A 72,089-nucleotide genomic window follows, 5' to 3' on the forward strand; every position below is an offset into this window, starting at 1 on the left:
CCCGCCTCTCCACCGCACTTCCATCAACCCGGCATGCCTAACACCCCCACAGGATGTACACACATCCCCTCTGATGAGATCACGTCCTTTGGAGAGTGTCTGGGTATTCTTGGGGCCGAGAGTGGGCGCCTGTGAGATGACAGTGAGAGGGCAGAGTGGTGATGCCCTGTTCCCACGGAGGCCAGTGCAGCTACGAGATCACCTCTGGGGGGTTAATGCAGGTGCTGAGGCAGGAGCAGGTGCAGACAGACACACCTGGTGGGTGTGGGCGGCCCTCGCTGAGGTGCCTTCGGTCAGTGTTCAAGATCAAGAACCCAGAGACAGAGAGGAATTCCGTCCTCTCAGTGAAACAGTGGGATAGTTGGGGCGACTGTAGAGAAGGAATGTGCACTTTGGGTGCCAGCACCCATGAGCGAAGGCTGCCCTGAGCCTCGCTTGCTTGGGGCCTAGCGCACTCCTGCCGGGCAGCGGGTGACAGGACGTGCTTTTCTGAATTAATGAGAGAAAAAGTTGATTCTCCTGCTGCCCACGAAGGTGGAAAGTGAAGTGGGGAGACATGTGGGGAGTGAGCGAGGTTCCCTGTCTGGGGGTTCCAAATCTGCTGTTGGTTTCTTTCACTGCTGACTAGAGATATACAGGGTGTCCCCCCAAAATGTATACACACTTTGAATACCTACTAATTCCAATGGTTTTAAGCATGAGAAAGAAACAACAATGGAGCTGTTATCTGTTAAAAGTGTGGGCACAAACAGGTAGTTGGACATTCCCTGAGGGGTCTCAGATTGGAGAGGGTGAAGGCCAGACTGAGGGGCCCCTTCCCCCCCACCCCCCCACCCCAGTGCACGAATTTCGTGCACCGGGCTACTAGTAAGTTATATAATATCTATACTCGTCTCAGCCAAATTTTCGAAAGTAAACATTTTTCAAAACCTTAGAACACTATATTATAAAACCAGAGAATTAGAAATTTAAAAATGACTTCAAATATAGTTATACACTAACATTAAAGTCTTTTGTTTTTCCACAAAAGCAAACCACAAAAATTAGTTGAAGTGACAAGACTTATAGAGACGCTGCAACTAGAACCCAACTTTATTGTTACAACCAACTTTTTATTTACAGAATATAAATCTCTTCAAAAAGATACATTCCTTCATTTAATCAATGGTAAAAGGCCTTATTAAACAGAAATAAAGCCTAAACATCACTTATAAACAAAAATACAGCTTCATTAAACGTTTACGAACATAGAGCAAAAACATTTTTACATAAGCAGTTACATGAATGAGGCTGTTTTTTATTTTCTTCACTGGCAACCCCATTTTTGTCCACAGAACAAGTTTTACTTAAATTAACAGTAGTAAAAATGTAAAAATTAAATTTTAAACATGAAAATATGCAACAAAAAAACAGGAAGTATCTTCATTACCAAACAAATTAACAAGTTCTCAGATACTTTCTGAGGCCTATCAAAACACCTCCTTCAAAAGTTGCATTCATTTGAGAGGTATCAATACATTTTCAGTGCTGAGACTATTTGTAGCACTTACAGTATATACAAAGCAGCATACTACTATGGTTCACATTTGATACACAAATTTAAGCTTTCTGCCAATTTCCCAATTTAACATACAACTACGGTAATGACAATTATTCACTGGGGTTTTGTTTTTTTTTTCCCTCCTGCATCTGAAATTATCATTTAAGAACATGGAATGATGCCATGTCTTCTTTTTTTAATGATATTTAAAATTCAAATATTTCACATCATGGAAACTTCTTCATCCAGCTGTACAATGGCTCCTATATATAGTACAGTTTGAAAGTTTTCCCTTTGCAAATTCCACCAATTTATAGTTACTTTAGTACAAACAAAAAGAAATTTCTTCAGATTATTGTACAATAAAAATGTCAGTGTGTCACTACCAAAACTGAAGTAGCAGCACACCACAACCATGGCAAGCAAATATTCACATTTTCTCCACAGCTTTTTGGGTCTTTTCCAGGTCACGTGAACTAGTTTACATGGATACTATCAGGTCTCAACCTAGCTTTTAAAGTTCCTGTTAGAGTTTTAATATTTAACTAATGTAACAATCTAAATTAGCCAGCTTTTTCTTATTCATCACTAACTAGTTTAAATACACTATGTTACCTTTTCAATTTTTATAAGTATCTTGTGTTTGTTAAAATGATTAATGGGTATAGCATTAATGGATAAGATGTTAACAAAAACACTGAGTATTTTACACATTTTTTTTTGTAACTAGAAAAGCTATAGGATTCATAATTAACACATTTTATTTTAACCTGTTTGATACCATCAGTAGCATAGTAAGTGCATAGCATAGGAAAGAAGAGAAAGCAGATTTCAGCACAGAAATCTACTAAAAACTTTAATTTTGGATGCCCAACACAAACGGGTCTTCTCTATAAGCACTACCATTAGTTTTTCATTGAAATAGTGAAATTTTCTATTTCAAATTGTGACCCTAAAATAGAATTCCCATAAAAATTGTGTTCAGAAAAATCTAATTCATTATGTAATGTATCTTATTAATTTCAGTTTTCAAGATTTCAGCTAATGCAATCCCAAGCATTTTCTTTTATAGTAACACATTTTAAAGACTAAGCTTCAAAGACAGGGGGAAGTTCATTTAAAATAATTGATATACTTTTCTGTCCAAAGATATCAAACCCAAAACGTAACACTATAAGGTGTTATATACGAAGAAATAAAAAGGCAGTTCAATACAACTAATTTCTTTTTAAAAAAGAAACAAAAAAACAGACTGCCTTGTGTAACTAAGTTTCCAGTCAAAGGACAATCTAAAATCTAATGAACTAGAGAAAATTAACTTTCAAATAAAGATAAAGCTGCTTTAATCACATACTTATAATTCCATTCTCATCTGTGCATAACAGTTACTAGCATTTGCCTTTTGTGTAAGTTGTGCAAGTTGTTGCCAATAACAAAACTCTCCTACCACATAGCACTATTAACTTTGTCTATCAACTGAAGTCTGTATCACTTTGGAATGCAGTATAAAATGCTTATTAAAGGTAATTTAAAGCAGAAAATCAAACTGAGAGTATTGTCATTTATATTACAAAGGAATTAAAAATGATACAGAAGGCTTTGTGTAATGTAAAAAAGAAATACCTATGTAATTAGTAAAGTGGAGGTTTTTAACTTGTAACAAAGTGTGTGAGGACTTTAACTCTGAAAGTTTTAGTAACATATTTATGAAGTTCAAATATTTTTAGTCCAGCAAAAAAAAAAAGTAAATAGCAATCATTAAAATATTACATCTTTTTGTTGTTTACAATCCCATAATAAACAACTTTATATCTAGAGAAGCCACATGAGATATGCTTTGGTTGAACTAAGAGCTATTATTTACCTATCTCTTGTATACATGGGATTTAGATTCACATTAAGATATCAAAAATTTCATATTTTTTGTTTTTATTGTAGAAAAAAGTTAACCTTGAAAATAGGATGAGATAATACTTCAGTTTGCAATCATTAAATTTTATTTTTAATTTGCTTTAGCTTGAAATCATGGAATGGAATTCTGTGCATATTAATTGATCACTTGCAGGAATCTAACCTCACAAAAACTAATGAACAACTAAAGAATGAAGAAAAGTCATATTAGGCACTGAGAGGCTAAATAAATAAGTACTGACATTAACAAAAACTGACAAACCCTATCTCCAGTTCCTCTTGTTATCCTGCTCTGCAGCCAGAACTGCTGGCTGTTTCCAGTATAAAAACCAAAGAACTGGATCAGTTCCTTACAGAAAATTTTCTTTAAAAGGGAAGAGAATGAAAAACAATACACAATCTCATATGCAAGATACAATTCACACTAATTTACAATTTTTTTATTTACAGTTTTATATACATTCCAGGCAGACCTAGTTGATGAGTTTTGTGCTCGTTTTGATCTCAAATGATCATGTGAACAGTATGATTTACTACCATATCTCTTTGATTTCCAGAAAATGGTGGTAGCATGGGGTTGGGTGTTGGGAGGTGGGGGAATCAAATATTACTGGTCAGGTAAACTCTAACAAGTATGTAAGGAACAAAGAGGAAAAAAATTGTGGAATTCTGCTTGTTAAAGCATCCAGGCCACTATGGTCTATTGACTAATAATGAGTATACATGAATGCCACTTTTCTAACAACCATTTTCGTATTTACAAAATGAGCTTACAAGTTGAGTTATTAGGTAAGGCATTCAAGTTCCTTAGCTTAACATAAAAAGGCAACAAACATCTCAAGAAGCCACAGGACACATTTTAGAGAGATGTCTTTCCATTAGAGTCTCTTAAATGGTCAACAAAAAGGAAAGCAATTTTGAACCCTATTAATAGCCTGCAGCATGATCCAAAAAAGATCTGTACAGAGCTGGGAGCATCACAACATCCAAAATCTAACCAATGAGTGAGGGAAACACTTTAACTATCTGATTATGTTCCCAAGATCCACCGGATACTCCTAGGACTAGAGTGAGAGCCTTTATTACCCTTTACATTCACCTCTATATGAGTCTTTCTGAAATGTTTATTATAGTGTCACAGCTAGTATGCACAGTTTATCAGCAATGACTCAGTGAATCTCTATTCAAAACAGTTTGAAGAATATGGAATAAGGTAGAAAAATGATCTTCTCTCCTCCATTGCAAATATATACTGTTGCACTTTAAGAAGTCAAAAAGCAAAAAAATCAAGAGTATTACATATTCTTCATCGTTGAAAATAATATTCCAACCACAGATGAAAATCCCACCAAAAACAATTTTTCAAGTACACTCTAACATTATATAAAAAGGTATTCATTGTTTAATTGGTTCCATTCAGTCAATTAAGTAAAATTCTACTGATTCTACAACAATGTGGTTTATAAAAACAGAAGTGAACATTTTTAACATTGGGGAGGTAGAAAACAAATCTTGGTCTAACACTGTTACAGATATAAACAGATTTTTATATTCTATTTATGTAACTAGAATTTACCATTTAAAATGGCCTTTAAGTGTTTCTACTTAATTATCTTTAAACATCTTGAGATAACCCAAGTATTTTAAAGCACTTATCTGAGAATGTAAGTCATTTGGAATAATATATCAGACTCTCCAGAAGATTTCTCAGAGGATAATTTGTAGTTGCATATTCTGAATATGCAGATCCATTAAGCCAACTTTGTACATGGGCACTTATGTGACCAAAGTGAAAAGCTTGTCAGACTAATTTTCTAAATAAAGACAACCATGACTTCTCAACTCCACACGGCAGTCTTCAAAACATGAAGCTTACTTATCCCAAAGATCTAACTCCCTTCCATATAATTATTACCATCCTCACTCCAAAACAAAATAAAAAAATATACAAACAAAATCAAGAGAAATAAAAACAGAATCCTTCCTACAAGGAGTATTTCTGCTTAATTCACATTTTGATACATCAGATTTTAAGTGTACAAGATCAATGCCTTAAATGTTCCTTATTTAATTCTTTTTAACATCTCAACTTCTCTGAACCTACATGTATCAAGCAATCATTTGCTATCATTCCAAAGATATGGAGCCAAACTAAAACATGAAACCAAAATGTAAAAAAATGAATCTACGGGGTAAAACAGAATTAATCTAAATGACATTTTCTTGTTCCCACGTATGATAAATATTCTATCTTTGTTTCCAATATTAGCGATTGTTCTACTAGCTATTATTTAATAACAAAGACATAGAACATCTCAATATGTAAAACAAAACATTTGGTTAGAAAAAACTTGATACACTAAAATCTTAAAAGCAAACTAGTAACTTAAATGACCACATTTAGTATATGAGAATATTATTAAATGCAGATTTTGGTGACACAAAATCATCCTATCTGTTCTAGGATTATACAGTAAATATTTATACTGCCAGACTCTATAGGGAGAGGAGAATTAAATTCTAAGGTAAATTCCCCCCAAAGAAACAGTTTCCAATATTCAGTTCAAAAAGATGTACCCCTACCATAGATAGTGAATGTGTCTCACACTCCTAAACAGGTATTTTTCAAAGAACATCCTATCTATACCAGTGTCTGGCATTTCAAGAGTAAATGATCCATTTTACTTACAGTGCATCAAGATAAAAAAGTTTCAATGAACACCTAGAACTTTTAACTAAAATTAATCTTATTAAAGTAAAAAAAAAAAAGTTTTCCTCTGGAACATTTTCATTGCTTACACTTAACAGATGAAATAGATGAAAGCAGTCACAGAATCATGTTACATTTATAATAAATAATTCACATATAGCAGATTAAATTATCAAAAAGACTAAACTGACATCTTTATACCTACTTGTAGATTTAACAAATTTCTAATCTACTGCATACTGGACAGCAGTAGGTATATTTTTTTACATCATTCAGTCTATTTAAAAAACAAATTGGTTGATAGAGGCATAATTTGTAAAGCAAGATAACCAAATTAAATAACAGAATCTTAATAATTGGCTTTTCGGAATTTCTCAAGAAAAGATTCACAGGCATTGTTCAGCTACTTGAGAATAATTACATCTTTACTCAGGCATTTTTAATGCAGTCACTTCAGGCTTCATTTTAAAGTACTGGTTAAAACGAACAATTGCATACCTAGTGAGAAAAAAAGAATAACAAAATTAGTCAAAGCTGAAAACTTAATCCTCCCTTTATTTCCACTTACTCCTCAACTAAATTTTTTTTAAGTTTTACGATTTTTTTCAAAGAACATATTTTTAGTTTATTGCACCACCTACTGGACAGCTTTCTAATATTAAGTGCATTTAACAGATTAAACCAGATTTCCTCTCAAACCATGTATTAAATGTATGTATCCTTTATAACATTTGATTGAAAATAGTAACTACAATGTCCCCTATGAGTTTTCAATGTTAATTCAAAAGAAAGTAGAGACAAATATAATGCATACAGTAAAATTAAACTTACCCAAGGAAATCAAACTCAATAGTGGAGTATTTGGCTTGAATCAAAGCCCACAATCCCCAAAAGAAATGAGAAGCCTAAAAAGAAAGGCAGAAAAAACAAGAATTATAATAATTCATTTCTCTTTTTGATTTTTTTTTGTTTTTTTAGAGAGAGCGGAAAGGAGAGAGGGGAGAGGGAAGAGAGATAGAAACATTGATGAAAGAGAAACATCAACATTAACCGACTGCCTCCTGCATACCCCCTACCAGGGATCAAGCCCGCAACCTGGGCATGTGCCCTGACCTGGAATCAAACCATTGACCTCTTGGTGCAGGAGTTGATCAACCATGGAGTTACACAGGTCAGGCAACAATTCATTACTTTGTAAAGCAAATATCATATTGTTGATTTTTCCCTTTTTCATCAATTCCATAAAAAATACTTTATTGATGCTTTTTTTATATAAAATATCTAAAATAAGGTAGTAATTAAGTGTACAGTTATCTAGGTAGCTATAAATCACTTTTGTCTACACCAAAAGAGTCTATAATAAACTACTGTCATTTAAAAACTGTAACCCAACTTCTATAATCTGTTTTATGTAGGCAGAGTTCAGCTTTAGCACTAATAGGTGTTGGTTAAGTGGTGTTTTTATTCAAGCTTATTTTTTTTTTTTTGGCAAAGAGTTTTTAATGATATTAATTGATAACAACCTCTCATATAAAATACATTATCAAAGGACTTGGTTACTTGACATAAAAATATAAACAAAATAAAAAATCCAAATCTCAAACCAAAAAAAAAAAATTTAATGTGAAGAATGTTCTAGGGGATAACAAACATCTGGAAACAATTTGTATTGATCCAACAATTCTGCATACCAACCACAACATAAAATACGTTACTTATGTTAGAGAAAAATGGGTCTTAGGCGAAAACAAATAGCTGTGTAATTAGGAGCTGTAAAATCATTGTATACATGCTTTATGATCACTGCCAGTTAAACATGGTATTTGAAGATTCTGATAACACCAATAAAACTTCCAAAAAATACTCTAACTAGAAGTATTATTTTAAAAACTTTTACCCTAAGAAGATCGCTTTTAAAAAGTCCGTTGTTATAAATTATTTACCCAAATACATGTACGTTTATTTCTGGACTCTTAATTCTGTTCCATAGGTGCTTGTGTCTATTTTTCTGCCAATACCACATTGTTTTGATTATTATTGCTTTGTAGTAAAATTTGAAGTTAGGGAATGTGATACCTAGGGCTTCATTCTTTCTTCTCAGGATTGTTTTGGCTATTCAGGGTCTTTTATAGTTCCATACAAATCTGATGATTTTTTATTCTATTTCTTTAAAAAATTTCATTGGCATTTTGATAGGGCTTGCATTGAATCTGTGTATTGCTTTAGGACATATTGTTGATTCTTCGAACCCATAAACAAAATATCTTTCCATTTCATTGTGTGTTTTTTCAACCTTTTTAAATAATGTTTTGTAGTTTAAAGGAGCCACAAGCATAAAATGGAGGGAAAAGGCTTCTTCAACAAATTGTGCTAAGAAAACTGGAAAGCCACACACAAAAGAATGAAACTAGACTACAGTTTGCCCCATATACAAACATTAACTCAAAGTGGATCAAAAACCTAAATATAAGACCCAAAACAATAGACTACATAGAAGAAAAGATAGGTACTAAACTTATGATCTTAGTCTTAGAGGAAATTTTATAAATTTGACCCAAAAGGCAAGAGAAGTAAAGGCAAAAATAAATGAATGGGACTATATAAAACTAAAAAGCGCCCTAACTGGTTTGGCTCAGTGGATAGAGCGTCGGCCTGCGGACTGAAAGGTCCCAGGTTCGATTCCAGTCAAGGGCATGTACCTTGGTTGCGGGCACATCCCCTGTAGGAGGTGTGCAGGAGGCAGCTGATCGATGTTTCTCTCCCATCGATGTTTCTAATTCTCTATCCCTCTCCCTTTCTCTCTGTAAAAAATCAATAAAATATAAAGAAAAAAAACTAAAAAGCTTCTGTACAGCAAGAGAAATAGCCAACAAAACAAAAAGGTAACCAACCAAATGGAAGAAGATATTTGGAAACAACAGCTCCAACAAGGTGCTAATATCCAAAATATATAAAGAATTCATACAGCTCAACACCACACAAACAAACAATCCATTTAAAAAATGGGCAGAGGACCGGAACAGACACTTCGCTGAAGAAGACATACAAGTGGCCAAAAGATTTATGAAAACATGCTTAACTTCATTAGCTGTTAGGGAAATGAAAATCAAAACTACAATGAGGTGACACCTCACACTGTTAGAATGGCTATTATCAACAAGACAGGTAATACCAAGGGTTGGAGAGGTGTGGAGAAAAAGGAACCCTCATTCACTGATGGTGGGAATGTTAACTGGTAAAACCACCATGAAAAAGAGTAAGAAGGTTCCTCAAAAAATTAAGAATATAGTTACCATATGACCCAGCAACCCTTCTTGTGAATACCTGAAAAATCTTGAAAACATATATTGGCAAAGATATATGCACCCCTATGTTCACTGCAGCATTATACACGGTGGCCAAGACATGGAAACAACCAAAGTGTCCTTCGAAAGATGACTGGATAAAGAAAAGTGATACAGGTAGCAATACTTATATTGGACAAAATAGACCTCAAAGTGAAGGCCATAACAAGAGATAAGGAAGGCTACTTCATAGTACTAAAGGGATCGATACAACAAGAGGATATAACCCTGATAAACATATATGCACCCAATGTTGGAGCACCCAAATACATAAAAAAAAACTCCTGGAAGATATGAGGGGAGAGATCGACAACAATACAATCATAGTAGGGGACTTTAATACACCACTGACATCACTGGATAAATCCTCTAGACAAAAAATCAGCAAAGCAGCAGCAATCCTAAATGACTCACTAGATCAGATGGACTTAATTGACATCTTCAGAACATTTCACCCCAAAGCCGCAGAATATACGTTCTTCTCAAGTGCACATGGGACATTTTCAAAAATAGACCACATATTGGGTCACAAGCAAAGTCTCCCCAAATTCAAGAAGACTGAAATCATACCAAGCATCTTCTCAGACCACAATGGCATAATATTAGAAATAAGCTACAATAAAAACAATCTAAAACACTCAAACACTTGGAAGCTGAATAGCATGTTATTAAATATTGATTGGGTTACCAATGAGATCAAAGAAGAAATTAAAAACATCCTGGAAAAAGATAAACAATCCAATCAAAAAATGGGCAAAGGATCTAAATAGACACTTTTCAAAAGAGGACATTCAGAAAGCCAAGAGACATATGAAAACATGCTCAAAGTCACTAATCATCCAAGAGATGCAAATCAAAATGACAATGAGGTATCATCTCACACCTGTCAGAATAGCTATCATCAACAAATCAACAAAAGACAAGTGCTGGAGAGGATGTGGAGAAAAGGGAACACTCGTGCACTGCTGGTGGGAATGCAGACTGGTGCAGCCACTATGGAAGACAGTATGGAGTTTCCTCAAAAAGCTGGAAATGGAACTTCCATTTGACCCAGTGATCCCACTTCTAGGAATATATCCCAAGAAACCAGAAAAACCAATCAGAAAGGATATATGCATCCCTATGTTCATAACAGCACAATTCACCATAGCGAAGATCTGGAAACAGCCTAAGTGCCCATCAGCAGATGAATGGATTAGAAAACTGTGGTACATCTACACAATGGAATACTATGCTGCTGTAAAAAAGAAGGAATTCTTACCATTTGCAACAGCATGGATGGAACTGGAGAGCATTATGCTAAGTGAAGTAAGCCAGTCAATGAAAGAAAAATACCACATGATCTCACTCATTTATGGATAATAAAGACCATTATAAACTGATGAGCAAAAATAGATACAGAGGCAGAGCAGCATCAAACAGACTGTCAAACTACAGCAGGAAGGCCGGGGAGGGTTGGGGGGCGGGGGGTGGGGGGGGGAGGGTGGTAAGAGATCAACCAAAGGACTTGTATGCATGCATATAAGCATAACCAATGGACATAAGACACTGGGGGGTAGGGGTGGCCGGGGGAATGTGGGGGGAGGGGGTGAGGGGAGGAGACATATGTAATACTCTTTGTAATACTTTAAGCAATAAAACAAAATTAAAAAAAAAAAGAAAGAAAAGTGATACAGCCCTGTACAGTGTGGCTCAATTGATTGGGCGTTGTCCCATACACCAAAAGGATGCAGGTTCAATTTCCAGTTAGGGGACATGCTGGGTTGCGGGCTCAATCCCTGCCAGGAGGCAGCCAATCAATGCTTAGATACACATGGATATTTCTCTCTCTACCTTCCTCTCTCTCTCTAAAAATCAATTTAAAATAACAGTGGTACATATACCCTATGGAATACTACTCAGCCATAAAAACAATGAAATATTGCCATTTGCACCAACATGGATGAACCTTGAGAAAATCATGCTAAGCAAAGTAAATCAGAGAAAAGATTTAGAATAATATGATCTCACTCATATGGAGGGTATAAAAACAACAAACGAACAAACAAGAAACTCATGGACAATAGTATGGTGGTTACTAAAGGGAAGGGGGTTGGAGGTGAGGGTAAAGGGAGTGAAATATATGGTGATGGAAGATTATTTGACTTTGGGTGGTACAAAATACAGATCCTGTATCATAAAAATGTACACTCAAAACCTATATTGTGTTATTAACCAGTGTCATTCCAATAAATGTAATTTTTAAAAAGTGTGTTGCCGATAAAAATCTTTATTTAAAATATATTGTTGCAATTCATTATACCGTATCATTAATCTATATATATAAAAGCCTAAGTGAATGGACAACCGGACGGTAGCTATGATGCACACTGACCACCAGGTGGCAGACGCTCAACCTAGGAGCTGCCCCCTTGTGGTCAGTGTGCTCCCACAGTGGGAGTGCTGCTTAGCTGACATGGGTGCCAGACACTGGGCTCCCAGCTGGTGAGAGCAGCTGCAGCAGCTCGAGCCTCTCCCACAGACACTCCCCCTGTGCACCCAGTGGCAGGTGCAGTGGGCCGGATGAGCATGAGGCACAGCACCCAGCCCGGGCTCGGGCCGCCTGCCACTTCACACACTATTTCATGCTGTGCGGGATCAATGCAGACAGCGGGCTGGAGCCCGATGAGCTGGTGGGTAAAGCCAGGCTGCAGTGACGTGGAAGTCCACTGATTCCCGCAGGCCAGGCCAAGGGACCCCACCAGTGCACGAATCAAATAGTTCCCATCAAATACAGATATTTTTTAAAAAGAATAAATAATATAGTAAAGAGTAAACAGCTAAAGTCACATGCATGGGAAACATATTGGTTTAAAACAGAAGGGCTGGGCTCTGGAGTCAAACTGTAAAAATTATTAGCTTTGTGGCTTAGAGCAGTTTAACTCCTTTGTGCCTTTGTTTTCTCATGTGTAAAAGGCAAATGTGATATTATGCTTTGTAATAAATATATTTTCGTTCCTCATCCACTATTCCTGGCTCATAGCTCCCCCAAATCCTTAGCATTTCCTAAGCATAAGCAAAATGGGAGCATCTTTTGTTATAATATTTGGTCTCTCGTCACAGGTTCCTGAATAATTCTTGAGTCACAGAAGTTTAAGAAATTCTTATCTATAATAATAAAAGCGTAATGTGCTAATTAGACTGGATGTCCTTCTGGACGTCCTTCCGGCCACGGCGGGCAGGGGCTGAGCCCATTGCATGAATTTCGTGCATCAGGTCTCTAGTAATCCATAAGAAGCCCTTTTCAACCACACTTGAGTTTACAATATGAGGTTACTTCTGGAAAGCCCCTAAGAAAGAGAGCTGGTTGCCAGGGGAACCTGCCAAGTGATTAGAGAGAAAACTTTCTGCCCCACCACCTCCTAATCTTTGAGGAGAGGAAAGGGGCTGGAGATTGAGTTCAATCAGCAATGGTCAATGACTTAATCCATACTGCCTATGTAATGGAGCCTTTATAAAATCTCCAAAGGAGGGGGTTTGGAGAGCTTTCAAGTTGGTGAACACATAGACATGCTGGGAGGTTGGTGCACCTTGGACCTTATCCAATGTACCTCTTAATCTAGCTATTCTTATATAGCCTTTATATTATCCTTCATAATACACTGGCAAGCATCTGTGAATGTTGCTGAGTTCTGTGAGCCACTCTAAAAAATAAATCAAACCCAAGGAGGGAGTTCTGGAATTTACTGACAGTAGGTAAGAAGCACAGGAAACAACCTAGACTCACAATTGGCATTCAAGAGGGGCAGGAGGGACAACAACAGACAGACAGTCTTGTGGGATTGAACCCTTAACCTGTGGGATCTGACACTATCTCCAGAACTGAGTTAAATTTGTAGGACACTCAGTCACTTCTGCTGAGAATTGGAAAATTACATGACAGTGTAAAAATAACACATATTAGAGTAGTAATAATAGTATCTATACCTCTGATATAACAAACATTCAATAAAATATTAATTACTATGTTAAATTATAATGATAAAGATTTTTTAAATGGCCTTCTTTTTACCTAAGTATCTTACACATATAATGAGAAGTAAATTATGAGATGAAACTAGAGGCCCGGTGCATAAAAATTTGTGCACTTGGGGGGGGTCCCTCGGCCCGGCCTGTGCCCTCTCGCAGTCCGGGATCTCTTGGGGGATGTCCACCTGCCAGCTTAGGCCCGCTCCCCTGGGGATGTGGCCTAAGTTGGCAGTCAGACATCCCTCTGGCAGCCCAGGAGCCCTTGGGGGATGTCCAACTGATGGCTTAGGCCCACAGTCAGATATTCTTAGCGCTGCCAAGGAGGTGGGAGAGGCTCCCGCCACCACTGCTGTGCTCGCAATCATCAGTCCAGCTTGTGGCTGAGTGGAGCTCCCCCTGTGGGAGTGCACTGACCACCAGAAGGGCAGCTACTACATTGAGCGTCTGCCCCCGGTGGTCAGTGCACATCATAGTGACCAGTCGTTCCGCCGTTCGGGTCAATTTGAATATTACCCTTTTATTATATATGATGCCTTTTTTTGGGGGGGTGGGGGTAGTCTAAACAAACCCAGGGTTCTCAAAGCTGTCCATCAAATCCATGAGAGGTTCTTGAGACCCATAACTACTTTCATAATATGTTACACCTGCCTTTTTGACTATGTTAACATTTGCACTGATGGTTCAAAAACAATGGTATATGAAGCTCCTGGTACCTTAGCATAAGTCACGGCAGTGATACTAAATTGTATTAGTATCCTATATTCTTCATCACCACACACTCAAGAGTAAAAAGTCAGTCTCACTAAAGAATGTCCTTAATGAAATCTTTAAAATTATTAATTTTATTAAATCTCTACCCAAGTGCCTGCTACTCTAACATTCTATGAAATTACATAGAAAGCACATATAAAGCATGTCTACTACATACCCAAAAAATGGTGATTATCTCAAGGAAAGCATTTAAATGACTTGAGTTGTGAGCTCAACTTGAACATGTATAATGGAAAACCGTATTTTACTTAAAAGAACGACAAACTAAAGTTATAAAACCAATAAACTTTTATCATGTTAACATTAAGATGTAATGATAAATGCATTGTGGAAAACCTTGTTTCCCAATTTGTCCTTGAGTATGCTTTTCATAACATAAAGAAAAAAGAAGCCATCTATAATAATAAAAGCATAATATGCTAATTAGACCAGACAGCAAACAACCTTCCGGACGAAGCTCCAGCAGAGGGGGCCGAGGCAGAGGCAGTTAGGGCCGATTAGGCAGGCAGGCAGGCGAGCAGTTAGTGCCAATCAGGCAGGCAGGCAGGCGAGCAGCTAGGAGCCAGTGGTCCCGGATTGCAAGAGGGATGTCCGACTGCCCCGAGGGGTCCCAGGTTGCAAGAGGATCCAGTCTGGGGTGAGGGATTTCCCCCACCCATCCTATGCACAAATTTCATGCACTGGGCCTCTAATATAATATACAAACACTGATTCACAATTAATCCTAACTCTAACTGGAATCCATTCATTAAACAAATAATTACTGGGCACTTATCAAATAGCCAGGCACTATTGTTCTAGGGGTTGGAAATATAGTTGTGAATAAAACAAAATCTTTGTCCTAAAAAATACTATAGTGGAAAAAATTGCAAAGAATCGCATTTTGTCATTATTTTGAACAAAAATTCACAAAATTCAAAACAGAAAACTGTTTTATAAGATGAAAATTTAAACAGTTGTTAAATCGTATGAAGAATCTTTTGTTAAAATTTAAACTTACCAAAGCAAACTGATTGACCTGAATGAAGAGTTTTTCTACCTCCTTTTCAGTAACTTCAGTCCCAAAGCCTTTATATTCTTTGTAGGCTTCAAGGTAAGAACGCAGCCACTGGTCCTGTAGTTCTCTACCTGGGTAGAGACTATAATCTACATCACTCACACCTAAAGTGAAAAAAAAAGCGCAATGAAAATTTTAAAAACACATTCTCTTATGTATACTTTTAATTATTCATACTATCTACATAATTTTCATAGAAAAAAATTAAACATCTGGCTGAAATACTAGATTTAATTAGCATGTATTAAAATAAACCAAACAATCATAATGTATATTTAAGTTTGAATGCACAATACAGTTGACCACCATCATCAATTCACATTGCTTCAATTTTTCCTCAGTGTGAAGCTTGAACTACCTGCATCAGAAGCACCGAATCTTTGTACTAAGCAGCCCAGAAGATTCTTGTGGACATTAATATCTACAGCATTTCCTACAACTGTGGCTCAAAATCTTTCTTGACTATTGCTCACAGGGTAAGAAAGACATTTTATATTGAAACCTCATACACATAACTGATATTAAGTTTTACAAACCATATTTACCCTAGCTATATGTTCCAATGCCAACATTTTCTACTACTTATTTTCTGGTCCTTACTTTAAAATAATTACGCCACAAATTTGATCTTATCATCTGCAGTTTTCATAAACTAGCCCAGAAGATAAAGTTCATACTATTTTGCCTAGCATTCAAGGTTCTTCGTAATTTGGTCCAAATTTACTTCTCTGATGTTATAACCTATTCTCCTGCATGAATTTCATATCCTACAAAAATAAGTACACTCATCTTGGAAGTTTTCTCCCTTCTTCCTATAGTACCCTCCTTTCTCTTCTATCTGTACATGCAAATGCTACCTAACTCTCAAGTGTTACTTTTTTTCTATGCTACCTTTCAACTTGTAGTTTAATTTCTTTTCTACACAAAATCATACTAAGATCAGTGAAGTTTCCTCTTTCATATCCATAGCAGTGGCTATCCTTAATACTAACACAATGATTATTCATTATATAAACAGCTGCTTTCCCTTCCTATAGAGATGTGGAAATATGTACAGTATATATGTAGAGATATGACATGCATATGATAAGCATGGTGTAGGGAAATTATTAAATACATGTAAATTGAAACTTTTCCTCAACTTTTTTTCCAGCCGGTAACCTAAAGTATATTAAAATATATGAATGCATGAATGTATACAAACACAAATTCAGCAATGAAAAATTCCTACTAGGTGTAAAACATCTAAGGGAATTTCCTATTCCTTAGTTCTAGAGCATTTCATGTTTCTAAGTATAGTCATAAAATGTATTTTAAATTAATTCCATTTACATTAGAAAACCTAAACCTTTTATACTTGACAGTACTAATGGAATAACTTTCAGGGGCAAAAATGATCAGCTTTTCAATTATTCATAGTCAAAGACAAAAAAAAACACACACAAAAAAAACCCTCAGGCTTTTTAATTAACCAACATTTCAAAAGCCCAATTACACAATGGAAATAGCAAAGGCTTTTAAATTATTTTTAAAATTGGTTTCAAATCATAGTCTCTGTATTTTACTGTGCCCTTGATGAGTTATTTCCCTCATCTGTATACTGGGAATATTACCTAACTTAAAAAATTGTTGTAGAGAAAAAAAAATAAGGTAAAATAAGACTTGTAAAGCACCTTGCACTGTGTCAGGTCCTAATAAAAGCCTCAATAATCATTTCTTACTAGAAGCCCGATGCACAAAATTCGTGCAAGAGTAGGCCTTCCTTTCCCCTGCTGCCCGTACCGCTTCCCTCTGGCAGCTGGAACCCGGGCTTTCCTAGCAGACCCGGTTTAGTCCGGAAGGTCATCCAGAAGGATGTGTGGAAGGATGTCCGATCTAATTAGCATATTGTGCTTTTATTATTATAGATTTCCCTTAAGACATTACTGAAGAAGTCTTCTCTATCCTCCAATAATAAAAACAAATAAAGAACGAAGATCAGAAAAATGTTAATAGAATTTTGCTCCTCTTCCCAGTTTATCTATTTTAAAGAAAAAAAAAATTCTAAAAGTGTCAGATCAAAGTTACATTGTGCTATTCCACTAGTTAAGCCCTGGATTTTACCTGCAAATTCATTGAAATGATTTCCAATATCATATGCCAGGTAGTTGTATCCAGAATATTCATAATCAATGAACTGTACATCACCTATGTGAGACACAAAAACAAAGACATAAGAAATCACATATAAGATCAGAAAAACCCTAAGCTATTTGTAATTAAATAGCTTTTAATATTTTGTCTCATTGTACGTGCTTGGTTACATGCACTTCTGAGACAAGACAGGGTAAGGCTGTGAATTTATGGCAATGAGCTTTACAAAATTCAATTACGTATCTTTGTCAACAGCTTCTTTATGAACATTAATGTTCACTATAATTAAGAAAAGTCAAAATACTGTACACAGTCATTCTCCAAATTCAAACAAAAGCAAAATGTCTTTCACCACATGGGGGCATCAGTTACTTAAAAATTCAAGTTTAATTAGAAATGAAAACTATCTTTGGAAATTATTATCTAAGCAATATTTTTAAAAAATCTGATACTCCAACAAGTGAACTAACAAGCTAACCTACATATAGGAATCAAATATAAACTTTGAAAGACTTGAATTCTGTGAATCCTGCAGTTATGCTATTAACACTTGCTGATCAACTAACAATATCCCTAATTAAAGAATTTAGCTGCTATCAAGTTTTAAGATTGTCTTAGAATGCCATATAACTAAAGTTTCTAATACATACCTGAGCAGCATTAAAGTGGTTGTTTTATCTTTTCTAAAAAAACAAAGGTACACTGACTACTATAGGAGATCTGGGACTCAACAGATTCATGTTGTTGATTTTAAGAGACAAGAGAAAATGTTGAGAGCAAGAGAGACCGAGAGTGAGAGAGAGAATATGAATCTAAATGGGTCACACTATTTATACCAGATATCATAAACTCAAAGGCTTACAAGGGCCAACAGTTAAAATGAATACATAAACAGAGACACTGTAAGAAGAGTTTGTAAGCTGCAATTGTGAAAATAAAAAGCATATGCCTGGTTACCCCGTCTTTTAAAGATAGATCATACTAAGGTAACAAACTCCTGGTCTTATACACACTGGCTTTCCTCCCTCCCAAAAAAAGATCTTTTGAACTATAATGTCTTGATACATATATGTATGTTTAATATGGGATATATGTTGATCATAGTCAAACTCAGAAAAACAGAATTTATGACCAAAAAAAGTCACAGCAAATGAAGTATTTTACATAAAAGTAAATTTTTAATGTAACTGTATTTAATATATCCTTATAAATTTGTATAAATAATAGTCAAGTCTAAAGTAAAGTGAGAATCTAAGTATCAAAGCTCAGTTATCAAAATCTGTATGCATACTGACAAAATAAATAAGATTTTAAAATGTTGGTAAGTACAATAAATCACTGCAATTCAAACATCATAAATATTATATTCCTGAATTCACAAAAAATAATCCCATGGAAAGTCTTAAAGTTAACCAAATCACTCTACTAAAGTGTAGAATGAGAAGACAGAGCGTGTTTCAACCAATCACTTTAAATTATTTTCTGGCCCTGACCGGTTTGGCTCAGTGGATAGAGCGTTGGCCTGCGGACTCAAGGGTCCCAGGTTCGATTCCAGTCAAGGGCATGTACCCTGGTTGCGGCACATCCCCAGTAGGGAGTGTGCAGGAGGCAGCTGATCGATGTTTCTCTCTCATCGATGTTTCTAACTCTCTATCCCTCTCCCTTCCTCTCTGTAAAAAAAATTAATAAAATATATTTAAATTATTTTCTGGTTACCCTTGGGAATGAGAGTGAAGATCACTATCATGATAAAACACTTTGCAGCCATGAAAAATTTTTTTCATTTTCAAAGATGATTTAATGACTAGGAGAATTAGAAATGTTATATGAAAAAGATACAAAATAGTAAATGCCAATAATCCAATTTATTAAAATAATATGCCTAAAGAGGAAAAAATAAATAAAAATAATACATGGGGGGGAGGGGGGAGGGAATGAGTGGAAATAAAACCAAAATAAAATATTTCAACTGGTCTCATTACCAGTGACAAATGACCCTTTTTCCTTTATACTTTAAGTTCTTTACAATAAACATACTTTTAAGAGGGGAAAAAAAGACAGCTTAAAAAATTAAGATGAATTCTTTACAAAACTGTAGATAAGTAAGAGACTAAAACACAATGATTTGGGAGATGCCTATTCACTTGGTCTACATGAAATCAGAATTCAAGATTTACCAAGTTGCACAACTGAACTAATGAAACAGTTTTAATATTAAAATGTTTTCATTGCAGCTGTTGATTGTGTTAGCTCTTTAAACATAAAATTCTTGTAAAGCTCATATTAACTGTTACATGCCAATAAAAATACACAGCCCAGTCCTGAAGTTTACTTGCCACATAACAAGTTTCTATTTCAACTTTCAAAATTATATTTAGAATTTGGCAAATAAGTTAAAATGGCAGGTAAAACATGCCTGCTTATAAATACAACTTAAATAAAGCATAGATCATTTTAATAAAGTTAAAATCTGTTTCAGTATGAATGTTTTAGCAATGACTTTTTGTAGTAGCATTAATTCATTAAAACTATCCTTTATTTTTATATGCTATGTCCAATTTATAAATAATGAAATTTTAAAAATAAGAAAATGAAGCTAAGAAGATACAGATGAGGCTGTTACCAGGCTCCGTGCATGTGAACAAGTGATGCGATAAACCTCCAGTCAGTGCGTTTAAGAAGCACGGGGTGCGCCGCCACATGGCAGCAACAATGGCATACCTAATCTGTAGCAGATGAAGAAAATTTGGCAAACTCACATTTTACAAGACACAAAGCTTAAAAGGAAAAAATTTTTAAATCCGCATTAACTATTCTTTTTCAAACTATTGCAAACAAAGTGGAACTCAACCTTAAATTTAATCTTCTGCAACAAAGTAAAATTAAAGACGCCTACTTCCCTTACTTTGGGTGCCAGAAAAATCAAATTACTACAAAATGCTTTCTACTAACAGAAAGCACACTAAACCTTTTTTCTTCTACAAATTAACTTCTGACTTCTAAAATTTCCAATTATTTAGAGGAACGTCGACATCACTATTAACAATCCATAGTTTATATGGCATGATTATCTTGTTATTTCTTTAAAACAAAGTTTTAATAGGATTTTAAGGATGGAAAAAAATGAGAATACTCCTTAAATTTTTATACAACATTTTATATGTATATGCATTTTCTGAGGGGATTCTCAAATCTCCAAATTCTCAAGGGATCCTTGACCTCTGAAAAGTAAAGGAGTAGTGCTTTAAAGGCTAAGACTATATATTATTTATCTTTATTAATTACCACACTGACTAGCGCATAATACGTAAAGCGTAAGATTATTGAATAAAATAATTTATTCAATTTTTAAAAGCTACACTTTTCATTACTATATTTCTTGTATATCTTTACAGTAATAAAATCTACTCACTACCTAAACAAATTGTTACAATCTCAGTATAGCTGAAAATAGCCCATTTTTAAAGTACTTTAAAACCAAAAATATATATATTAACTAAGACTATAATTCACATGACATTCATTTGGACTCCTTTATTTTACTGTTGCTAAGAAGAAAGGAGGAAAGATAAAAAGTAAAATAACCAATATAAGAACCTGAAAATCTTTCTAACTTACTCTACTTCGTCTGTAGTTTTATACATACAGTATGTATGTACTATGAGTATACTAATATTAGCAACATGCTTTCTTTCTTACACAGAAAAAATAAATACTCTGCTCTGGGAAACTATCCCTATGGTTTTCAGTAGTAGCTTTACCATAGCACTCATCATTCTGAATGTAAATATCTGTTTCATAATCCAACTCCTCCACTACAGGGCATATGGCTTCCTGAAAGGGCAGTAAGTCCCTCTCATCTTTCATCATACAATCCACAGAGCAATACCTAGCACACAGGAAGTATTAAAATGCTAGTGGAATAAATGAAAGTTTTTCAGAGAATGCTGGAGGCACAATGATAACACACGTTTTAAATGTGTGTGGGGAGAATAAGCATGAAAGAACAAAGGGTGGCATTTTTGACATTCATATTCAAGTATATGATTGAATATACAATGGGACTGGATGTATGTACAGAAAACATTAAACTACTAACTATTTTAGGTAGCTATTTTTACAATCCGTAAGTTTTTTATTACCTGATTTAGGGATATTTTATTTTATGCCAATTACGATCTGAAATACAAGTTAAAACAAAGTTTAACTATCCTTCATAAAAATTCCACCCTGTAAAATATAGGTTACCAAATACAAAAATAAATTTGTATTTAAATTTTAAAATAAAAACAAATAAAAAACTACCTCTCTCCTAAGTTATTAAAATGTCAGTAAAACAACCACAATAATGCCTTTTCATGAATAACGGAATGGATAGGATTTAGAGCCAATCAAGTGATGAAGAATAGTGACTCACCAATTTTCTATTTATATTGTGTAAAACTAAAGAAAAACCTGGTTTACACTGAAATTCCCAGAAAAATCTTTTCTTTCCATTCATTTGTATTTCCTTAAATAGCTGTAACTCAGCTTCTTATATTTTGCAGACATAGCAAATAAACAATGATTGCCATTCCTGAAACTTAAAGTTATATATAGTGGGGCCTTGACTTACGAGTGTCCCGACTAACGAGTTTTTCGAGATATGAGCCGTCTCTTGGCCGATTTTTTGCTTTGAGTTGCGAGCTAAAATTCAGGTTACGAGCCAGCTTCAGATACCCCACCGCTAGTTGGCGCAGCGAACGTCACAGTGAATGCCACAACATCAGCCCAGCATCACGTGTCTCACTCATTATCTTTAAGATTTGACATACAAGTAATTTGAGTTACGAGCTCCGTCATGGAACGAATTAAACTCATAAGTCAAGGCCCCACTGTATTAGATCTTTATATGAGCTTTTATGAAGAAATGGGGAGGGGGAGAAAATGAAACCACCTCCAGTTAACACTATGACAAAGCATTAAGACATAAGACAACAAACTAAAAAACTTTAGCAATTATTTCTAACATGTCAGCAACTAAAGGTTTATTTGAAATTAAAATATTAGATTTAAAATGAGGTAATAAACATTATTACTATTTGTTCTACTTAGTATAAATTATTTTTAAATTAATCATTGATGAATTTAAAAGATGACTAGTGACTGGTAAGTCTTATCTTACAGTTCAGGAGCAAGAACCACTGCTTTTGATTTTCTTATTATGTAACAATCCTATCATCATATCATTAAGTAGTCTTTTCTTACCTTTTTAAGAAGTCATGTCACTGACGGCGAGAAATGGGCTGCTGTTTTTAAAAACCACCTAAATTCTGGGACTAACTTTTCAAAAATCTTGACAGCTACCATCAACTTCAGAAAGGAAGCTCACTCTTCTCTCATATTCCTGAGTCCTGTCAACTGACATGGTGAGAAGAGGCAGTGGCAGTATTTCTTCCTGTAATGCCTACCATTCCTATAACATTCACAGTTGAAAATGCCTATAAACTGCAGGGTGCTCATAGTCTTCATGTGTGTCTATATGTGAATATGTAGTTATATAGTATATACATACATACACACATACATACATACATTCTTAAACTTTAAATTAATCTCTCAAGGTACAGTTACCATAGAATTTTTAAGTTGCACTGAAAGACAAACTGCATTGTCATCGCATACCTAGGAGCCAAAATTCTCCTAGTTATAGTACATAATTAACCTTCTTACTTACAGTAACCATTTTAACTTTTTCACAGTCAGATACATTTTATAAAATGGATCCTAGACACAAAATACAGGTGTTGGCAAACTATGTATGCTGAGTCCAAAATCCAGCCAGCCCACTGCCTGCTTTTGTAAAAGAAATTTTACTGAATACAGCCAGACATATTTATGTATTATCTAAGGCTATGTTTGCACTACAACAGAGTTGCACAGTTGCAACAGAGACTATAATATAGAATGCAGAGCCTAAAATAAGTACTATCTAGCCCAAGCATGTCAAACTCAAGACTAACAAGGGGCAAATAAGGTTTAAGTTTATGTGGGCGACATAAAAACAAAAGCTTCAATTTTCATAGAAACGTAGGTTTATTTAGATAAGACACATGCTGAATACAAAGGGCTAAAATAAATGAGTAATCGTTAGCATAATAGAACATTTTAATAAAAATTAATTTTTTCTTAAACATTAACTTACTAGACACTGAATAACTGCACAAATAAGCGTAACGCAAATAAACCTTTTTTTCTTGTTCTCCGAAAGCAAAATATTTCCTGTTGCACACACCAAACAAATCAGTACAAGACTAATGACGTGGCAATCGGCTGCTAAAATATTCGCTGCTAGTATTACTGGAGAGAAATGGTGCGCCAACACCTAAGACGTGTAAGGAAAATGAATGCAACACGACTATAGTAATCAGTCATGAGCAAACGTTATAGTTCATTATTAATTATGTATAACAGGATATTATAAAAATTTAAGTTATGAAATTTTTTATTAAAACTCTGACATACCATTATTTTGGCTGGGCCACAAAAATATTCATTGTGGGCCTCATGCAGCCCACAGGCCGCGAGTTTGACATGCTTGATCTAACCCCTTACAGAAAAAGTTTGCCAACCCTTCTCATGGTAAAAATACCTGTAACTGAGAGCTGCCTAGTACCTAGTCCAGTGCTATATACTTGATAAGCATGATCAGAAACCATCTGAAGTAGATATCATCTAAGTTGAAAATAAAGCAAACTAAAGTTCTAGACTATCAGCAATATAGGTACTGCCTGGAACTCTCTGCTAAACATGCAGATTCTTAAGCTCATCTATAGAAATTTTTGTTCATTTGGTCTTGGACTTTTTTTTCCCAGTAACCAACATGATTCTGGCACAGAACTAAATATAAACACTGAATATAGAGATAAAATGACTTTTCTCAGGGGTGGGGATTGTCCTGCCCGGGGGCCATATAAAGCCTGCAAAATTATTTGGTCTGGCCCTGTCGAGGCATTAGGGGTGAGTTAATTAAATGTCTGACCAAATATAGCAGGCTAATTTTTAAGGTGATAATTTTGTATGGCCCGCAAATGATGTTCTAAATATCCATATGGCTCTTGGCAGAAAAAAGGTTCTCACCCCTGACTTATTTAATACCACTTGCTTCCATATGAGATTGAGAAGAAATGTGAACCAAGGTGTGCTCCATTCCAAAAGTCTATGTTCTAACTTCTCCTGATTATAACTAAGCTTTAATATATCTGCTTTTAAGAGTTAACATAAAGATTTTTAAAACTGAGTTACAATATACAAAATCTAAGTTATTATGGTTGAAAAATACATGTGGAAACATTGATGATCCAGTTTAAATTCATGAAGTTTAACTAAAATTTGCACTTCTGAGATATTAAGGATCTAAAACATACAACAGAGATACTAAGCTTGATGATGTCAAGGCCAGTTCCTTGGCTTTCATCTTATTATTTTTATATATTTATATCTCATAGGTGAGTATAAAATGGTGAGGTCCTGAGCTCAAATTACAAAAAGTGATAAACTTATTTTGAACATAATATGCAGCTTAATAATTTATTCTATGTAGAAATTATTTTAACCCCAAAAGATTCAACACTTGGTTTTTAGATGCTGTACAAGGTGACGAGTTAAGGTAAAGAACTTTGAGATACATATTTCTCACTTTAATTATCATTCTTCTGATTGCAGCCATAAATAAATACTAATGCTAAGCTACAGTCTATTTTTTGCTACTAAATTTACTAAATTTTATAGAATTTACATTCTTTTAAAGTCTGAGGCATGGTCTCTTCCCCTTATAAAGACAAATAGGTCATAATGTTACTTCAAAATATTAGCTCCTAATTTGAAACAAAATGAGATAATAATAAACTGAAAAGGCTAGTCACAAGATTCCAACCACATTTTCTTAATGCTTATCAACTAATAACATAAGAATTAGCCGAAACCGGTTTGGCTCAGTGGATAGAGCATCGTCCTGCGGACTGAAAGGTCCCAGGTTCGATTCCGGTCAAGGGCATGTACCTGGGTTGCGGGCACAACCCCCAGTGGGAGATGTGCAGGAGGCAGCTGATCGATGTTTCTCTCTCATCAATGTTTCTAACTATCTCTCTCCCTTCCTCTCTGTAAAAAATCAATAAAATATATTTTAAAAAAAAAAAGAATTGATTTTTTTAAGTGGATGTCATGGAATTCACACTAGCCTTTCTAACAAACACTATAAAACCACTGGTAAGTAAAAACAACAAAACATCTCCATAACTAACACACAAACTCAAAGACAAGAAACAAATGGTATATAATAGACTTCTGAAGAAGGACAAGCTATAAAATATATATCAAAATAATATTTGTTGAACTTTGAAATTTATTGTGTAGAAAAAAAATTAGACACAAAAGTATGATTTAGGTAATTCTTGGTAAATATAAAAAATGACAATTTTGAATTCCTAAAGCCAAACTGAAGCATAAAAGTTTATTTCAAAATATGAGAACTTTTCATATCACTGATCAATAGTTTAGATAGGCAACTGGTAAAATTAAAACATAAAAATGTACTTTTAATAACTAAGACAAAGTAATCTGATTTTTTTGGTCCCTTCTGTTTTAGTTTTATAAATAAATTTGTTCTATGAAATGAATATGAAAAAGAAACATAAAAGTATGAAAGTTAAAATTATATTCCAAAGGAAATAGACTCTCTTTGATTAACTTGCAGTTAAAAATAAAGCTGAGTGTCCACTTCAAGCGCAAGATGAAGTCCCTCACTTGAAATTCCATTACATAACATAATGTGTTATTCGGTCTTACACTCAACTTAAAAGCTAATACATTCCTTTAATGTACAACTAATACTTGTCTCACAAATGGCACTGAGATTTGGTTACTAGTATATAATGTAGAACATATAGTCTATGACAATAATATATAATAAATGGACAATAATAAACTAAAGGACATTGTCAAGTACTTAATGTTTTAGGGTACTCCTAAAGTTTTAAGAAAATAATTCTATACAAAAACTTCCAGATATTCAAAATAAAGATGTCAGCTTAGTGTATTTTTAAATAAGGAAATCTCTAAACTGCATTAAAATAGCAAATATAAAAGTTACTCAAATGTTTTTGAAAATAGATGCTTAAGGCTACCACCCTTGACAGTGTTCTTTACTTGGTTTTCTTCAAGTAAAGCAAGTTATAAATATCCACCACCTCTTATTAGAATAGTCTCGACTTACAATCTATTAATAATGGTCACAAATATTAATGTAACATAACTATGACCATTTAATCAGAATTCTTTGGCTTTAGTATCTTCACAACACACACTTTTGATTCAAAACAATCTTCCAACTATAATGATTATCTTCAAAACTGATTTCCTATAAAATGCAATAGTTCATAGTTTCAAACAGACTTTTTGCATACTAATCTTTCCATCAAAATTGTATTTTTATATTTCAGTTTAGTACTGAAGGACATCTGTTTAGCAACCAAACCTCAAACCACTCTATCCAATAATACAACCAAGTGTTTCTGAAATATAAAACAGAGAATTTGAATATAGAAAGATATGATCAAAGAAAACATTTCACCAGAAAGTATCACTGTCTACCTCAAAATATATTAAAACTATTTGCCAGATCTTATTATTACTTCAGTAGGTACAAATATTTCCTCCATCTGTGGCCCTCTCCTTAGCATCAAACTACCTAACAAATCAGCATAATAAACAGGTTAACAGAAAACCTGGAAACATGTATTTCGAATACTGTTGTCCTTCCTAACACTGAGAAAATTTCTGTATTTATAAAGCAGCATAGTGTCAGTTGGTTTTTCAATAAACCCCATTACAAGCAGGTGTATTTTCAAACAATGAGTTATCAAATATGTTTTATAGTTAGATTTTATAAACAAGTCACTTTTATCATGTCTCATTTAAAACTCGCTTAACAGGAACCAATCTGTTTCTATTAAATCAACTCTAGGAAACAGTTTATATAAATATACAGAGAATATATATTCCTAATTAGTACAGTTACCATGACTTTATAACCTATAAGAAAATATTTAAAGACTTCATGCATGTTTTCAATCCTTGCATTTGAATTAAATTTGAGACAAAAATCAAAGGACCACAAAGGACATCAAAGAATTCATCTCTACTTACAGCTAAGGTCAAATACCTACCTTGTTTCTCATTGTAGATTATGTTCTTACATAGTAGGTCATTATGGCAAAGCACAACAGGTGAGCCCAGGTTGGAAAGAATCCTCTTCATCCAATTCATCTCTTCCTGAAGAATCTGAGAGCTTGGAATATCACTTAGGAACCTTTTAATTTTAAAAGAAGAGTAATATTTTGCTTAAGTTCATGACATTTTTTTCAAGTTGGATTAACGATTAATAATTAATTTAGTAAGTTTTTCCATTCAATAGCACAGACTCCTGAATTAAAACAAGCCAATTATTCCAAAGGTGGGAATAAAGAAAAACCTTTACAATGAACTTACACATGAAAAGAAACTGAGCAAGAGTTAAATTGCAGGGCAGAAAAGTAAAAAATACATCACTACAAAATTGAAGGAAAAAATATATATGCTAATAGCTAACACTAAGCAGTTTTCTAAAAGTTTTACACTTACTTCCATTTTGTAGAGGGAAAATCAAGACACAAAGAGTTTAATAAAAACAGGTTTAAGAGTATTACTTAAAGTTACAAAGACAGTCCATTAAAGAACTAAACATCTACTTCAAGTTTGGAAGGGTAAATGCAGTATAAATCCATTAAATTCACATTTCAAACTCAATATATATTACCCACCATTGATAAATGGACTCATATTATTACATGATAATCTATAATCATTATATTACCATGTGGCAATCACACCATGGAGTTCTCATATTATTCATTGTAGAAACTGGCTCATAGTAATCAGACTGGGAAGGGTGAGAGGTAGTGTGACAAGATGGCCTAGAGATCATAGCTCTTTACCCTACACTCTTCTGTACATTTATTATGCTATCCTTATGTTAATTTGGGTGCTACCACAAATTCCTCAATAGCACCATCAGGCTTACAAAATGGCTGTTAGTTTACTCTTTCTCTTCTTCCCTTTATACTTTAAGCCAAGTTCTCTTCATTCTTTCTCTAGACCAGGGGTGGGCAACCTTTTTGTGAGTGCATGCCAAAACCAGCAAAATCTCTGACTCAAAATTCTTCTGTGTGCCAACCCTAATTTTTTGAGAACACGTTTCGCCTACTTGATAACTCTTAAGGTGTACGTATGTGAAGAACCTTGAAGAAATAATAAAATCCATTCAAGAGACAAAAACACAGTATATGATGATGAAAAATACATTTATTTTTTAATGTATACATGTACACTGATAGTCCGACAGAAAACTTTATGACTCCGTTTGATATTATCAGTGGGACTTTTGCTGCTGCATCACTGATGACAGATTCTACATCAGGTTTCTATTTCGTGACCTTCAGAGATATGCACGAGCTACTACTTTCATCTGTCAGGCTACTCCTATTACAAAACTTAACAAAATTCATCACTGAGAACAAAGATTCACAAGCGTATGTGGATGAAACCAAAACACTGGTCGGATCTAGGAAGGCAGGGAGCATTAAGGCAGTGGCATAGAAATTGCTCTTCCCCTCTCATCAATCCATATCTATGGTCTTTAAGATAACTTGTTATGTAAAATTATTTATTTATCTAAGATGCACCTACACTGAATTTATCTGAAAAATAAAAAAGTCGATATAAAGAAAAAAATTGTAAATGGAAGATTATAAGAGAGGGTTTCGCGTGCCAGCAAAAGTTACTGGCGTGCCATGTTTGGCACGTGTGCCAGAGGTTACCCACCCCTGCTCTAGACTCTCAAATTATTCCTTACTTTTCTATATTTCTCTCTCTCTCTCTCTCCCTCTCTCTCTCTTTCTCTCTCTCTCTCTCTCTCTCTCTCTCTCTCGGTATATAGATAAATCTCTAAGTGACCATTAAGAATGACCAGAACGACTGGAGGACCAGCAGTAGCTATGATGTGCACTGACTCAGACCTTGATGATGGGGCCCTGACAACCCGAATCTGGTTCACTCACACCCTGGACCCATACAGGAGGAAGGAGGGAGCCCGATTCTTCGCAGAATCGGCCGCTGGTTAGCTTGCTGCTGGGGCCAACCTCCAGCAGTTCCTCCCCCTGGCCAGCTGCCCCTCTCCCCAACCGCCCTAATTGGGGGGAGGCCCCCCTATTGGTCCCAATCACCGGCCAGGCCGAAGGACCCCACCTGTGCACAAATTTGTGCACCAGGCCTCTGGTTACAATATAATAAAGATTCTGTACACTGAATTTACTTTAATGAATTTTCCTATTCAGGTGGTTGCTACCTGTATTTTTCCCACTACTGCATTCTACTCTACACACAGTTTCTAAAAGTAATCCTTATAGTTATTTTAAGTGGTGTAACTGGTTCTTTTAAAAGTGGTGTACTTTTAAAAGTACAGAGTTAAGTGGAAATAACAGGATTCAAAGGATTATGAACATGGTAATTACAAACATGTACAAACAAAAAGGTAATTGCTTTTAATGTTCTAGTTGAATATTTTCTATTGGGACAGGATGCTTTCACCCTGTTATTAATCACTGGGCATCTCCAGCTTTTCCAAAGTATCACATCAAGATTTTAAAATATACCTCAAAAGAGTCTAGGAAATATGACCCAAAACCTATTCTACCTGCTTTGATTTTTAAAAGTACTAGCTAAAATTTATTTATCACTTAAATGGCCAGGCAGTGTTCTAACTAATTTCTACTAGTATATACTAACTCAATTAATTCTCACAAAACCCTCAAAGGTTTTTAAATGTACTACTCTTGTTTTTTTCCATTTTACAAATGAAGAAATAGATAACTTGTTGCCAAAGGTTAAAAAGCAGAAATGTTAATTGGCAAAACTGATATTTCATCCCCAAGCAATACAGTTCCAAAGTCTTGTGCTCCAAAACCACACTATACTGCCTCTCAAACTCTGCCGTCATCTTTAAAAAAAACCCACAAGGAAATCTTGTATTCACTTTTGCCATCTACTTCATTATTTTTAAGTAGCCTTCCCTAAAATCTTTCAACAAAATAGCTATTTCCAAAAAAAATTTTCTGTTTTTATGCTGTTGCTTCCCCAGCACACTAGACATTTGCCTATCCCAATTAAAGGAGAATAATATCCCTATCAAATTCAAAGTTTGACCAAATACCTGCAGATACAAACAGTTACACCGCCCTGGCCGGTGCTGCTCAGTGGTAGGAGTGTTGGCCCTTGCACCAAAGGGTCGAGGGTTTGATTCCCAGTCAGGGGCACATACCTGGGTTGTAAGTTTAATCCCCAGCTCTGTTCGGGAAGCATATGGGAGGCAACCAATCATAGTGTCTCTCTCACATTGATGTTTCTCTCTCCCCCAACCCCTGAGATTTAACAACAAACAAAAACAAAAAATAAACAGCTACACAGTGATTCAAATTAAATGTTGAAATAATAATTCTCAACAGAACAATACAGCTATTTTTCCCTAATAAAAATTATTTAAAAAACAAAAGCAAAAAAACTTTTTAGGTCCTACATGTGTCTGTTGTTCTTAAAACAAAGACTTGCAAATACAAAAGCTGAAGTTTTCATGTACATTTTAGATGTAAAGAACAAAATAAAATTTCTAATTTTTGTACTAGTATTAATTACATTATAAAAAATATGTTCAGTGGGGCCCACATGGCTCAGTGATTGAGCGACAACTTATAACCCAGGAGAAGTCATAGTTCAATTCCCGGTCAGGACACATGCAGGAGGCACCCAATTAATGACTCTATAATTGACGTTTCTATCTCTCTCTTTCTCTCCCTTTTTCTCCGAAATTAATAAAAATATGTTTAAAAAAATATTATGTTCATATAACTTAGAGTCTAAAAATTGATTTACGAATAGTTTTAGATAGAAAATAATGAAATACTATAGTCAGTTTGACCCTACAAAATCTAAGTAAGACTCTAGTAAATGAATTTTCAACTTCATTATATGGGACTTCAATAGCCATAGTAAACTAAGACAACCCAAGCTTTTTCACATTCCATTACTACACTGCCCCAATGTAATCTCTAGGCCTATTCAAAACAGCTTTGAACAAAAAAGATTTTTTTTAAGTCTCAATGACCAACACATACTATGCAAAAACATACCTATTCATAAGTGATTTTTTTATTTCAGTTACTTGCAAATAAATGTTCTATATTTATTTTTTGTCCCCTCATCTCTGCCCACTCCCATATCCCCTTGCTTTTGTAGGATTTGATTTTGTTTTTGTCTTTTTAGTCATCTGGGGGGAAAAGAGAGGCTTTATTTCTATAGTGCCATCTGAAAGTCAAATGAATCAATGACTATTTTATTTCAATGCAGAGATAAACCAAACCAGATTTTATATACAGAAACCTTATAGTTATCTTTGAAAACTAGTATTTAGAGCAATGAGAAATATTATTTCAAATGTAAAAGTAATTTTAGTAATTTTACCTTTTATTAAGATCTTCATCTGCAAATCCTGTGGGAATAAGAGAGAAGTATTTCCTCATCTTCAGCCATAGATTAGATTTGGGAATCCAGCCATTGTGTGCATGAATAGCATGAATTTTAGCAAGCTGACGTGCAATTAGCCTGTTTAAAAACAAAAGAGCATAAAAAGAAAATGTTAAGTAAGTCAATTCTCACAAGGAGAGGAAAACAAATGCTTAAAGCAGTGGTTCCCAAACTTATTTGGCCTACCGCCCCCTTTCCAGAAAAAATATGACTCAGCTCCCCCTGGAAATTAATTTTTTAAAAATTTTAATAGCAATTAAACAGAAAGATATATGTATAAACGTTTCTACCTTTTTCGTAAAATATAGTAAAGAAAGGTGTAAATTAGAAACATTGAAGTTTGAAATTATGAAAGTATTTACTGAACTCAGAATAGAAAGGTAATACAAAAAAAGTTAAAACAAATGCACCTGTGGCCATCACTGCCACCCTGGATCGCTGCAGCGCCCACCAGGGGGCGGTAGCGCCCACTTTGGGAATCACTGGCTTAAAGCATCAGAAGGAAGAAAATTACAATTAATATGGCAATTAAATACTGTGTCCCAAAAGGGGTTGAGTACCTGAAAGTAGGTGGCCTATTTTGATTACACAATGTTTGGGACCAGCAGAACAATACACAAATATAAATTATATCAAGACACATATTAGAAATTAATCAAAAGATACATACATTTATACTGAGTCACTTTAATCTTGAGCCTTGAGGTTAAGGGGCAAAAAGGGACTAAAGTAAAAAGGTAAACAGGGAAATAAATGGGTTCTATGAGTTAATTTCTATAACTGTTGTTAAAGACAAATTCTCTGAAAAAATATTTGGATTTTATGATGTCAGAATCAATCGTCTTGATGCAACCTCAAAATAATTTCAAGATGCATAATCTAGTGCCCATGCTATGTTTGTCTCTGTAGAAACCAGTACAGCAAATCTGATAGAGGAATAAGCATATCAAACAAAAATTAGTTACCAAACAGCCTATAAACTAGGAGGCGAAAAAATGACTTAACAATAATCCACAAATTAAAGAACTTAAAACTGACATTGTCAAAATGCTAACCATCTAATGTAATGCTCCTCAAATTAGTTCTACGACCTACAACAAAGCACCATGTACAAATGTCTGAGGTCCCACCTGAGATCTATTCAATCACAATCTCTGAAGGTGGGGCCCCCAATATTCTTCATTTTAAACAAGATCTCCAAGTAATCCTAATCCACTGTAAAGTCTGAAGGGCACTAATATAATGCTCTATAGCTTGGCTGTGTACTGAAATCAAACTTTGGAACTTCAAAGAAAAAAAGTACAGAGCCCTGGTTACCCCGCGCCCCCCCCCCGAAATTGTGATTTAATTGGCCTGGGCATTGGGACATTTAAAAGCTTTCCAGATGACTTCAGTATGCAAAAATGGTTGAGAACCACTCAAACTAAGGCACACAGGAATCTAACATTGTAGTAATCCTTCACCAATCTGTGATGACATAACATAATTTTATGACAGTTTTATTACTATAGTGAACATTTTTATCTACCCAGTTCTGATTTTTCCTTTGGATAAATTTCCATACTCTTCATTTTTAGTTCATGTAATTCATACAGAGTTTATCTCAATCCTGACTCCCTGTCCTATCTGCAACAGTAACTTGAGTGAAGATATGACACACACTTGCCCAGGACATTCCATCCTTCAGGCCACAATAATTGGTTCAGGGCACATTACCCAAGCTAGGCCAAAAGGACTTGATCCCAGAACTTTTGTTGAAGCTTTGACTTTGATTGAAGCTTTTATAAAAAGAGGAATTCCTTACTCCACAACCTGGGGTGGCAATATTAGGTAAGCCTGCAACTGCTGATCACTGTAATTGTCACTCTTAAAAAATTTGCTAGAAAATAAAACTTCTTAATAAAGTTTGTCAGAAAATAAAGCATGTGGCTCAGTGGATGGAGCGTCAGCCAGCACACGGAAGAGTTGCGGGTTCGATTCCCTATCAAGGACATGTAGATGGGTTGAAGGTTTGATCCCCCAGCCCAGTGACTCCAGGCACATACGGAAGGCAACAGATTCATAGCTCTCTGTCTCCCTATCTCTCTCTCTCTTCCCCCAACCCCCTTCTACTCTTTCTAAAAATCAATGAAAAAATATCCTTGGTTAAGGATTAACAAAAAAAAAACAGAACTTTTTCAAAAAGATAGTGATATTCCTAATGATACTGTTCTAGAGCCCGTGGATCCATCCATGTTTGAACTCATTCTCAGTTATATGTACAAATAAATTCCTTCTTCTTTAAGTCAGTTTGAATTCTCAAGTTATCCTCAATCAAGAGTACTAATGCGTTACCAAAATATTAAAATCTGTAAGCTTTTTAGGTATGTGTGCTTTGGTTCATATCTCTCAAACAAATTAGGAAACAAACAACTTTTTATATAAATTAAATAACTGCTACTTGATTGACCTTCCTGAAGACCACATACTTCTGTCTAAAAAGAATACAGTAAAAAAGAAATCTATTTTTATGCCACGTTCATATCCGCATAGGCCAGTGGTTCTCAAACTTCTGTCCCTTTAAATACAGTTCCTCAAGTTGTGACCCAACCATAAAATTATTTTCGTTGCTACTTTCATAACTGTAATGTTGCTACTGTTATGAATCATAATGTAAATATCTGATATGCAGGGTGGTCTTAGGCGACCCCTGTGAAAGGGTCGTTCGACCACCAAAGGGATCGCGACCCACAGGTTGAGAACCGCTGGCATAGGCCCAAATGAATGTATGATACTTTAAGCAGATGGAAACTTCAGGGAAAACCAGGTGATGATAAAGACAAAACAAAGAAGGGGGCAAATACGCAAATACACACACACACACACACACACACACACACACACACACACACACGTAGACATGTGTGAGAGACACATATATGTATTTTATACCAGTAAGAATAGGTTTAAAACTTTAAGAATAGAGTTGGGACAAGAGGCCTGAGGAAAGGTATGATCTGTGTTAGATAAAACTCATGGGCAATCTATGTCAAAAGAGCATTACGTCCTAGAAATGTTTACTCAACAAATGAAACTGGTGATTCAGGAGAAAAATCACATATCAGAACAGGTATTTAACACTAACAAACTTTATTTACTATGATTTTTAAAAATAATAATAATAATGTCAATTTTTATAGTTTTACCCAGAGTTTGTATGAAACCCTGATTTGCAAAATATAAAATGTAGTCTCAGAAGTTGTCTAATTATAAGTTATCTAGCTGGGAGTGACTGGAATGCCAATTCTCTGGTAAATACTTCAAAAATGAATAATATATATGGCCACAATTTCAAGGGGCTCTTTATAGATTAATGGAATCTATTGAATATGACTAGCTGCTAGAAGAGAAAGCATGTACAAATTTCGAATGTCTTTACTTTTCCAGCAGAAAGGTGGATAATTGGGGTTGTGCCAATTTCCTTACAAAAATCAAAATTGTTGTTTTATTTCATAATCTTTAAGTTGTCCTTCAAATATAAAATTTTAAGCCATGGAATACCAGAAAGAAGTGCATAAAAATTTTAATTAATTACATGAACTTCACCTTCATATTCATATACAAAGATCCTGTAGACTACTTCCCATTTCACACCAATTTCCTACTAGTTATAAGAGAAATATTAAATGAATATAAACTCTAAGTTAACAAGCAAAATTTTCCAGATGATTTTATAAAACACTTATCAAATACTATTTTCTCCTTTCAACAAATTTGATATTAGTTGAAAGTGAGTTATTTTTATATGAAATTTAAAAAATAAACATTTCTGCAATAAAGTAATATATACCTACTCAAATGGACAATAAACTAAAATATTAATGAACATACTAGAGCAAAGTTAATATTTGTAAAAAATATATCAAAACTTAAGAGCTAATTATGATCTTCTAAAGTAAATTATAGATATATTTGCCCTATGTATAGGTGCATTATTAAAATAAAACTAGATTATATAAGGGGCAAAATTAATATTAAATAATTGTATTGTATTTAATAGTTAAAATACATTCAGAATGTTATTTAAAATGTTTTGTAGCATTTTCCCATAAAATTCAAAATAAAATAACGGCAAATAATAATAGTAATAGTTGAGATTGCTCGGTCAATACAATTGATAAATACTTCCATAAATTATTCTACAAGGAACAAAGATCATGCCTTATTCTTCCATCTAGTGTAGAACTCAGCATTTAGAAGAGGTACTTAATAAGCATTTGATAAATTAGAATCATTATATTAGCACCAGACTCAGAGTACATTTAGAAATTTACCAGACCACCAAAAGATTCTGCCACTAGTAGCCTATTGTCAGATGGATTAAAATCTATCTTGTATTTTTTTAAAATCACATATAGTAAGAATTGTAACAAAATTAATGGCTTGCTATACAAAAACAAAGTGACCATTTGAAATACTGCCTGTTTTTTAAAAGAAAGACATCTTCTACAAGCCTCTTCTCAAAGTACAGAAGTCAAGTCAACTTCTATAGGTCCTAAAATAACCTGGTCGATTTTTTCTGTAAAAACGTTAACAAGAGCTATGGCCGGGTGACTCAGTTGGTTGGAGTGTCGTCCCATACACCAAAAAGTTGCATGTTTGATTACTAATTAGAGCGCATACATAGATTGTGGGTTCTATCCCTGGTAGGCAGCATACAGGAGGCAACTGACCAATGTTTCTCTCTCATATCTATCTCTTTCTTTCTATTTCTTCCTCTCTCTCTCTTCCCCACACACACACGTCCTCTAAAATCAATAAACATACCTTCAGGTGAGAGAATGAAAAAAATAAGTAAAGGAAGAAAATCTATTTATAATACAAATATCCTCTTGGAAGTAACAAATATAGTTCAACTGTAATCATAGCACCTACATACTAAAAAACTAGGCTTTGCTAACAGATTTTTTTTAAAAATTAAATCCTTCATACAAGTTCCATATTCACCTAAAATTTTTGATAAATTGGGCTCTGGACCTCAAAACCCTATGTATTATTTCAGTGCTTAATATTAGAAGTGTTTTGGGTCATTATTAAGAAGACTGGTGATGTTTCTATGACCAGAAATATGTCATTAGAACTTAACTCTTGTTTACAGTTGACCCTTCAACAACGGAGCAATTAGGGGCACCAAGGTGGACTTCCCTGCACAATAGAAAATCCACATATAGCCCTAGCCGGTTTGGCTCAGTGAATAGAACATCGGCCTGTGGATTGAAGGGTCCTGGGTTCGATTCCAATCAAGGTCACCTGCCTGGGTTGCTGGTTCGATCCCCAGTAGGGGGCGTGCAGGAGGCAACCAATCAATGATTCCCTCTCAATTGATGTCTCTCTTTCTCCTACCTTCCTCCGGAAATAAAAAAAGGAAAAATAAAAATAAAGAGCCCTAGCCGGTTTGGCTCGGTGGATAGAGCCTTGGCCTGCAGACTGAAGGGTCCTGGGTTCGATTCCGGCCAAGGGCACATGCCTGGGTTGCAGGCTCGATCCCCAGTAGCGGGCGATCCCCAGTCGCGGGCGTGTGGGAGGCAGCCAGTCAATGATTCTCTCTCATCATTGATGTTTCTATCTCTCTCTCCCTCTTCCTTCCTCTCTGAAATCAATAAAAATATATTTTTTTAAAAATGGCTATTACACCAGTCAATGAAGGAAAAATACATGATCTCACTCATTCATGGATAATAAAGACCATTACAAACTTTTGAACAATAATAGATACAGAGGCAGAGCTGCCTCAAACTGATTGTCAAACTGCAGTGGGAAGGCCAGGGAGGGTTGGGGGACAGGAGGGAGGGGAGTAAGAGATCAACCGAAGGACTTGTATGCATCCATATAAGCATAACTAATGGACATAAGACACTGGGGGGTAAGGGAGGGCAGGGGATTGTCAAGGGCGGGGGAAAAAAAAAGGACACTTATGTAATACCCTTTGTAATACTTTTAGCAAAAATAAAAATAAAAAATAAAATAAAATAAAATAAATGGCTATTACATTTAAAAAAAAAAAAAAAGAAAGAAAAGAAAAAGAAAGGAAATCACATATATCTTGGACTCCCCAGAAACTTAAATACATTATATAGTTGACCCTTGAACAGAACAGGGATTAGGGGTATTGGCCTCCCATGGAATTGAAAATCTGCATATAACTTTTGACTCTCCCAAAAAATAACTACTAATAGCCTACTATTGACTGGAAGCCTTACTGATAACATAAACTCAATTTCCTACAATGGGATACCACCTCACAGCCAACAAGATGGATACTATAAAAAAAAATCAACTGTTGGTGAGGATATGGAGAAATAGGAACCCTTGAACACTGTTGGTAGGAATGTAAAATGTTGCAGCTGCTATGGAAAACACTATGACAATTCCTCATAAATATAAAAATAGAATTACCATGATACAGTAATTCCACTTATTTAGTGGCCCAGTGCACGAAATTCATGAACGGGGCTGGGGGTGGGTGGGTGACCCTCAGCCCAGTCTGCACCCTCTCCAATCTGGGACCCCTCGGGGTATGTCCAACTGCTGGTTTAGGCACAATACCTGTGGACAGCAGTCGAACATCCCTCTTGCAATCCAGGACTGCTCGCTCTGAACCACTCACCTGCCTGCCTGATCGCCCCTAACCACTCTGCCTGCCGGTCTGCTCACCCCTAACTGCCCCCCCGCCGGCCTTCTCGCCCCCAACTGTCCCCTCTTGCCGGCCTTCTCACTCCCAAATGCCCCCTCTTGCCAGCCTTCTCGCCCCAGAATGTCCCCCCCTGCCAGCCTGCTCACCCCAACTGCCCCCACCCCCGCCGGCCTCATGGCCCCCACTGCCCTCCCCTACTGGCCTCATGGGACCCAACAGTCCCCCCTCTGCCAGCCTGTGGGCCTGATCACCCCCAACTGCCCTCCCCTCCTGGCCTGATCGCCCCTAACCACCTCTGCCTCGGCCCTGCCACCATGGCTTTGTCCAGAAGGATGTCAGGAAGGTCTCCTGGAAGGTCTCCCAGTCTAATTACCATATTAGCCTTTTATTAGTATAGATTGGTACTTCCACCTATTCTCAACAAATAAGGTTTTGGTTATGAGGTACAAGATTTGGGGCAATTTACTCAGTCTCTGTGATTCATATTTCTTATCTATTAAATAGAGATTCTCCACCTTTGAGCTTGTTTGAGAACTAAATATAGAATCCATATAAAGTTCTTATTGTCTCTTGCCCACAATAAACAATCAAAGAGAATTAACTATTATCTTCATTATTACCTTAAGAACAAAAATTTAAAATTATATTTTAGTTATTTCTTGTCTATTATTACCTATTGTTCCATTCATTCTGTTACTGTATCTGTATAAAATGTTTAGGCTATCATCTTATAAAAATATTGATTAATCAATATTCTATATAAATAAAAGGCTAATATGCTGAGTGACCAACCATCCAACTGGTTGCTATGATGCGCGCTGACCATCAGGGGGCAGACCCTCAAAGCAGAAGCTGCCAAGCTACAGTGACTTGGCAGCAGTTCTCGGGTGACACACCCCAAAACCAGAGAGGAGGGAGCCCGATTCCTTGTGGGGCCTTGCAATTCCACCTTTGGCCGTGGGTTATGTTGTTGCTGGGGCACTGTCGGGCCCCAAATCTGGTTTACTGCACACCTCCATTTACTTACCACACCCTGTATGACAGCAACTTTACAGAGTGCCCTCTTGCACTCCGGGACCCCTAGGGGGATGTCGGAGAGCCGGTTTTGACCCGATCCCCGCAGGCCAGGCTGAGTGACCCCACCTGCCAGAGGGACCCTGCTCACTCCACAGATGCTGGGGAGGGTACCAAGGGAGGATGGCTCCAGGGCAAGTCCAACCCATCTTGCCCAGTCCCGCCCCGTGGCCATCTTCTAATTAATTTCCTTTCAATGTGCATGAATCCATGCACCAGTTCACTCGTCTATATAATAAAAGTGCAATATGCTAATTAGACTAGACGTCCTTCCAAACGTCCCTTCCTTCTAGACAAAGCCACAGCGGCGGGGCCACGGCAAAGGCGACAGAGACCCCGGCCGCAGTGACGAAAGGCAGGGGGCGGGGCCAAGGCCCTTGCACGAATTTCGTGCATCGGGCCTCTAATATTAAATAATTTACCAGAAACAGAACATCAACTATGTTTTGAGCATTGTTAGTCGCTGATGAAATAACAGAACAAAACAGGTTTGTTTTTTGTTTATGAGATTCTCATAGTTCACTATGGAAAGTTTTAGGTAACCATGAAAGGGGAATTTTCTATTTGCAGCTTAGGCCTGCTCCCTGCTGGCAAGTGGACATCCCCCAAGGGCTCCCGGGCTGCCAAAGGGATGTCTGACTGCCAGCTTAGGCCCAATACCCTGGGGAGCGGGCCTACGCCAGTATGTGGACATCCCCCAAAGGGTCCCAGACTGCGAGAGAGCACAGGCTGGGCTGAGGGGGACCCCCGACCCCCCCCCCCCCCAGTGCACAAATTTTTGTGCACCAGGCCTCTAGCTCTAAATAAAAAAAGCCTAATATGCAAAATGTTCAACCTGGAGCTCGACCACTCGCTATAACGTGTGCTGACCACCAGGGGATGGGGCAGAACATGGCAAGCGTCAGCGAGTAGCAGTGGGGGCGCTGCCAGCCCTGATGAGAGCAAGACCATGGCGGGATGATGGAGGAGAGTGGGCAGCACTAGGCCAAGGCGGGTGCGAGCAGGGGCCCAATCACCCCGCCAACTGCCCCAAAGATGGCAACCAGTGGGGTCCCGGGCTGGGACAAGGAACTGGGGGTGGGTTGCGGTGCCTGAGCTTGGGGCTGCGTCCTCTCACCAGCTACCTGGGGGCGGGGGTGACTGGGATGGTGGTGCAGTGAGAATGCAGGGTGTCCGCCAACCTCACTCTCATTCCCCCTGCTACCCTCTCCCGGGATGCCAAGGCTCATGCGCCAGGGAAGCCCCCACGCTCATGTGCCAGGCACCTGCGAGGAGCCCACCCCACAGCTGCTGGGTCCCCAGGGGCCAGTTGGGCTCCACGTGGGTTCAAGCAGGACCCAGTGTGCGCGGCCGGCAGGAGAGAGTACACTGCCAGCCAGGCTTCCATGTGGCCTAGAGGCCCACGCTGCGCCCCGGCCCACGGCATCGGGCCTAGCTCACCACATCTCCGGGGGACTCAGGCACTGTGACTCAGGTGGAGGGTGTGTGCAGGGACTCAGGGGCCCAGGTGCTGCCCAGGGCCCAGAGGTCAGCTGGGACCTGCCCTTCTACACCAGACGCTCGCGCTTCTATTGCTAGCCAGGCCCAGGGACCACACCCGTGCCCGAATTTCGGGCACCAGGCCTCTAGTACTCATAAAAGCCAAACGTTTAAAAATCATAAGGCTTTAGAGACTTCCTCAAATACTCACTAATACTCAGTAATTGCTTCCCGTCTTGAAACTTCTTAAATAATTAAGAGATTCTAATAACAGAAATTTTCTGAAATTGAAAAATAATCCCTAATCCTACCATCCCAATACAGTTTTCTACTGCTCCGGTGCATGGATTCATGTACACTGAAAGGAAATTAATTAGAAGGTGGTTAGCGGGGCCGGACTGGGCAAAAAGGGCCAGACATGCCCTGGAGCCAACCTCCTGTGGTCCCTCCCCAACTGGCTGTACTTGCAGCGGTTCCACAGCTCAAAGGTCATCTGCAGAGTGAGCGGGGTTCCTCCAGCAGGTGGGGTCCCTCGGTCTGGCCTGTGGGGATCAGGCCGAAACCAGCTCTCCGACATCCCGAGGGGTCCCAGATTGCGAGAGGGTGGTTCTCACGTGACGCACCCTGGAATTGGGCTCCCTCCTCTCTGGTTCTGGGGTGCATCACCCGAGAACCTCTGCTGCCAAGTCACCGCAGCTCGGCAGCTCCTGTGTTGAGCATCTGCCCCCTGGTGGTTAGTGTGCATCATAACGACTGGTCAGTCACTTAGCCTTTTATATATATAGACTAGAGGCCCGGTGCACAAAAATTTGTGCACTGGAGAGGGGGGGGGGGGGTCCCTCAGCCGGGCCTGTGCCCTCTGAGACCCCTCAGGAGATAACGACCTGCTGGCTTAGGCCTGCTCCTGGGTGGCAGAGGGCAGGCCCAATCCCTAGGTGCAGCTCCTGGTCGGGCTCAGAGCAGGGCTGATTGGGGAGTTGGGGCGCCGCCCCGTCATGCACAGAGCAGGGCGGATTGGGAGGTTGTGATGCCACCCTCAGTCACGCTCAGGGTAGGGCCGATTGGGGGGTTGGGGCACCGCCCCCTGTCACACTCAAGGCAGGGTCGGTGGGGAGGTTGCGGTGCCACCCCGTCACGCACAGAGCAGGGCCCATCAGGGGGTTGGGGCGCTGCCCCCTGTCACGCACAGAGCAGGGCCCATCAGGGGGTTGGGCGCTGCCCCCTGTCATGCACAGAGCAGGGCCCATCAGGGGGTTGGGGAGCTCCCCCCTGTCACGCACAGAGTAGGGCTGATAGGGGAGTTAAGGCACCGCCCCCTGTCACACACAGAGCAGGGCGGATCAGGGGGTTGGGGCACCGCCCTCTATCACCCACAGAGCACGTCCGATCAGGGGGTTCGGGCGCCACCACTGTCACACTCAGGGCAGTGCCGATGGGGAGGTTATGGCTCTACCCTGTCACACACAGAGCAGGGCCTGTTGGGGGGAGGGGGGGGTTGGGGTGCCTTCCCCTGTCACACACAGAGCCGCAGGGCGATCAGGGGGTTTGGGCGCTGCCCCGTCACGCTGATCCAGTGCCAGGAGGCCTCACGGCTCCGCTGATCCCGGTGCTGGGAGGCATTTTACTATATAGGATAGAGGCCTGGGGGCCAGCTGGTTTGCCCTGAAGGGTGTCCTGGATCAGGGTGGGGGTCCCCACTGGGGTGCCTGGCCAGCCTGGATGAGGGGATGATGGCTGTTTGCAGCTGGTCATACACCCTTCAGGGTGGGGGTCCCCACTGGGGTGCCTGGCCAGTCTGGGTGAGGGGCTGAGGGCTGCTTTCAGGCTGGCGGTTGTTGACTGAAGCTCCCAACCGCTCCTTTTTCTTTTTTTTTTTATTTTTTATTCTGGGCCAGCTTTAGCTCTGGCTCTAGCTCTGAGGCTTCTGCTGCTGATTGCGTTCTATAATCGAAACAATGTATAACTCCAGCTCTGAGATCCTGGCTGGCTGTAAGCTGGTTTCTGGGGTTTTGTTTAGCTTCTATATTTGTTACAAAGTTTCTTAGAGTTGCAGCTCAGAAGCCAGCAGCTGCAGGCGGGGAAGGTTGGAGTCCTCTGTCACTGAAGCAAGCAAGCCTCATGTTCGCTTCCAGCTGCCTGGCTGCCAGCCGCCATCTTGGCTGACAGTTAATTTGCATAAGGATATGCTGATTAGCCAATGGGAAGGGTAGCAGTCGTACACTAATTACCATGTTTCTCTTTTATTAGTGTAGATTTTCGTTTTACACAAGGGACACAAATTAAAGGATTCCCTAAGGAATCCTTTTAGTTTTCACCTAAGTAAATTATTGCCTGATTATAGGTATAGTTCAGCTATCAAGCTGATTTTTTTTCTTTGCCTTGTATAAGCCATTTTGCCTGGTTTAGACAATGTTCAAAATTATCATTTCAATTGTAGCATAATGCTTATTAGTTCTGGTGTATCTTAGTTATACCTAAATATGAATTGTCATGACAGAAACATAATTTTCTTTTATAAGTTAATTTTATTACCTTGTTGATTTCCAAAAGAGAACATTACCAATTTTACTTGCAACCCACAATGAACCAGTTTCACTACAATACCCTCAGCACTGTAAGTCAGTGTTTTTTAGTTACACTTCTTGAAAATGTACAAATTAATTTTAAAGTACATTTCTCCATTATGTCTGTTGCTGGGTAGTTTTTAATTAAACTTCAGCCAGGATTCCCAGCAAGAGGCAAGTTTTAGAGAAATACCTGATAAGAGACAATTCCTAAACATCTTTAAATTTTAAAAGATTTTCTAAAGGCCTCTATAATGTATGATTGTTACAGAAGAATTCAAATAAAACAGATTGTGATAACTTTCCACAGTTGAATTACTAGTTAAGCATTAAGTTGGTACAAGTGATCTTTTCCTATCATCCCATTCCCTCAGCCTCCTCCATGCTCTGCTTGATCCTTTAGAGCCAAGTTTAAATGTAATTTCAGTGAAGCACTGCCTAACTTCCCAAGTATACCACAGTAAACTATTTGTACTCTTTTGAAAACCTTTTCCTTTCTTCACTTATACCATTTCACTTTTTCCCCAAGATTATTGTCTGTCACAGACTCTCAATTACTAGGAGAGCAGGGACTGCTTAAATTCATTTCTCTCCCCTAACCTAGATCAAATATAAACATATATTCTAACACCTTTTATATTCAAAGTAGATATTCTTTGTTATATCCATAATATAAGCAAGTAGATATGTCTGAATGAATCAAAGTAAACAGAGCACCGTGGACTTTGATCTAAGATTAAATCAACATTTACTGAAGCTGTGATTAATCAATCCACATTGTTGGCTGCATATTACACTGACCTAAAAACAATGGCTTAAAATGTGACATCTAGGCCCAGCCCCGTAGCTCAGTTGTTTAGAGCAGCAGTTGCCAATCTTTCAGACCTCACAGATCACCAGTAGTCCACAAACTATAGGTTGGCAACTGCTGGTTTAGAGCATTATCCCCATATCCGAATATTGTGGGTTGGATCCCTGGTCAGGGCACATACAAGAACCAACCATTGAATGTATAAATAAATGGAACTAAATTGATGTTTCTCTTTTTCTTTTTCCTCTTCCTCTCTCTCTAAAAATCAATGAATAATTTTTTTTATTTTAAAAAATAAATAATAAAATATGACATCTAACTAATCCCAAATTGGTAATAAGAAATGTGAAATGCTTTGAGTTAAGCACTGCTTTAAAAAATTAAGGAGACCCTAGCCAGTTTGGTTTGTTGGATGGAGCAGTGGCCCCTGGACTAAAGGGTTCTTGGGTCCAATCCCAGTGAGGGGCACATACCTCGGCTACAGTCTACTCCAAAATCTCTCGTAGTTCTGTCTTTTGCAAAGAGTCAGTAATTAGCATGGAAGACAGAAAATGTTTCTTTACCAAAAGAAAACCCTAACTAAAGAAAGTTTCTAAGTCAAACAAATAGTTGCTCAAAGAAAAGGCAGTTTTAACATATATTTTCTTAGTGCACTTAATACTCTTGTTTTTCAAAGAGAAAACTTTTAGAAAAAGGAATGTACCTGAAAATAGCAGGGTTGCAGACATGCTTTGGATCCAATGCTTCTCCCTGTATAAATTCATAGCATAGTCCATTATTGAAGGTACAGTAGAGTTGTGGTGCACAGCCATGAGCCTGTAACACTCGGAAACTCTTCACTTCCTCATCTCGATCGACTAACAACTCAGTCTTGTTGCCATAAATTCGCACCAAAACTACATCCTCCATTGCATTACCCACATAACAGCCAATAAGTTTATTTGTGATTCCATCTGTGAAGACCTGCCCAAAAAGAAAAAAGGGGAAGAAATTATATACACTCAAAAAACTAAATAAGAGATAATGTGAAAATAAATACCAATTAAAAGAAATTATCTACTTTTTAATATAAAAGAACTGTTGAATATAATTTTGCCTAACATGTCTATAATTTTAATTCTAGATTTTAAAAAATAGCAATTATACTGTTTAATCTTGAACTTAGTTTTTATAGCATTGTCTTTAATTTGTGTTAATTATTCAACAACTAGTATTTCTACACTTTTGAGAGCTATTATATCTCAGTCTGCCTTGAACATTGCAAATGAATGTGTGTTTATATTCTACATTCTACATACACACACACATGAGCACGCGCACATTCACAATCTCTCCTCTAATAGAGTGGAAAGTCTCAGAAGACAGAGACACTGCCTCCTCCCTAGCATGGTATCCTATATAATAAAGAGCTAATATGCTAGTTAGACCTGATGGCCAAATGACCTTCCGGACAACCTTCCGGACAAAGCCGGGACTTCGAGGGCCAAGGCAGCTGGGACCTCTAATATGACATAAAAAAAGGTCTTTAATAATGTTCATGAGTCTACTAAAATTTTAAATGCTAATTGTAATGGTTACTTAATATGCATTAGAAAATGTTTTAAGTATTCAGGTTATAATCATTTCTTTTCTTTCTTTTTAATATATCTTTATTGATTTCAGAGAGGAAGGGAGAGGGAGAGGGGGATAGAAACATCAATGATGAGAGAGAATCATTTATTGGCTGCCTCCTGTACACTCCCTACTGAGGATCGAGCCTGCAACCCAGGCACATGCCCTTGACTGGAATCAAACCCGGGACCTGTCAGTCCGCAGGCCCACACTCTGTCCACTGAGCCAAACCAGTTAGGGCCAGGTTATAATCATTTCAACACGAATGCTACAGCTACAAAAAGAAGCACAACCTTAATTGGAGGAAGACAGGTAATTAGAGATTTCTACAATATTTTCTAAAATGGACTTTTGGCCCTGGCCAGTGTGACTCAATTGATGGGGTGTCATCTGCACACCAAAATGACATCTAACTAATCCCAAATTGGTAATAAGAAATGTGAAATGCTGTGGGTTTGATTCCTGGTCAGGGACATACCTAGGTTGTGGGTTCAATCCCAGGTTGGGGTGCATATGGGAGGCAACCAATCAATGTTTCTCTCTCACATCAATGCTTCTCTCTCTCCCTTCTACTTTCTCTAAAATCAATTAAAAAAAACTTTAAAAAAAGAGAGAGAGAGTATTATTAAGGGTGAAGCCCTTGAGCCTGAAAGATGGCAGCAGCCACAGAGCTAACACTGCTAAAGAAGTCCCTGGGCAGAGTAAAGGGAAAAATACAGCACTCAGGGTGAGTGCCAGATTCCAGTTCTTCAAACAAGGGTCCATGTCTAACAGGATTGACTACTATAGTAGCTCATCTAGTCAAGCAGCCCAACAAAGACTACCTGGCTTGGAAGCACTGCAGAAGAAAAAGCAATAGTAGCCCAGTTGGTGTGGCTCAGTGTATGTGCATCGACCTAAGAACCAGGAGGTCACAGTTCAATTCCTAGTCAGGGCACATGCCCAGGTTACATCCTCAATCCCTAGTATGGGGGCGTGGAGGAGGCAGGCCATCAATGATTCTCTCTCATCATTGATGTTTCTCTCTCTCTCCCTCTCTCTTCCTCTCTGAAATCAATAAAATATATTTTTTTAAAAAGCAAGAAAAAGTAATAATATTCAACAACGGTTAGAATACAGAGTAACAAGAAGATGGAAACTCCAATAAAAATGATATCCACATTCTGTTGAAGGATCTTAATTCATATCTTGAAGTTAAAGTCTACCTTACAGAATATAACTTTACATTAGCAGGTACTCTATTATTCTGTGGATTCCATTGCTTCATAGTTGACTGGACAGTTCAAGAAAAGAAATATCTTAAATGTGCCTTGCTGGTTTTGTCACATTCAGCATCACCCAGGCATCAGGCAACATCTGCCTAGTGTTGTCTTCAAAAACAAACTATATACTAATTCCGATTAGAAGCTATATATGCCACACAGAAGTGATTAAAAATATATTAAACAGAAAGTGTACTCAGGAGCAGAGGACTAATGTAAATTGATATGCAGTCATTATTTGCTAAAGTTGATAGAATTTTTAAAATACAAACTGGTGTCTTAATGTTTTTTGTTCTTTAGTTGAAATTTGTTATATAAAAACTCAACTGCTGTCAACACTTGAGTTAAGATCAAGTTATAAATTACCTTGTTTTTAGAGATGAAACTTATTTTAGTAAAGGTTGCGAATCAGGGGTTTGTTTTTAACGTCCATTTAATGGTTAACCTATTTGGCTATCTATTTAGCACTCTTTCATAGTTTGAAATTCATTTTCCTCTTATTAATATACTAGAGGCCCAGTGCACGAAAATCATGCACAGGGTGGGGGAGGGGGGTCCCTCAGCCCGGCCTGCACCCTCTCCAATCTGGGACCCCTCGGGGGATGTCTGACTGCCGGTTTAGACATCCCTCTCACAATCCGGACCACTGGCTCCTAAACCCCTAGCCTGCCTGCCTGCCTGATCGCACCCTAACAACTCTGCCTGCCTGCCTGATCACCCCTAACCCCTCTGCCTGCCGGCCTTATCAACCCTACCTTGCCCTCCTGCCGGCCTGATCGCCCCTAACTTGCTCCCCTACCAGCCTGATCGCCCCTAACCGCCTCTGCCTTGGCCCCCAGCCTAAGCCACAGTCTGGCCTCCCTATGCAGGAGGCAACCTGGTAGATTAGGGGAAGGCTCCGCCCCTATTACCCAGCTGCTGCTGCTGCCACTGCCAGCCTGAGCCTGGGCCCTTCGCAGCGTTGTGGCTTTGTCCAGAAGGATGTCCGGAAGGTCATCTGGAAGACGTCCACTCTGATTAGCATATAACCCTTTTATTAGTATAGGTATAGTAGTTTACTTAGTAAGTTCTATAATAATTTGTACCAAGGATAGAGAAAGGGAAGACAAACTTGTTTTCAAATATTCATGTGAACCAGTAAATGTGATTGAAAAAATTAAATTAAGAATAAAGTCCCAGGGGGGTGGCTCTGTTGATTAGAGTGTGTCCCATGCACCAAAAAGGTTGTGAGTTCAATTCCTGGACAGGGCACATACCATACCTAAGTTGCAGGTTCAATCTCTAGTCGGGGCATGTATAGGAGGTAAACGATCAATGTTTCCCCCATTGATGTTTCTAACTCTCTCTCCCTGTCCCTTCCACTCTGAGATCAATTATCTATATTAAATATTAATAAAACGGTAATATGCTAATTAGACCAGAAGTCCTTCCTGACAAAGCCAGGCCTGGGCGAAACCGCCCACCCGCGTCCCAGGCACCAGTAGGTGTGGCTGCGGCCCTGGAGAAAAAGCTGCCTACTCGTGGTCCCGGGCGCCAGTGGCTGCAGCCCGGACGAAGCTGCCCTGCCCCCAGTCCCAGTCACCTGTGGCTGCTGGGGCTGCGGCCCAGGCAAAGCCACCCCACCCCGATCCTGGTCCTGGGCGCTTGCGGCTGCAGCCCTGGTGAAGTCTCCCGCCCCGCCCCCCGTCCCGGGCACCTGCAGCTGCGGCCAGGTCAAAGCCGCCCTGCCCCCAGTCCCACTCCCGTCCTGGGCGCCTGTGGCTGCTGCTGCAGCCTGGGCAAAGCCATCCTACCCTTGGTCCTGAGCCGGCCAGAGGGAGGGAAGCCTGGGTCCTGAGGTCCTGTGGCCGGCCGGAGGAGGGAAGCCTGGGTCCTGGGTGCGGCCCAAGGCAGAGGCGGTTAGGAGCGATCAGGCCGGCAGTGGAGCAGTTAGGGACGACCAGGCAGGCAGAGAGAGGTGGTTAGGGGCAATCAGGCAGGCAGGCAGAGGGGTTAGGGGCAATCAGACAGGCAGGCAAGCAAGCAGTTAGGAGTCCAGATTGTGAGAGGCATGTCCCTGTAGGATCGGGCCTAAACTGGCAGTCGGACATCCCCTGAGGGGTTCCAGATTGGAGAGGGTGCAGGCCGGGCTGAGGGCAACCCCCACTGCCATTCACAAATTTCGTGCACCGGGCCTCTAGTGTGTGTGTGTGTGAGTGTGTGTGTGTGTGTGTCTGTATGTATATATACATATATATATAATTATATATATGTTTATATATAACGCATATATATGGGGCAGATTACATGGGAGGATGTCTAAGATATATTATTTTAAAAAGCAAGATACAGAGTAACTTAGTTATGTATACAAAAGGAATATAGTGGTATTTATTGATATTTATCAACATACTTGGATATGTGCTCTGGTAAATACATAATTTGCTATTTTTTAAGAAGTTCAAAGGAAACCTTTCACAAAATTACCTGTGGAGAGAATGACTTGGAGTTGAGGAAGTTACTTTTCATTTTACATTTATCCTTGTATGTGTTTTAAGTCATATATCATTTATATTTTTTAAACAGTATCAACCGGTTTATACAGAATATCAGTCTTTCTAATTTTTCTTCATTATACTCTTCAAAATTTTTTTAAAACCTCATTTAAAATTAAATGTGGCCCAGCCAGCATGACTCAGTGGTTGAGCATCAACCTATGAACCAAGAGGTCACAATTCAATTCCTGATCAGGGCATGCCTGGGTTGTTGTCTTGATCCCCAGTGTCGGGCTTACAGAAGGTAGCCGATCAATGATTATCTCTCATCACTGATGTTGCCATCTGTGTGTGTGTCTCTCTCTCCCTTCCACTCTGAAACCGATAAAAAATATATTTTAAAAAGAATAAAAGAAGGAGGGAACCAAGATGGCGGCATAGGTAAACACCAGAGTTTGCTGCCTCGAACAACCACTTCAAAAATACAACTAAAAGACGGAACGGACATCACCCAGAACCACAGGAAGGCTAGCTGAGGAGAGATTCTTCAACTAGAAGGAAAGAGAACAGCATACCGAGGCTCAGAGGAGGCGCAGTGTGGAAAATACAAAGGTACGGAGGTGCGCGAGCAAAGTGGGCTGGTGGCTGAGGGCGTTGCTGTCGTTTTCAATTGGGAGGGAGTCCCAGGCTCTGAGCTCCAGATCCAGGCGAGTCTCTAGGGACTCAGACTCAAAAGGGAGAAGCGGGATTGTCTGGCATCGGTCGGAACACGAGGGCAGCTGTCTCTCCGAGGTTTGCAGCGGTTGCTGGGATTCTGAGAAGCAGAGCCTCTGGGAAGGGGACTGAGAGCAGCCATAACTGCTCCCTCCGCCCGCCCTGTTGATCCCTGAACCCGTGCGACCCACCCTGCCCAAGCCCTGTGCAGAGCTATTTGCTGGATAGCCTCAGGCAAAGGCTAGATTAGCACCTCTCCAGAGGACAGAAGTTTTCCCACTGCAGACACAGCTGATTCTCACAGCCAGTCGGCCTGGAGGTCAAATCCCTCTAGTATTAACTACAACAATCAAGGCTTAACTACAACAAGACTGTGCACAAAGACCACTAGGGGGTGCACCAAGAAAGCATAAAAAATGCAGAGACAAAGAAACAGGACAAAACTATCAAGGGAGGATATTGAGTTCAGAACCACACTTTTAAGGTCTCTCAAGAACTGTCTAGAAGCCGCCGATAAACTTATTGAGATCTACAAGAAATCTAATGAGACCCTCGATGCTGTGATAAAGAACCAACTAGAAATTAAGCATACACAGACTGAAATAAAGAATATTATACAGACTCCCAACAGCAGACCAGAGGAGCGCAAGAAACAAGTCAAAGATTTGAAATGTGAAGAAGCAAAAAACACCCAACCAGAAAAGCAAAATGAAAAAAGAACCGGAAAATACGAAGATAGTGTAAGGAGCCTCTGGGACAGCTTCAAACGTACCAACATCAGAATTATAGGGGTGCCAGAAGATGAGAGACAGCAAGATATTGAAAACTTATTTGAAGAAATAATGACAGAAAACTTCCCCCACCTCGTGAAAGAAATAGACTTACAGGTCCAGGAAGCGCAGAGAACCCAAACAAAAGGAATCCAAAGAGGACCACACCAAGACACATCATAAATAAAATGCCAAGAGCAAAAGACAAAGAGAGACTCTTAAAAGCAGCAATAGCCCTAACTGGTTTGGCTCAGTGGATAGAGTGTTGGCCTATGGACTAAAGGGTCCCAGGTTCAATTCCAGTCAAGGGCACATGCCTGCGTTGTGGGCTCGATCCCCAGTAGGGGGTGTGCAGGAGGCAGCTGATCAATGATTCTCTGTCATCATTGATGTCTCTCTCTCTCTCTCTCTCTCTCTCTCTTCCTCTCTAAAATAATAATCATAAATAAATAAATAAATAAATAAAATTAAATGTGCCCTAACCAATTCCAGGTCAGGGCACAAGCCAGGGTTTCAGGCTCGATCACTGGCAGGGGGCATGCAGGAGGCAGCCGATCAATGTTGATGTTTCTCTCTCATTGATGTTTCTCTCGGTCTCTCCCTGTTCCTTCTTTAAAAAAAGTCACTGGAAAAATATTCTTAGGTAAGGATTTTTTTTTAAATGCAGCAGAACAGTATATTTTTAAGTGCTTTCATGTAATCTTTACCCGTGAAAATCTGAATGTTCATTTCAAAAACACTATACTACATATTTTCTTCCATTTGTACTGTACATCAGAGTGAGAATTTCAAATAACATATATATTGTTTGTTTTTTTGATTCGGGCATCCACTATACAGTAGTACTCAGTAGTGGTTAATAATTACTGTGAAAGGTAGCATTTATTTCATTCTCACAACCCTGAGGTAGAACATTTGGATCTACTTTATAACTAAGGATACTGAGGCTTAAGAAAGGTAAGTAACTTGACCAAGATAACACATTTATAGTTAAGCAAAAAGCCTGGACTCAAAGCTAGCACTATGTTCAAACCCCTGTTCTTGACCACTGTTATATACTGTCTATTGAAAAATTAAGTTAATACAAGTACTGTATAGCAATTGATCTCATTGAGACTCTATAATAAGAATAAATATCTTAGCTTACAATGCCACATAATAATTAAGGCCTTTCTATCCTAACCAATCTTTCCCATTATCTACTATAGGTACCAAGTTATTAAAAAAAAAAAAAATCACAAGATAGTGAAACAACATTGTCCAACACTGCAGAGAATGACCCAGAGACCAGAATATTCCAAACACTGATTCATCAATTTTTTTAGAAGAAAAATAATTTTAAGTGTCACCTGAGAATTATTCCATTAAGCCTAAAAGATCTCACTTGCTTCTTTATTCTTTTTTCAACAACTATCCAAAGAAATGAAGATAAATGAAACTCCACATCTTCATGTAAGATAGGGAGTTGTTACATAACAAAAGGAAAGCTGAAGTGAATCCCTTTTCTAAAATGTCACAGGTTTAAAAAGTAATGCAAATTTATGTTCAGAACTTTAAGCAGAATCCTTTTTTGGGCCAAAGCTTTTATTTTTAAGAAATTAATTTTACACAGAAATGGCTTCCCTGACTTAATCATAATATACAAACATAAACTTTTCTTAATCAAAAAGCAGTAATTCATAAGATGGGTTCTCATCCCAGATCTGCTATTTACCAACTGCAAGTTCAATTTCAGTAATTATAAAATACATGTTAATAGTCTATATCTAACTCACAGGATTGTATGGAGAATGTATTTGAAAGTGCTTTATAAACAGTAAAATATTATTAAACAGAAAGAACTGCATCTTAAACTGTTCAGCTGGCAGGAGTAAAAAAAAAATATTACTCGAGTAAGTTTCTAAGGTATGTTTAAAGCATATTTTAAATCATTTAAGAATTTTAAAAAAAATCTTTGACAAGAAATGGACTATATATATGACCGATACTGTTTTAATCTATTGAGTACATGATACATACTTCCACTTCTGAAATGTGAGGTATGACTTTTATTTTTTACTTCAAAGGAAATAAAAGCAAATTAAACAATATATATTCCCAATGAGATTTACTAGGGAAATCCTGAAGCATCACAAAAGAATGTGGACGTCAAACCTAAATTGAGAGATAAATAACCAATTCAGTTTGATTCCAGCTTCCGTATCAAAAGCTTTGCTTGCACATGGAGGAAATGTATTTCTTATCATCATCTCTACAACAAAACAAGTGGTAGTATTTACCTTCACTTACAAATAAGTATATTAGAGGTTTGGATTATGAGTCCAAAGGTCTTGCTATATAGATAGAAGGCTCAATCCCAAGTACTTGCCCACAACATAAAAGTTTGACGTCACAACATTTTGTCCCTTTTTTACCTACTTGCTGGTTTTAGGAGAAGGCTGGGAGGAGGGAGAGAGGATAAGGGGAGGGGGAGGGAGGGAGACCCTGGCCCCTGTGGCTCAGTAGGTTGGAGTATCCTCCTGTACACCAAAAGGTCAAGGTTTCAATTCCCAGTCAGGGTACCTACCTAGGTTGCAGATGCTAATCCCTGCAATCCCAGCAACCCTACCAGAGGCAACCAATAAATGTTTCTCACATCAATGTTTCTTTCTCTCTCTCTTTGTGTGTGTCTCTGTCTCCCTCCCTCCCTCCCTTCCTTTCTCTCTCTCTCTCTAATATCTTTTTTTTAATTAAAAGAAACAAATAAAGAGCCTTCCTAAATGACTGTTTGGGGGATTAAATGATAAAAAATATAGATCACCTAACCCAAACCGGCACATGGTACCTCAGGGTGGCTATTATTACTGTTCAACAAACAGAAACTCCAGTCTTCAATGCTTCAAACTTTAAAATCTCTGCTTCAAAAATAACTAGTTTGCCAGCACCAGAGTTTACCAGGAAGCATCATGGCTTGAATTAATATCTGTTTAATTTATAACTGACAGAATATAAATCATTTCAGTAAATATAAAAACCTATATTAAACTACAAATAAGTTAATAAGCAATGAACCAAAAAAGTCTGTGTTTTCAATTAAATATTCCTTAATTAAAGGAAATATATCATTAATTTTAAAATCACACATGAAAATCATTTGGATTCACACTATCCTACATAGTTGGCTAATAAACACCCCCTTATAATTTCAAAATTTTTGTCTAACAATTTTTTTTCCAAAATATATGGATCTTTTATATTTTTTAATCTGCTCAAAAACTCTTCTAGGCAATAAGAACTGAAACTAACACTCAAGAAAGCTTGAGTGTCAGGAAGTGTTCTGGGCCCTTGGGCACTATTCATGTTTTATTCATCTTTGTATAGGTGGCTACTTTAGCAAAGAATCTCAGATACTGTTAAGTCAGTAACACTGTGGAATAAATTAGTCAACAAAACAAGGCAGGTGATTTGGCTACTTCAATGGTCTTTGCTCAGATTTGAAACACACCCCGAATAGCCTAGCCTTTAAAATTACTTTGTGTTGGCAAGGAAAAAGGAGGTTCATTTCGTATTACAGTTCCTGAAACTCCAAAAGTTAAACACAAATTAGTATTCGAAATAAATTCCCATGTACACTAAATCATAACGTTATTAGAAATTACTAGAAAACACCTAAATTAATCATTTATTCCCCCAGTTTTTGTCCATCTCTGAATACAGTGGCTCAAGAAAAAAGGAATATTCACAAGCTACTGATCATTCATTGTTGATGTCACTCAGGCGACTTAAATTAATACCGACCCAAATAAAACAACGTGTGTAGTGCTACCCAAGAATCCAATCTAGTCACGCATGTCCTGGTTATTGCTTTGGGAATCGAGTACTCTCGCCAATCGGAGGATTTGAGACGGTAAAACGGAGGGCGAGGGATCAATGGGAGTGAACCGCCGGGGGAGGGGAGGGGAGGAAAGGAAAAGGAAAAGATCAGAGAGGATTAATTTACAGCATTACTTGCGGGAGGAGAAGAGCAGGTTGCTTGGGCCGCCTGGCGAGGACCCCTTCCTTCCAAGGGGGTGGGAACGGCTCATTTTGCATTGAGAACGGGCGCGGGAGTGGGGGGAGGGGCCGCCATCCACAGGGGTCCCTCAGGGGCGGAAAGGGATGGTCACTTACGCGGCCGCTGCTAGGCCGAGAAAACGTGCCCTCGGGGCTGCTTCCACAGCGATTATGAAGAAGGGGGAGTGACCTTCCCCTGCGTGGCGAGGAAATGCGGGGTCACTCCTCCAAGGGCTCAGGGAAGACGACTTTCCCACCGACACCCCTCCCCCCCGCCCCACGTTATCCGGGAACAGAACGTATTGTGAAAACCCAGGGTCGCGGGGGCTGGGCCCGAGCGAGGGCTGAGGGGTGGGCGTTACCTGCAGGGTCACCTCCTGAGGGTCCCAGTGGGGCCGCAGGTGTTGCAGGAGGCTCAAGGCCCCTTCCCGGCAGCGCTGCTCCTCCTGATCCTGAACCGTGACGTCCAGCTTGGGGACCTCCGGGGAGCCGGACGGGACGTGGATGTAATTGGCCATGGCCCAGGCGACGGCGGAGACGACCACAACGACGACCGCGACGGCGACCACGAGAACGGCGGGCGCCGACAGACTGCTGGATCCTTCCGTCCCGGGGCGCCCTCGCGGGAGGGCTGGGGGCGCTCAGACCGACGGGGGGGCAGTAGGATTACGGCTGGAGGCGACGAGTCGGGCCGCGGGTCTGGACAACAACTGAAGGGAGCCGAGGCGGTTCTCGGGAAAAATTCCTTTCGCCTGCGTCCGACCGCCGGGGCCGCGGAGCATGCCGGGACTGGCCTGACGCTGGCGTCACGCGCGGGGGCGGGGCCTCGGCTGCGTCAGCGCTGAGGCCGGCGCTCCAGCCGCCGACACAATGGGCCCGCCGGCCCCTCGGTCGTGTTGCGTGGCCGCACACGCTGCTTTGCGTGCTGCTGATCTGGAAGTAACGGGGCTCCTGCTCGGAATGAGCCTGAGCCCTGCCAAGACCCCAAAGGCCTGGGAGCTCTAGCTCACCGATTAGGAGAGTCTGGTTGGGGTCTGGGTTTGAGGTGGGGATGAGTTTTTCTGGGAAGCAGGGACAGGTCCTGAAATAATCCCTGGATCAGCCTCTGACTTTGGCCTGAATCTGGGCAAACTGGATTAACGGGGTTGCGTTGACTTGGGAGCTGCTGTGTACTAGGGACCCCATAGCTGGGTTGGCGACTAAATTTCCATGTATACTAAAATCTTGGTCTATGCAAGGACAGCACTTAAAGATTTATTTTTACTTTTAAGGTCAGATGTTTTACCAGAGTGAGAATTATTCAGAGCCAGGAAAAACAGGTTATAGGCCGGAATGAAGATGAAAGGGAAGGAAAGAAAAATAGTTTTGAGGCTCCGCGCTAGACTGGCTATGCGATGCCTGTTAGGGGAATACTGGAAACTGAACAATCCCCAAGTAATTTATGGGGACCTAATTTTCCTTATGATTGATGAAAATGGACTGAGATCTGACCTCTTAATCTATATCTTACCGGTAGCACGTAGGACTTGGTGAATAGGTTTGTTAGAGGTAAATTAAATCACTAACTGGATTCAGCTTAATTAACATTCACAATGTTTAATTACCTCATAAGCATGAGTTGTACTGATCAGAAAAACTTACTTTGTAAATCACAAACAGCTCACTGTCCATAATGGTAAATAGCATAAACTAAAAAGAGGAAAGAGAAAATATAGTCTATATATCTATGTATATAAAAAGCCAGTGACCATAACAGCCATAACGACCATAACCACCAATCGCTATGACACCCACTGTGGCCAGCGAACCTGCCCGATCAGGGGGTGGGGCCGGTGGCCAACCTCACGGCCCCTCCCCTCTGCCAGCCTGCCCCTGCTCGACCCTCTCACCCCAATCAAGAACAGGCCACTGGCCAAACACCCCCTCCTTCCCCTCGCCCCAACCCCACCCCTGATCAGCATGCCCCACCACAATAGGCCCACAGCCCTTCCCCTGGCCAGCCCGCCCCTGATTGCAACCCCCCACCCCAATAGGGGGCAGGGCTGGGAGGCCAACCTCCTGCAGCCCCTCCCCCTGCCCAGCCCCACCCCAGATCGGCCCCCCCACCCCATTAGGGGCAGGGCCCGCCGGCCAACCTCTGACATCTCCTCCTCCTGACAGGCCCAGCCCCAATCGGCCCCAATTGGGGCTGGGCTGGCTGGACTCCACCTGTGCACAAATTCATGCACTGGGCCTCTAGTTATAAATAAAACAACTATTATGTACCTAAGGAAAAAAATTAATAAAAGATAAAATTATATTAATGGAGAAATAAGTCATATTCATAAATAAGATAACATATTTATAATAAAGATCTGTTTTCACTGAACTAATCAATAAGTATATGCAATTAAAATTTCAACAAGGTTTCTCACAGAACTTGTTAAAAATGACATTAAAATTCATACCAAAACTTCAGGTCTAAGAAAAGCTGCTATAATTTTTTTGTGGGCAAGAGAGCCATGAAGAATGAGTTGGGAGAACCCATCCTACCAGGATTTATTATATAACAGTTTAGAAATGGACAAATAAATGAGTAGAACATAACAAAGACTGCAGAAAAAGACCAACACATGTATGAGAACTGAATATGACAAAAATGGCACTAAAAATATAAATGAGCTCTACCCAATTTGGCTCAGTGGATAGAGCAAGCGTCAGCCTGCATACTGAAAGGTCCCGGGTTCAATTCTGGTCAAGGGCATATGCCTGGGTTTTGAGCTCGATCCCCAGTAGGGGGCTTGTAGGAGGCAGCCAATCAATGATTCTCATCATTGATGTTTCCATTTCTCTCTCCCTTTCCCTTCTTCTCTGAAATCAATTAAAAAAATGTTTAATTGTTCTATATATATACATATATATATATATATATATATGTATATATATATATATACTAGAGGCCTGATGCATGAAATTCATGTAAGATTAGGCCTTCCTTCCCCTGGCTGCCGGCACTGGCTTCCCTCTAGCACCCAGGATCCGAGCTTCCCTCACAGCCCAGGCTTCATCCAGAAGGACGTCCAAAAGGACATCTGATCTAATTAGCACACTACACTTTTATTATTATAGATATGGATGAGCCCAGCTGGAATGACCCAGTGATTGAGGGTCGACCTGTGAACCAGGAGGTCAGTTTGCTTCTGGTTTAGGGCACATGCCCGGTTGCAGGCTTGATGCGCAGTGTGGAGCATGCAGGAAACAGCCGATCAATGATTCTCTCATCGTTGTTATTTCTCTCTCTCTCCCTGTCCCTCCCTCTCAGGAATCAATAAAAATATATGCTGGGAGCCAGTCCATCCTTGCTGCTTGACACAGTCGCTGCAGGGAAGAAACATCTGCACAGCATGTTTCAAGGGACTTGGCATATATGGCATACTGTTCTTAATATGTTTGCTCCCCTTCTTGGTGCTATGTGTTTTAACCAAGGTCACCTCTCTGAGAAAGGTTGTTTCCCCAGGTAGGAATTCTCCCCTGAAGTTAGGGAGGGAATAAAGCCCCTTAACTAAGTGCCAGGCGGGTAGTTAATTACTTTAACTACAAACAATCACGCTTAAGCTACATAATCTTTACTCCCTGGAATGGAGATAAGAAACGCCCTAACCTTTGGAATAGAAGTTGATAGGATTAAAATCAACTGGTATAAATACAGATGTAACAAGACAACAGAAGACAGAACCTAGAAACAGAACCTAGCAAGAGAACCTGGTTGAAGAACCTAGAGACAGAACCCAAAGACAGAATCTAGAGTCAGAACCTATCGAGAGAACATGGCAAAAGATCCTGGACAAAACCTTGCTACAGAACTTGGCTGGAGATCCTAACCAGAACTTGGCTGGAGATCCTAGCCAGAACTTCGCTGGAGATCCTGGCTAGAGACCCTGGCTAGGCTGCTGATCAACTGAACGCTGTCTCCATGTCATTCCCTCTTCGCCCACTCCGTCCACACCTTTGGGGACCGCTGGACCTGCTGGGGTTGGACCCCAACAAATATATTTTAAAAAATAAATATATAAAAATATGGGTGAAAAAGAGGTGCTGTAATAAATCATAAATTCATGGCTGGGTGGGTCATGGTGGGTAGTCAAAAGCATTTAAAAGAAACTGCAAAACTCATTATCTGGGGCATTTGAGATCTGGTTTTCTGGCAATCATCAGATTTGGCTCAAATAAACTCATAAAAATTCTCTACAAGTTTGGACATTTCTCACATTGACAAAAATTAGGGAAGGATAGACTAGTCAATAAATGGTACTGGAACAATAGCTCTTCATATGGGAACATTTTTTATTCTTTTATGTGTAAAAATTAATTCTAAAATTTAAAAACCTACATGTGATATACAAAACTTAAAAAATATATAAGGTTTTTTTTTCAATTACAGTTTTCATTCAGTATTACTTTGTATTATTTTCAGATGTACTAAAAAATAGTTAGAAATATCTGGTGTTTTGCCCTGACTGGTTTGTTCAGTGGTTAGAGTGTCGGACAGAACACCAAAGGGTCAAAGGTTCCATCCTGGTCAAGGGCAGGTACCTGAGTTTCAGGTTCAATCCCCTCCTTGGTAGGGGTGAGGAAGCAGAGGGGAGGGCTGAGGGGCTTTCACTTTACAATATGCATTTAAGTTTCCTCCATTTTTTTTCAAGGATTGACCCCTCCCCTCATTTCTTTTTCTTTTTTTTTTTGTTAATCCTCACCTGAAGATATTTTTTCCATTGCTTTTCAGAGCGAGTGGAAGGGAGAGAGGGAAGGAGGGAGAGGGAGAGAGAGAGCAGGGCTAGGAAGAAACATTGATGTGAGATACACATGGATTATTCTCATCATCTATATTTTTTTTCCCTCATCAATGTTATAAACAAAACAATGCTGAATGAATGGTCTTATTCGAGAACCTACTGTACTCTAATTATACTGGACTCTCCTGCTTGACCACTTTCTAAGCCATAGGCCAGTCCATTAATTATCTTTGGCCTTGAAACAAATCCTTAGCTACAGGACATCATTAAAACTGTCCAGCCCTAGCCGGTTTGGCTCAGTAGATAGAGTTGTCGGCCTGTGGACCAAAGGGCTGCAGGTTGGATTCTGGTCAAGGGCATGTACCCTGGTTTCAGGCTCCTCTCCAGCCCAGGCCCTGGTCAGGGCGGGTGCAGGAGGCAACCAATCTATGTGTTTCTCTCACATCGATGTTTCTCTCTGACTTTCCCTCTCTCCTCCACTCTCTCTAAAAATCAGTGGAAAAATATCCTCTGGTGAGGATTAAAACAAAACAAAACTGTCCAGGACCTTGCAACATGTCAAGTGGATATAGATAGTTATGATTATATAACATCAATATAAATGTTCAATACATTTTAGTCCCCTTCCTGTATTTAGCATAACATTGGGGCCCTTCAATGCCTGGATTGATCTGTCTCCTATCTCTGCTTCTTGAAATATCACTCATTCTGTTCAGTTGACATTTATGTCTGCCTTTATGCCAGTCCCATACTGTTTTGATTACTGTAGCTTTGTAATATATATGAAGTTGGGAAATGTTTTATTATTCTTTCTCCAGATTGAATTTTAAGATTTTTTTCTCTATTTCTGCACACAAAAAAAAGCGGGGGGAAGGGGGGGGCTTTTTTGTTGATGTTTTGTTGTTTGTTTATTTTTGTTTTACTAAATAACTTGAATTATCAAGTCTTTGAAGAAGGACTATTTATATCTCCCTAAATGACACAAACAAAATATTAAATGAAAGCCTATGCTGCTTTATATAACATTTTCTTCTATAAACCTGTGGCAAAAATTTCTCAAATTATTTTTATTACAGTGTAGTAGTTGAGTAGAATTGTATTTTAGTGTACATGATGATTTGATACAGTCATTGATATCCTGATAGGCACTGCATCAAATATATAACTCACTTTGTGTAGTATGGACATATTAGCAATATTCATTCTTCCAATTCATGAACACAGATGTCTTTTTTTTATTATTATTATTGACTTCACAGAAGACAGAAGAGGGAGAGAGAGATACAAACATTAATGATGAGAGAGGATCATCAATTGGCTACCTCCTACATGTCCTCCCCCCCTCCCCCCACCGGGGATTGAGCCCACAACCTGGGCATGTGCCCCTGACCGGAATCAACCTGGGACCCCTCAGTCTGCAGGGAGGTGCTCTATTCACTGAGCAAAACCAGCCAGGGAACAGATGTCTTTTGATTTATTTGTGTCTCATTTCTTTTAGCAATTGCCATAATTTATTGAATTGGTCTATTTTCAGTAGGTTTTTAGTGTGTTCCAATTGTCCACTAATATAATTATTTAAAATGTCTTTTGGAACCTCTGAAAAGAGAACTCAATTAAGAGACTTTTTGTGAAGCAGATAAAATGAAATTGGTTTTATCAAATAATATCACTGAGTGTTATATGCTGCCAAGTAAGTAGCAAGGGTAATTTACTTGGGAAATGTTCCTTTGAACCTCATTTGAAATTCTAGAGCCTAAGTAAAGATGATTCTGACCAATATGGAATAGGTATTATAACTTAGTCATTAATAATAGACCCTTTACCAAAATTCTGGAGTCAAAGTCTTTAAAAACCAAAAGTTCTTTTTGACATTTGCCACAAACGAACTGGGTAACAACTTCAGACCTGAACGAACAAAATAGAAGCAGAGAAAGAAATACATGAAACAGTCTGACCGCTGTCAAAGAGCACTTGGGAGCGGGAGACTGGATGAAAGAAGGAGAAGGGATTAGCCAAAGAGCATATATGCATATATGCATAACCCATGGATGCAGACAGCAGAGTGGTGATGGCAGACGGAAAAGGGGACTAGGTGGAGGGGCTGCATAGTGGGGTTGGGGTGAGGGAGGGCAGAATGGGAACATCTATAATAGCGTCAGGAATAAAAATGAAGAAAAAAAATTCAGACCTGAACGGAAATCAAACTACTTATGGTCCTCACTTGTCCCACTTTGTTTTGAATTCATGTTTAAATCAGATACATTCATTTCTTTGTTTATGGAGAGGGTTCCAGACTCTGATGAAAATGTAAGATTAAAATTTGGCATAGGCTCTCATTTACCTTTCTAACATCTGAAAAATTTTGAATTCCAACATACATAAAACTTTATCAGTTTCTGATAAGGGGTTATAGTCTTGTAATGGTTAAGATTTTTTTTAAAAAATATATTTTATTGATTTTTTACAGAGAGGGAGGGAGAGGGATAGAGAGTTAGAAACATCAATGAGAGAGAAACATCGACCAGCTGCCTCCTGCACACCCCCTACTGGGTATGTGCCCGAAACCAAGGTATATGCCCTTGACCGGAATCGAACCTGGGACCCTTCAGTCCGCAGGCCAATGCTCTATCCACTGAGCCAAACCGGTTTGGTGGGTAAGATTTTTAATAATGGGTACTTGGTGCCAGACTATTCTAAGTGCTTTATTTCATAAGAAAGATACAGTGGTTATTTCCATTTTACAGATAAAGAAACTGACATGCAGAAAAGAGAAATAATTTGCAGAGCTAATGAGGGTGGTTTCTAGATTAACATCATGGCTCCAATCATAGCTAAACTGGCTTTTGAATCAGAACTCAAGCCTTGCTTACTTAGCAGATAGGTAAAATCAGGCAAGTTTAATGACTACTCACACTCAGTTTTCTCATTGTAAAATGCAAATAATATTACAAACTACCTCATCAGATTATTACCTAGATTAAATAAATCATGTAAATCACAACACAGTGGCACATAGTTCCTACCCAATATACATTTTCTACTGTTAATAGTTCTGGTCAGTTTAAATCAACCTAAACTATCAATCATAATGGTGACCTTGAAATACACTGTTCTTACAAAATATAAGCAATTTAGATTTTGCATCAATAAAAAGAAAATGTATATTTGAACTATCTAGGACCATGTTTATACCTTTTAAAAATATATCCAAATAAAAACTATTTTTTTCTTGTGCTATGGTCTGACCCATATAACACAGCATCTGACACTGAGTAAGTTATCAACAAATATTTCTTAACACAACACTTGATAAACAGTGTCATAAAGTTATAAAGAGTCAACCACGTGCTTCAAATTGTGAAATGATGATTCTGAGTCCACGTGAAATGTACATCCCTGAGAGCCTTAGCGGATAATGACAGATAATAAAAATGTTAATGTGTCCACTGACTTCCTGTAAACAAACAGTAGAGTCCATAGTCCGTATATCATTAGAGTTGCACTGAAAAAGACTTTACCATACTTACCTGGCAAGATGTCTAACAAAGAGTAAAGATCAAGCTTTCCTTCCCATTTCAAATCCCTTAGGCCACTGAGGAAGAGGGCACTCTAGTGAGTCAAAGTGAGTCCAACTAGGCTGAATTTTCAATAACTGAATATGACTGGAAAACTCTGGGGTCTAACTGGAATGTCATTAGGAAATGGGTCAGGGGGATTTGATAGAAGAGTTGAAGTAATTTAGAAAAATATAAGTATTATGTTTATACTGTACTAGAGGCCCGGTGCACAAAATTCATGCAGTCCCTCAGTCCGGCCTGCACCCTCGTCTTTTCCCAAAGAAGACATAGTAATGCCAACAGGTGCCAGAAAAGGTATTCGACATCACTAATCATCAGAGAAATTCAAAACAAAACCACAATGATATATTACTTCTCACCTGTTAGAATGGTTGTAATAAAAAAGATGAGATAGCAAGTGCTGGTCAGAATGTGGAGAAAAGGGAACACTGTACACTGCTGGTGAGAGTGCAAAGTAATACAACCATTTTGGAAAACAGTATGAAGTTTTCTCAAAAATTCAAAATAAAGCTACCAAATGATCCAGTATTCTCATTTCTGTGTATATAGCCAAGAAAAAAATGAAACCACTATCTCAAAGAAATAGGAGAGATAACTTCACCCCCATGTTCACTGCAGCATTATTTACAATAACCAAAACAGAAACAACCTAAGTGTCCATTGAGGTTGCATGGGTAAGGAAAATTTAGTATATACATTATTCATTCATAACAAAGCAAAGAAAAATTATGCCATTTGTGACAGCATGGATGTACCTGGCAGACATTATGCTATGTGAAATAAGTCAGACAGAGAAAGACGAATACTGTATGATCTTATTTAGATGTGGAATCTCAAAAAACATTCATAAAAACAGCAGCTTGGTCATTGCAGGGAGGGGGTGTGGACTGAGTGAAGGTGGTTAAAGGTTGTACAATTTTCCAGGTCTGAATAAGTTATGGGGATCTAATGTACAACATGGTGACTACCAGTATAGTCAACAATACTGTATTGTAAATGTGAGAATTGCTGAGAGTAAATATTAGAAGTTCACACACACACACACACACACACACACACGAAACCATGTTAGGTGATGGATGTGTTAAACAACCTTTGAGGTACAGATAGGTTATGAAATGAGGTTAGTTAACCTATCTGTACCTCAAATCATTATACTGTATTCCTTAAACTACACAATGTTATAAGTCAATTATGTATAATAATAAAAGCGTAACGTGCTAATTAGACTGGATGTCCTTCCAGATGACCTTCCAGAGAAAGCTGGGGCTTCGAGGGAAGCCCGGGTTCCAGGTGCCAGAGGGAAGCCGGTGCCAGCAGCCAGGGAAAAGAAGGCCTATTCTTGCACAAATTTCGTGCACTGGGCCTCTAGTATCTCAATAAAACTGCAAGGGTGGGATAAAATATTTTGGAACTAGATAGAGGTGGTGGTTGCATGACATTCTGAATGTACTAAATGACACTGTTTTATATGGTTAATTTAATATAAATTCAATTTCATGTAAATAAAAAGGGAGGAAAAAGACCAGTATAAATATCACCTTTAATAAAGTTATGAGTTTCATTTTGTATTATAATTCTCTGTTTATGTTTCTTTTTTCCTTAACTGGATGTATGTTCTTTAAGGATAAGAACTAGGTTTTGTTTTTGTATCCCCTACATAGCACAATGCCTGACACATTGTACTAGTAGTCATTTAAAAAGTAGTTGACTTAATTAATGAATTAACTAAGTCCTATATATTTCTCATTATTGAAAAGTTGAAGTTTTGGATAACTAGCACATTTTGGAGAAGTCGTTATGTTCCTGAACATGAAATACTGAATGAGTTAGGTTACTGAGACCCTTTTTCATAAGGTTACCGGAGATTTACCTAACAGCTGATAATTGAAGTTATTGTTCACAAAATTACTGACACTGGCATAGCTGTTAAAATTGAGAAAAACACCTAAATTGCATTGGCTCTTTAAAAATCACTGTTTACTTCAGTCTGTGATGAATTTATTACTGTGAAGCCAATGAACAGTTCTAAAAGAGCTTAATTTCCCAGTAATGTGATAGTGAGCTACATGGTGGAATATGACCTAAGGCTTGTAATTCTACACTGAGTATTTAACTTGTTCAAGTAACTCATTAACTACCTGTATCGCAAATATAAAGTGCATGATGATTCTGAAATAACCAAATTACTGATAATAGTTTTTGGAAATGGAAAACCCCTCATGCTTTTATACTGCTAGGGTACTAGACTGCTTGTGAGTTTTCTTTCTGTTCACTGAGCTATTCTCTTAAGTTTTGCCTTGGTGTTTAATGATTCCAGTTTCAAACATGCTACAGTTGCATTTGTAAAACCTTGAACTTTGTGACTCATAACAATGGAACTTTCAACTTGATACAAATCAAAATGTTCATGGAAATATTCTTCAAAGAAGTAAACATAGTGACGCAGTGATGACTTAAAAAACAAATTTAATATTTTTAAAAATATATTTTCATTATGCTAAGTGAAATAAGTCAGTCAGAGAAGATAAATATCACATGATCTCACTCATTTGTGGACTATAATGAACAACATAAACCGATGAACAAAAACAGATCTAGAGACAGAGAAGCACCAATCAAATGCTCAAACCTCAGAGGGAAGATAGGGGAGGGTGAGGGGAGGGGGAGAGATCAACCAAAGGACTTGTATGCATGCATATTTTTGTTGATTTCAGAGAGATAGGAAAAGGGAGAGAGAGTTAGAAACACCAATGATGAGAAGGAATCATTGATGGGCTATCTCCCACACTCCCCAGATGGATGAGTCTACAACCCGGGCATGTGCCCTGACCAGGAATTGAACTGTGACTTCCTGGTTCATAGATTGACGCTCACCACTGAGCCTCGCCAGCCAGGCTTGAGTCTATTTTTAAAGGATATTTCCAACATAATTGGCAATTATTTTCAGTTGTAGCTTAACAGATGATGTACAATGCCATTTCTGAAATTCTGCTGTCGGTTCTTGGAAAGAATAGCAAGAGTATGTCCAGGAAATGTTGAGCAGGTTAGTGAGGCATTTTGAAATGTTATTGCTTGTGGAAAGATTAAAGTCACTGTGACTCTTTACTAAGAGAAGAGAATAGTTAGACATCTATCTTCAGATATTAAAAAAGGGTATTTTGTACAGAACAGATTGGATTTTTTAATTATTATTACTAGAGGCCTGGCACATGAAATCATTTGCAGGTAAGGTCCCTAGGCCTGGCCTGAAATTAGGGCCATCTTCCCTGGCTGCCTACAGCCCGTCCCACCCCCTGCTGCCACCCACCCCCCATCCCCCAATCACAGGAGATCTGAGCCTGCTGGCCAGGGGGAGGGACCAAGAAGTCAGCCATTCCTGCCTGCTTGCCGGCCCCACCCCCGCTGCAGGTCACCCTCTGTGTGTGGGGTGATTGCAAGGCAGGGGCCTTGGCCTGGTACCACCCGCATCTCCCACCACCCATCGCTGGTTCCCCATTCACCATCAGGCGATCGGAGCCTGCCGGCTTGGGGGAAAGACGGAGAGGTAGTCAGTATGCCTCATAGTGACTGGTCAAGCGGTGGTTCTAGTCATTCCGCCTGGTTGTTAGGGTCAATTTGCATATTACCCTTTTATTATATAGGATTTTGCTTCAAGACACAAATAATATTAATGAGAGGGGAGAGGGAGATTTTATGAGTGAATTAGTTCCCTTCCCATTGCAATAAGTGCTGAAGGTTAACATCAGGGAAGAGAGTTTGTTTTCATTCTTTTTTAAATTTTTAAAAAATATATTTTCATTGATTTCAGAGAGGAAGGGAGAGGGAGAGAGAGATAGAAACATCAATGATGAGAGAGAATCATTGATTGGCTGTCTCCTGCACACCCCACATTGAGGATAAATACCTGGGAATATGCCCTGACCAGGAATGGAACTGTGACCTCCTGGTTCATAGGTCAATGCTCAACCACTGATCTGCACCTGCCGGGATGTTTTCGTTCTTTTAAAATATATTCTCAAAAAAATATAAAAGTCTTACCAAAAAATGAGAGGGAAGGAAAAAAAGAAAGGGGAAAGAGGTAGAGAATGGAAAAATCATAAAGGATAATTATCAAAGATTTCTTTAAGAGGTAAATGTAAAGTAATTTAAGGTGATAGTCACTATTTTCTTATGAGAATAATAAAGTTTGTCTAATATATGATCTGGCAAGTTTATAAAACATCAGAAAAACAATCACATGAAAAAGACACTAAGAAATAAAAACCCAATGTTGATGAAAGTATGATGGGTATTCTTCTATATTTCTGATGAGACTATGTATAAGTTGATACATTCAAACAAAAACCAATTTGACAGTATAGAACATTTAAACTTTCATCCTATAATTCTACTTCTGTGCATCTATCCTAGTGAAATATTCTATTTTTTAAATTTTCTTTTTTGAAATTCTTTATTGTTTAAAGTATTACATAAGTCTCCTTTTCCCCCCACTGACCTCTCCCCATCTGCCCCCATCCCCCAGCACATGCCCTCACTCCCCTATTGTCTGTGTCCATTGGTTATGCTCATATGCATGCATACAAGTCCTTTGGTTGATCTCTTACCCCTCACCCCCCACCTTCCCTAATAGATTGGACAGTCTGTTCGATGCTTCTATGACTCTAGTTCTATTTTTGTTCATCAGTTTATGTTGTTCATTATATTCCACAAATAAGTGGGATCATGTGATATTTGTCCCTTTAGCATTTCTTGCATTGCTGGCTTGGTAGTGATAAACTACCTTAGGCTTTTTTTGTCTGTGAAGCTCCTGATTTCCCCTTCAATTTTGAATGATAGCCTTGCTGGATAGAGTATTCTTGAACTCGGTCCCCTATCCTGCATCACTTTGAATATTTCCTTCCATTTCTTTCTGGCCTGATGTGTTTCTGTTGAGAAATCATTTGATAATCTAGTGGGAGATCCCTTCTAGGTAACTCTCTGTCTCTCTCTTGCAGCCTTCATAATTACCATGTGTCTTGGTATGGGTCTTTTTGGGTTCATCTTGTTTGGAACTCTCTGTGCTTGTGTGACCTTCTTCCCCAAATCAGGGAATTTTTCTGACATTATTTCTTCAAGTAGGTTTTTTAACCCTTGCTCTTCTTCTTGTCATTCTGGCACCCCTATTATATATATGTTGCTTTGTTTCATGTTGTCCCAAAGCTCCCTTAAGCTCTCCTCCTGCCTTTTAATTTTTTCTCCATTTGCAGTTCAAATTGGATGTGTTTTGCTGTCCTGTCTTCTAATTCACTAATTCGATCCTCCACTTCTTCTAGTCTACTGTTGAAAACGTCCATAGTGTTTTTTATTGTAGCTATATCACTCTTTATTTCCTCTTGATTCTTACATAAGTTGATTTTCTCATCCATTCGATTTATGAATTGTATGACCCTTATTCTGAATTCTTTGTCTGACAAATTGCATGCCTCCATTTCATTTAGTTCTTTTTCTGGCAATTCCTTCTTATCTTTCCTTTGGGGTTTTCTTTGTCTCCCCATTTTTGCTCTCACCAAAGGATCTAGGCAACAAGTCACACTGGGCCTGTGACTGCAGCGGCGGGCTTGGCGGCAGGTTGCACATTCACCAGGCCCGGGGTGGATGTGTTGGACTTGGTGGCAATTCACACAGTCACAGCACCCAGGGTTGCTGCGTGAGGCACCTGGTGTTTCTGCATAGGGCTTGGCTGCTCACGCTCAGTTGCAGTGCCCTGGGTTGCTGCATTGGGCTTGTGGCGGCTAGCATGGTCATGGCATCCAGGGTTACTGTGTAAGGCTTGGCTCCCGGGGTTGCTGCATAAGATTTGGCTGTTCACGTGTGGTCGCAACGCCTGGGGCAAAAGTGTCTGATCAGCAGGAGGGGAGCGCGCTCCAGAACTCATAGGATCCTGTGGCCGGGGAGGCTGGAGTCTCTGTTCTTGGGTCCATAGCTGAGGCAGCAGTTCCCTGGCTGGAGTGGCTTTAGGGTCCCAGGTAGTGTTTGAGGGCACCCTGGATGGAGGTGAGGCTGGGCTCCCAGTGACAGCAGCTCTCCCCTTCAAGATGGTACAGCCTCTGTGGCAGAGCCTTCTGCCCTGAGAGAGATTGCAGCAATAGCAGAGGCTGCCCAGCTAGGGGAGCCTGGTCCGCCAGCCCCCAAAAGTTCTGCAGAATCTAACTGTCCCTCACTCACACACACACACACACACACACACACACACACCACACGTCCACATACTCCCCTTTCCCTTCCTCTCTTATTCACACTTTCTCCCTCACTGCTATCCTGCTGGCTGCCATCTTCCTTCCATGAAATATTCTTAAATAAAAAGTTATGAGACAGATATATTTATCACAGTGGTTTTTAAATAGTAGAAAAATTGAAATAATAGAAATCCAATTATAGAAGAATAATATGTTAGCTATGATATATTCACTTGCTAGAACATTATGTGTCATCAAAAAGATGTTTTTAAATAACATATACCGATATAGAAAAATATTTGTTGACATATGGGTAGACCCTCAAAGAAGAACAGTTCAAATAACCAAAATAGGCCCTGGCAGGGTAGCTCAGTTGGTTAGAGTGTGTGTCCCCATACGCCAAGGTTGAGAATTCAATTTCCAGTCAGGTCACATACAAGAAGCAACCAATGAATGCATAAATAAGTGGAACAGCAAATAGATCTCTCTCTCTCTCTCTCTCAATTCCTCTCTATCTTAAAAAAAAGAAAAGATAAATAAACATAACCAAATATTTTTTAAATTCTAATTATTTACTTGGCTCTCCTCTAAAATTGTTAATAAATTCCCATTCATATACCCTGTAATACTTCGCACATCTCTTTTTTCTGTCATTTTCAAATTTCTGTAAGCCCACATTATTGGGAGTCTCTTATTTGCACACCACAATCCATTTCCTCTTCCACTTTTCTCAACTGCTTTCCTTTTCTCTCCACCCCATTTTGTCAGTTGTAACCTAAATAGAAGTGTTACTAGAAAGGTCTCCCAACAGAAGGGCCAGGATTTTTCTACTGAGGGAACACAGTTTGCCACCTTAACAGAAGCTTTATGGGATATTGCTTTTTTTTTTTAAGCAGGTTATATTTAAGAAACAGAAGACTCCAAAAGAATCTTTGATTATCCTTCGTTGCCTGCCTAATGAAATAGAGAAACCTGCTGAAAGTAAGGAAGCTATTCACCTTAGCTGTTTCTCTTAGCTATTCAACTTAGCATATATGAGTTAAGTGCAAATCCAAATGGGCCTGTTTGTTTGACTCCTCTGTGTCCCATTGTTAATGTGTGACTCAGCAAGAATTTTTTTACCACATGTTTGCTCTTTCTCACCTACTGTGATTTGTCTCTTTCCCTTTGAAATCCTAACCCTCTGACTCCTTCTCCTTAGTCCAGAATAGGATATAAGCCTCAAAGGCCCACTGCATCCCCAGTGCTCATATTCATATATATATGTAACAAATTTGGTCATTTCCTCCTATTAATCTCTCTCATGTTAATTTGATTATTACTCCAGGCAAAGGAATTTACAAAGGTGGGAGAAAAATTATTTTTTCTGCCCCCACATTATAAAAATGAAAACTTCTATTGGGAGTGAGGGTAGGAGCAGAGTTTGCCACCCAAAAATATGCTTTTGGAATATTCTTTTTAGCTGGTTGTTTCAAAGAAATGAAAGACCCAAGAAAAAATCTTTGATCTCTCTAACTACCTAAAAGAATTTAGATAAAGAAACTGCTCCAGAAAGGAAGCTATCTTCATAGCAAACTATAGTTTAATATGAACTAGTGTTAACATAAGAAACATTCAAACCTGTGAAGAATTTTTGTGAGTTTACTTGAATGAAATTGTCAACATTTTCCGGGAAGCATATTCTCAATGTATTGAGATAATGCTTCAGAAAATGGCAGTTTTTCACCTTGTTTTATAAATTACAATCAAAGGAGGAAACTTAAGTGATTACATGAAATCCATTGCTGATAGATTAGGGAGAAAGCAAAGGTGAGGAGGAGAGGGGTAACCTCTGGGATTGGATAAAAAGTAAAATGATAGACACATGCTTCTCTTACTTAGGTGAGTACAGGATAGTTAATAGTCAACAATTAACAAGATCACAGTAACAA

At 38.7% G+C, this 72,089-nt stretch overlaps 1 protein-coding gene and 1 pseudogene across 1 annotated transcript; one reads left to right on the forward strand and one right to left on the reverse strand.

The window, feature by feature from the left end:
* Positions 1-1,069: 1,069 nt before the first annotated feature.
* Positions 1,070-56,352, reverse strand: ETNK1 (ethanolamine kinase 1). The gene is made up of 8 exons (XM_070410559.1): positions 55,953-56,352; positions 45,431-45,690; positions 32,064-32,204; positions 27,680-27,822; positions 17,445-17,528; positions 15,285-15,445; positions 6,993-7,066; positions 1,070-6,659 (listed from the first exon to the last, which is right to left on the reverse strand). Exons 1-8 carry the CDS (start codon positions 56,106-56,108, stop codon positions 6,587-6,589), a joined length of 1,092 nt encoding a protein of 363 aa, XP_070266660.1. The 5' UTR covers positions 56,109-56,352; the 3' UTR covers positions 1,070-6,586.
* Positions 46,992-47,742, forward strand: LOC139005352 (eukaryotic translation elongation factor 1 epsilon-1 pseudogene; annotated as a pseudogene).
* Positions 56,353-72,089: the final 15,737 nt, after the last annotated feature.

The sequence above is a fragment of the Myotis yumanensis genome, unplaced genomic scaffold (assembly GCF_028538775.1).
Source record: "Myotis yumanensis isolate MYYU_CA2020_CCGP unplaced genomic scaffold, mMyoYum1.0.hap1 SCAF_3, whole genome shotgun sequence".
Lineage (NCBI taxonomy): Eukaryota > Metazoa > Chordata > Mammalia > Chiroptera > Vespertilionidae > Myotis > Myotis yumanensis.

Bases quoted from the DNA above. Each gene is read 5' to 3' on its own strand.
- ETNK1 (XM_070410559.1), bottom strand. From the start codon at position 56,108: ATGGCCAATTACATCCACGTCCCGTCCGGCTCCCCGGAGGTCCCCAAG. The intron at 45,691-55,952 runs GTAACGCCCACC...CTTTTTGGGCAG, and splicing joins CTCAGGAGGTGACCCTGCAG to GTCTTCACAGATGGAATCAC. The intron at 27,823-32,063 runs GTAAAATTACTA...TAAAATTAAAAG, and splicing joins GATGAAGATCTTAATAAAAG to GTTCCTAAGTGATATTCCAA.